The 72,089-nt window shown below is 36.2% G+C and overlaps 1 protein-coding gene across 1 annotated transcript; it reads right to left on the bottom strand.

Annotated features, from left to right (window-relative positions):
* Window positions 1-19,827: 19,827 nt before the first annotated feature.
* Window positions 19,828-65,494, bottom strand: LOC145683814 (uncharacterized). The gene is made up of 4 exons (XM_081755407.1): window positions 65,424-65,494; window positions 57,520-57,685; window positions 30,681-30,803; window positions 19,828-21,921 (listed from the first exon to the last, which is right to left on the bottom strand). The coding sequence occupies exons 2-4, from the start codon at window positions 57,617-57,619 to the stop codon at window positions 20,327-20,329; spliced, it is 1,818 nt and encodes a 605-aa protein (XP_081611533.1). The 5' UTR covers window positions 57,620-57,685; window positions 65,424-65,494; the 3' UTR covers window positions 19,828-20,326.
* Window positions 65,495-72,089: the final 6,595 nt, after the last annotated feature.

Here is a 72,089-nt window from a genome sequence, read left to right as displayed (position 1 = left end):
AGTGTAAAATTGTGTAAAAGTTGAAAAATCTAAAGTTAGCTCCGCCGAGTTCTTCATCAATAACTCATAAATTACGATAGCACTAACTATGGTGCTTAGTGTTTTTTTTAGCATTAACAAAGCACAAACGTTTGACGTGTATCCCATCTTTGTGGGACATTTATTGTAAAATCTCATTAGTACTAACATTAGTACTTGGTGTTTCTGGAAGCACTAACGATGCACTAACGTTTGACGTTTATCCCACATTTGTATCAATTTTTTAAGAAATTCGATAAATTTAAATTTTTCTTCGCAAGTTATTCACTAATAACTCAAAAACTGATAACAGTAGCGTTTGTTCTTGTTTTTTTGTGGAGCACTAAAATCGACCGCTGTTGTTTACCTCATTTCTGTCTGAGAATTAGTGAAAAATTGTGTTAAAATTGAAAAATCTAAACTTAGTTCCGCCAGAGTTATTCATAAAATCTTCTAAATTACGATAGCACTGACTATGGTGCTAATGTTTTTTGGTTCACTAACAAAGCACTCACGTTTGACGTTTATTCCATCTTTGTGGGACATTCATTGTAAAATTCGGTAAATTTACATTTATAGCCGCTTGCGTTTTTCATTAATAACTCCTAAACTATGATAGCACTAACGTTAGTATTTATTGTTTCTGGAAGCAGTAACGATGTACTAAGGTTTGACGTTTATCGCACCTTTGTGTGTCAATTTTTTAAAATTCGATAAATTTAACTTTTGCAATGCCGAAGTTATTCACTAATAACTCAAATCTGTGATAACACTAGCGTTTTTTGTTAGTGTTTTGTGGAGCACTAAGAAGGCACTAACCGCTGGTGTTTATCTCATTTCTGTCTGACAATTAGTATAAAATTGTGTAAAAGTTAAAAAATTAGAAGTTAACCCCCCTTTTCTTCATCAACAGCTCCTAAGTTAGTGTAGCACTAACTGTGGTGCTTTGAGTTTTTGGAGCGCTAACAAAGGATTAACGTTTGACGTTTATCCCAGCTTTGTGGAACATTTATTGTAAAATTCGGTAAATTTATACTTATAGCCGCCTGAGTTATTCATTAATAACTACCAAACTATTATAGCACTAACGTTAGTACTTGGTGTTCCTGGAAACACTAACGATGCACTAACGTTTGATGTTTATCCCGCCTTTGTGTCAATTTTTTAAAATTCGATAAATTTATATTTTGCCCTGCGGAAGTTATTCACCAGTAAGTCATAAACTACGATAAAACTAGCGTTTGTTCTTATTTTCTTGTCGAGCACTAAGATAGACTAATCGCTGTTGTTTACCTCATTTTTGTCTGACAATTAGTGTAAACTTGTGATAAAATTGAAAATCTAAAGTTACCACCGCCCGAGTTATTTATTAATAACTCTTAAACTACGATAGCACTAACGTCAACGTTTAATGTACTAATGTGCACTAACGGAGCACTAACCATGTGGAAAGTTTGAGTAGCATTTGAAATGTGGGCGAGGTTAGCCGCGTGAGTTATTCATTAATAACTCCTAAACTGTGATAGTATTAACGTTAGTACTTGGTGTAACTGGAAGCACTAACGATGCACTAACGTTAGACGTTTATCCCACCTTTGTGTCAATTTTTTAAGAAATTCGATAAATTTACATTTTTGCTCTGTGGAAGTTATCAAGTAATAACTCATAAACCATGATAACACTTGCGTCTGTTCTTAGTGTGTTTTGGAGCACTAACAATGCACAAACCTCTGGCGTTAATCTCATTTTTGTCTGACAATTGCTATAAAATTGTGTAAAAAATGAAAAATCTCAAGTTTGCCCCACCCGAGTTATTCGTCAATAACTCTTAAACTACGATAGCACTAACTATGGTGCTTAGTGTTTCTGGAGCACTAACGAAGCACTAACGTTTGACGTTTATCCCATCTTTGTGGGACATTTATTGTAAAATTCGGTAAATTTATATTTATAGCCACGTGAGTTATTCATTAATAATTTCAAAACTATTATAGCACTAACATTAGTACTTGGTGTTTCTGGAAGCACTAACGATGCACTAACGTTTGACGTTTATCCCACATTTGTATCAATTTTTTAAGAAATTCGATAAATTTAAATTTTTCTTCGCAAGTTATTCACTAATAACTCAAAAACTGATAACAGTAGCGTTTGTTCTTGTTTTTTTGTGGAGCACTAAAATCCACCGCTGTTGTTTACCTCATTTCTGTCTGAGAATTAGTGAAAAATTGTGTTAAAATTGAAAAATCTAAACTTAGTTCCGCCAGAGTTATTCATAAAATCTTCTAAATTACGATAGCACTGACTATGGTGCTAATGTTTTTTGGTTCACTAACAAAGCACTCACGTTTGACGTTTATTCCATCTTTGTGGGACATTCATTGTAAAATTCGGTAAATTTACATTTATAGCCGCTTGCGTTTTTCATTAATAACTCCTAAACTATGATAGCACTAACGTTAGTATTTATTGTTTCTGGAAGCAGTAACGATGTACTAAGGTTTGACGTTTATCGCACCTTTGTGTGTCAATTTTTTAAAATTCGATAAATTTAACTTTTGCAATGCCGAAGTTATTCACTAATAACTCAAATCTGTGATAACACTAGCGTTTTTTGTTAGTGTTTTGTGGAGCACTAAGAAGGCACTAACCGCTGGTGTTTATCTCATTTCTGTCTGACAATTAGTATAAAATTGTGTAAAAGTTAAAAAATTAGAAGTTAACCCCCCTTTTCTTCATCAACAGCTCCTAAGTTAGTGTAGCACTAACTGTGGTGCTTTGAGTTTTTGGAGCGCTAACAAAGGATTAACGTTTGACGTTTATCCCAGCTTTGTGGAACATTTATTGTAAAATTCGGTAAATTTATACTTATAGCCGCCTGAGTTATTCATTAATAACTACTAAACTATCATAGCACTAACGTTAGTAATTATTGTTTCTGGAAGCACTAACGATGCACTAATGTTTGACGTTTATCCCACCTTTGCAGGTCATTTTTTTAAAAATTCGATAAATTTAAATTTTGCTCTGCGGAAGTTATTCACTAGTAGCACCATAGTTAGTGCTATCGTAGTTTAGGAGTTATTGACGAATAACTCGGGTGGGGCAAACTTGAGATTTTTTACACAATTTTATAGCAATTGTCAGACAAAAATGAGATAAACACCAGCGGTTTGTGCATTGTTAGTGCTCCAAAAAACACTAAGAACAGACGCAAGTTGTGTCATAGTTTATGAGTTATTAGTGAAGAACTTCCGCAGGGCAAAATTTAAATTTATCGAATTTTTAAAAAATTGACGCACAAAGGTGCGATAAACGTCAAACATTACTGCATCGTTAGTGCTTCCAGAAACACCAAGTTCTAACGTTAGTGCTATCAAAGTCTAGGAGTTATTAATGAATAACTCACGCGGCTATAAATGTAAATTTACCGAAGTCTCCAATAAATGACCACAAAGATGGGATAACCGTCAAACATTTTTTCCTTCGTTAGTGCTCAAAAATCACTTAGCACCATAGTTAGTGCTATCGTAATTTATGTGTTATTGATGAATAAGTCGGGCAGGGCTAACTTTAGATTTTTCAACTTTTACACAATTTTATACTAATTGTCAGCCAGAAATGAGATAAACACCAGCGGTTAGTGCCTTGTTAGTGCTCCACAAAACACTAAGAACATACGCTAGTGTTATCATAGTCTATGAGTTATTAGTGAAGAACTTCCGCAGGGCAAAATTTAAATTTATCGAATTTTTATAAAAGTGACACACAAAGGTGCGATAAACGTCAAACATTACTGCATCGTTAGTGCTTCCAGAAACACCAATAGCGTACGCGCCTTTGGTGCGGGAGACCCGGGTTCGATTCCCGGCGGGAACTCATGTGGTTCGGATTCCACGTTAATCAGTTGGTCCACGTCTCATATAGCCTCGCTGCTGAAAAGGGACGTTAAACTCAAAATCAACTCAACTCAAGTCAACTCAACAGAAACACCAAGTACCAACGTTAGGCCTACCACAGTTTAGGAGTTATTAATGTATAAGTCACGCGGCTGTAAATGTAAATTTACCGAATTTTACAATAAATGTCCCACAAAGATGGGATAAACGTGAAATGTTTGTGCTTTGTTAGCGTTCCAAAAAAAAAACTAAGCACCATAGTGCTATTGTAATTTAGGAGTTTTTGTCAAATAAGTCGGGCAGGGCTAACTACATTTTTCAATTTTACAAAATTTTACACAAATTGTCAGACAGAAATGAGATAAACGGAAATGGGTAGCGCATTGCTAGTGCTCCACAAAACAGTAAGAACTAATGTTAGTGCTATCAGTCTTTGCGATTTCTTAGTGAATAACTATTTCGGCGCTAAATTTAAATTTATTGAATTTTACCGAATTTTACAACAAATGTCCGAAAAAGGTGGAATAGGCGTCAAACGTTAGTACATCGTTAGTGGTCCTAAAACACTTAGCACCTAAGTTAGTGCTATCATACTCTAAATGTTATTGACGAATAACTCGGGCGAGGCTAACTTTAGATGTGACAAATTTAACACAATTTTACAGTAATTCTCAGACAGATTTGAGACTAACACCAGCTGTTAGTGAATTTTAGTGCTCCACAAAACATTAAGAACAGACGCTACCCTTATCATAGTTAATGAGTTATTAGTGAATAACTTTCGCAGGGCCAAATTTAAGTTTATCGAATTTTACAAAAATTGATCCACAAGGATGAGAAAACGCCTAACGTTAGTGGATTGTTAGTGCTTCCCGAAACACCAAGTACTAACGTTAGTGCTATCATAGTTTAGGAGTTATTAATGAATAACTCACGCTGCTGTAAACGTAAATTTACCGAATTTTACAATAAATGTCCCACAAAGATGGGATAATAGTCAATGGTTAGTGCTTCGTTAGTGCTCCAAAAACCAGTAAGCACCAAAGTTAGTGCTACCGTAGTTTAGGAGGCATTGACGAATAATCCGGGCGGGGCTTACTTTAGATTTTTCTAATTTAGCACAAATTTACCCTAATTGCGAGATAAAAATGAGACAAACTAGCGGTTAGTGCATTGTTAGTGCTCCATAAAACACTTACAGCTAAAGTTAGTGGTATCACAGTTACCATTTGTTAGTGAATATCTCGCTCGGCGCTAAATTTAAATTTTTCGAAATTTACAAACTTGGGACAGACGTCAAACGTTAGTTCATCACTAGTGCTTCCCGAAATACCAAGCACTTACGTCAAAGCTATCATAGTTTATGAGTTATTAATGAATTTCGAAAATTTTGAGTTTCATAAGATTGTAAATGCAAATGTGCAATTTTTTTCAAAACTATCCATGTGTATTTTCTTTATTTTTTTGCGTGTTGAAAATTTCAAGGAATTGTAGAAAAAAAATGTGGGGGAAACGTTCCTGATTTTTTTTTTTTTTTTGGTTAAAAAAATTGTCATACCCTTAGGTACAACATATATTTTTTCGGGGCCTAAAAGTGATGGCAACATTGTCAAAAATAAATAAAACTGAAAACAAACGTGTTCACAGTTTTACCACCATTTAGGGACCCTAACGGGGAGGGTCCCTTTCAAACAAATCTTTGCCAAAGTTCACAATTTTCTTTTCTCTAGCGTCCCTTCTGCTTCTGTCGTTCTTTGGATTCTTCGATTGTGTCCATTTCGGAATAGAAACACCAAATATATCTCCGCAATAGTGCTTCAACTTCAAGCGACTCTTGCAAAGTTGCACATACATTGCGTCGGTTCCTCGTATCTATCAGTGCTTGCTTCAGTGGCCGCACACAATGGCGCTCTCCACCGGCAGCGCTCTCTATTATGAGCTGTGTGTAGCTTCGTTGTGCAAGAATCGGTTGAAGTGGAAGCACTGTTGCGGAAATATATTTGGGGTTTCTGTTTCGAAATGGACACAATCAAAGCAGCCGGAAAACGACAGAAGCGGAAGCGACAGAAGAGAAATGAAAATTGTATCTTTAGCAAAGAATTGTTTGAAGGGGCCCCTCACCTTGAGTACCCAAAAATGGTGTAAAAACTGTGCGAAAAACACGTTTGGTTTCAGTTTTATTTCTTTTTGACAATGTTGCCACCACTTTCAGGCCCCGAGAAAAATATGTAGTACCCAAGGGTATAACAATTTTTTTAACCAAAAAATCAGGAACGTGTCTTCCCCAAATTTTTTCTACTTTTTTTTTAAATTTTCAATACGCCAAAAAATAAAGAAAATACGTATCGATAGTTTCGGAAAAAATTGCACATTTGGATCCACATAGTATCTACAATATTGTGAAGCTTTCAAAATTTTTGGACCACTCCCACGAAAATTAAAAAATATTCAATTTTAAGCATGTATGATACTATAATTAGGGAAGGGGAGGGAGTGGGGGGTCAAAATTTTTAAGGGGAGTTTTAGGTAAGGGGAACATTTTTGGCCAATAGCGACCCAATTTGGATCAAGGACCGATTTTACTATCTTACCAGGAAAGACCCTTTATTGCATCTTGAGTGCTTCGAGAAACAGCAAGTACTAACCTTAGTACTATCATTGTTTATTAGTAATTAGTGAGTAACTCGGCCTTTTTGACTTGTTCAGCTATCACACACTTATATTCTTATTGTGTTACAAATGTTCAGCAAACTCCATTGTCAGTGCACTTCAGAATACTAAGTTCTAATGATAGTGTTATTATATCTGAGAGTTATTAGTCAATAACTCGGGTAGAGCTAAGTTAATATTTATTACCTTTTACAATAATTGTCCAAATTAAGTGACACAAAAGCCTAAGGTTATTGCATCGTTAACTTTTCAAAACATCAAGCGCTACTATTAGCGCAATAATAATTACCTGAACCTAATTGTTCCAGGAATGTTATTCTTAATTAAACCCTAAACATATACACTTAAGATGTGTGAACTTGGGCCCCCACTTGATGCAGTAACGATAACATTAGTGTCAGTCGTTAGTGCATAGCTAGTGCTTCTTAGTGCAAGTAGTAGGGGCCTCACAATATCTAGTCGAGTCAGCAAAATTTTTATGACGTCATAGGTCAAAGGTCAATGACCTTTGCCCGGGGTCAATGACCTAGGGGTACTTAGGCCCACCCCCTCTAAATTTTGACTCGTGTACCTTGGCCCACCCTTAAATTTTGGCTGGGGTACATAGGACCACCCCCCTTAAATTTTGGAAATTGCCAAATCTAAAAATTTGGTATGGTAGCCTAGGACCATAGTATGTACCACTATAAATTTGGGTGGTCCACCTCGTTCCCTTTCATGAGTACAAAATTGCTAAATTTTAGTACAACCATGTGTTTGGTTTTTTGGCCCAATTTATCCCCTTTGGTGAGGTCCTATTACCTTACATAGTTATATGATTATATATATTGGTCAATTCCCTATCATAAGACATGGGTATATTAATTCACCCCTTGAAAATTTTGGGAGGGGTACCTTGGAACACCCCTTCAATTTTAGAAATTGCCCAATTTAAACATTTGGTATAATAGTATAGAACCCTAGTATGTATCACCATAAATTTTTGTGGTCCACCTCGTTCCCTTTAGGGGTACAAAATTGCCAGATTTTACTACAACCACGTGTTTGGTTTTTTGGACCAATTTATACCCTTGGATGAGGTCCTATTACCTTATATGGTTATATGATTATGTATATTGGTCCATTCCCTATCATAAGACATAGGTACATTTGTGCACCCTTTGAAAATTTTGGGAGGGGTACCTTGGAACACCCCTTCAATTTTAGAAATTGACCAATTTAAAAATTTGGTATAATAGTATAGAACCCTAGCATGTATCACTATAAATTTGGGTGGTCCACCTCGTTCCCTTTAGGGGTACAAAACTGCCAAATTTTACTACAACCACGTGTTTGGTTTTTTGGACCAATTTATCCCCTTGGATGAGGTCCTATTACCTTATATGGTTATATGGTTATGTATATTGGTCCATTCCCTATCATAAGACATAGGTACATTTGTGCACTCCTTTAAAAATTTGGGAGGGGTACCTTGGCCCACCCCTTCAATTTCGGAAATTGCCCAATTTAAACATTTGGTATAATAGTACAGAACCCTAGTATGTATCACCATAAATTTGGGTGGTCCACCTTGTTCCCTTTAGGAGTACAAAATTGCCAAATTTTACTACAACCACGCGTTTGGTTTTTGGCCCAATTTATACCCTTGGATAAGATCCTATTACCTTATATGGTTATATGATAATGTATATTGGTCCATTCCCTATCAGAAGATATAGGTACGTTTGTGCACCCCTTTAAAAATTTGGGAGGGGTACCTTGGCTCACCCCTTAAATTTTAGAATTTGCCGATTTTATACATTTGGTATAATAGTATAGGACCCTAATATATATTACTATAAATATGGGTGGTCCATCTCGTTCCCTTTTAGGGGTTCAAAATTGCCAAAATATAAACGTAAGCAATGCGTTGTACCACGTGTTTCGTTTTTGACCTAATTTATTCCCTTGGATGCGGTCCTATTATCTTATATAGTTATATGTTAATGTATAGGGGTCCATTTCCTATAATAAGACATGGGTATACTGATGCACCCCTTGAAATTTTTGGGAGGAGTACTTTGACCCACCCCTTTAGTTTTGAAAATTGCCTAATTTAAACATTTGGTATTATAGTATAGAACCATAATATAGATCACTATAAATTTGAGTGGTCCACCTCGTTCCCTTTAGGGGTACAAAATTGCCAAATTTTAGTACAACCAAGTGTTTGGTTTTTTGGCCCAATTTATCGCCTTGGATGAGGTCCTATTACCTTATATGGTTATATGGTTATGTATATTGACCCATTCCCTATCATAAGACATGGGTATTTTAATACACCCCTTTAAATTTTTGGGAGGGGTACCTTGGCCTATCCCTTCAAATTTGGAAATTCTCCAATTTAAGTATTCAGTATCATAGTAGGGCTTCAACGTGTATCTTGATAAATTTGGGTGGTCCACCTAGTTCCCTTTCATGGGTAAAAAATTGCCAAAATATAAACATAAGCAATATGTTGTACCATGTGTTTGGCTTTAGGCTCAATTCATCCCCTTTGATGAGATCCTGTTACCTTATATGTTATATAGTCATGTAGTCATGTATAGGGGCTTAATTTCCTATTATAGGACATGGGTACATTGATACACCCCTTGAAAAATTTGGGAGGGGGTTACCTTGGCTCATCCACTCAATTTTAGAAATTGTTTAATATAAGCATTTGGTATCATATTACAGAACAAAGTTGCGGGCAATGCGGGCCCTTTACTCGCGACACTATTCTCTCTACTCAGCAGTCTTGGGAAGTAACGTAACGCAAGTAACGCGTTACTTTTTAAGTAACGTTTCCTAGTAACGCGTTACATTTTTCAAAGTAACTGTAACGGTAACGCGTTACACATTTTTAAAATAACGTATCTAATTTGCATTACTTTTTTCGCGTTACATTTCGGATGAGTAACTACAATATATGTATATTTTTTTTCGGAAACAAATGTTTCTTTCCTTTAAGTGAATTTCTCAGAATGGAACAATCGAGCATGAACGATGTCAGTGACCGACGATTCCTGCACTGTTTGCCTTTTCCCGTTTCGCCTTATGACCTCTAGCAATGAAATTTGCATGTAAAACCTGTTATCACTTTTCATCTTAATGTAAGGCGGAACGGGAAATGCTTTTTCCCGTTTCGCCTTACGAACTTTATGCTGATAGGCATGCAAATACATTCATAGATACAATTTGATTTGTTTTATTTACATAAAATATAGTGCCACTTGCTGTTTTTGGAAGATGAGGACAGCCTCAGGGAAATAACGTGTACTGATTGCAAGCACCTGGAAGTTTTGTCTTAGATTTTGACAGCTCCAAATCAATACATTCAGTGAGTGAACTACGAGTGCAATGGTACTGGTAGTCTATTTTACTTTGATTGACGTTGTTTTTATAAAAATGGAGAACGAAAATATTTTATCGTTCGAACATTTGAAAGAATACTTTTTCTTAAAAGCTGAAGATGATGGTGAACAGAATTTAAAAGTAAAGTGGTGCCCCGGCGGGAAATATTAACAACTAGTGTACCATAATTAACGACATACAGTAAGGGGTTAATATGAATAAACTGTGTTCTGATGAGCAGGTCTACTTTATTGATGTAATGTTGATGGTATGTAATATTAGAGTTATTGTAGCTTAGTTTGCGTATTCTAAAGTCCCGCTGATTATAGAGTTTGAAACAACTAGCTTTAAAAAGCATGTATCGATTTTAGAGTTATTGGCAAGTTTTGATTCACTCCCAGTTCATGTGTTCTCATCTTGTCAGTTGTAGTGTAATGTTTCTATACATTCTCTATTTTTTAATTTTACATAACAACATTGTTATTATTATATAATTAGTTTGCAGAATAATAATAAGCAACCATTTTTTCTAACGTATAGGGATGGGCTCGAGTCAAACTAAAACTCGACTCGAATCCAAGTCCGAGTAATATCCTCGAGTCGAGTTATGAGCCGATTCACTGTTTTTGGCGTTGAGTTTCGAGTCGAGTCGAGTTTTATAAATGGCTCGCTCGTTTTAACTCGTTTTGAAATCATGGCCTGATTACACTGGAAAGCGAAAGCCATGAAAAATGTAAGCTAAGCAGTAATATGGAATACTTTTAGGGTTGCTCACGAAAGGGGACACTGCTCGCATCTCGTCTCGTCCTCGATAGCGAGACTACAAGAGATTTTTTTATAACAAGCTTAGCTCGGCTCGGCTTAACTGAGCCGATAGCTCGAGCCGGCTCGCTTGGGGTGAACCATCTGCTCGAGCTGGCTTGGTTGGGATGAGCCATCTGCTCGGTTTGACTCAACTGAGCGAATGGCTCTAGCCGACTCAGTTGGGTGAGTTGTTGGCTCACTTCTCGGTTTGGGTCGATAGTGAATGAGCTATGAGCCGCGCTGCTCGAGTCCTTGACAATTCTAAACCCGGGCCGAGCAATTTTGAAGATATTTGGCCAGTGCCCTATAACTCTTAACAATGTCTGGCTCGAAACCGAATTCTCAATCTAGACCCTCAACCCAAATTCAGAAGCTCGTGAACAATGTCCTTGACTCCTAGACTTCACGACTACCAAGGTTGGCAATCTACTACTTTTTTAGTATTCAGATATAAACCGCTTATCTTTCATGTTTATACACAGTGTTGCTATAATAATAATAATAATATTAATAATAATAATAATAATAATAATAATAATAATAATAATAATAATAATAATAATATAGTTGTGGTAGTAGTAGTACCATTGATAATAATTACATTGTCTATGTAAAGTACTTGAAGAGAGTACTCGAAAGTATACACCAGATTTGACTCGACTTGACTCGAAACTCGACCCGAATTTGATTCGAGTGAGAGGAAATTTTTCAAGCCGAGGTCTCGGGTCGAGCTCAAAGATGTCTGTTTCTAGTCGAATCGCGTTTCAAAGAAAACTTGCTCGAACTCACTCGTGCCCATCTTCACGAGTAACGCAGTATGGCATTTTAGTTAATGTTACATTAGATTAAAATATTCATATAGCTGTTAGGTAAAAATTTGTCTTTGCATTTACATAAATCGATTCAGAACGTGTAATAATAATAATAATAATAATAATAATAATAATAATAATAATAATAATAATAATAATAATAATAATAATAGCGGTAGTAATACTCGTCTGAAAACTGAATTAATAAGATTTTTTCAAATATTCAAAGTTTCAGATCTAAAAGTAACGCGTTACTAACGCGTTACTTTTGAAGTAAAGAAACAGTTACTTTTTTTAGGCAAGTAATGCGTTAGTAACGCGTTACATTTTAAGAAAAAGTAAAGTGGCTTGTAACGCGTTACATTTTTACAAGTAACTTACCCAACAGTGCTACTCGGAAGGATAGGGGCAAATAGAAAAGTCAACATTCATTCTGCCCATTTTTCATGCATCATACACTTCAGAAAAAAAATCATATAATACTGATATGTAAGAAAATATTAGTATTGTTTGTTTGTTTTCTGTATACAAAGAACCATTTAGGTTTTTTTATCTCATATGGTTGAGGTTTTGCTCTGCGGCTGAAAAACACGGCTTGTAAATATAGACTCTTACTGACTGCAGGTGCACGAAAAAAAAACTGTTGGATTCCTCTTCCCACCCACTTCAAGTGTGGATATCCTGGACACATACAAACTGAGCGGTACGATCTTTCAGTTCTTCCCAGTAGAGGTGCCAGCAGTGATTGCTAAATGAAAAAGTGAGCATCTGGTGGCGAAAAGGCGAAGTGCTCGGACAAGGGGGAGGGCATGGTGGAAAGGCTACAAGGTGGTTACATACGCATGTCGCCTGGAGCGCTGTCGTGGCTGTGACGACGTCATCTGGTTTGCAAGAGACAACGGGAAAAGGCGCGGCTTTAAGTGACAAGTGGAAATTCTTTGTTGCTTTGTTCTTTTAAATGATATCGAGAATGCCTAACTGTGCAGTGTACGGCTGTAGTAATTATAGAAAAACTAAGGGAACTAATATAAAATACTTTAGATTTCCTCAAAAAGAGGGGGAATGTCTCCAGAAATGGATTTTAGCTTGCAGGCGATAGGACAAAATAAACCTAAAATATGGTAAGTTTTACATAAAAGTAATAAATAAATGTAATGTTAAATGAAATTATAAAAAGTGATTACATTATGTAGTTTCTTTTTAGTATTAATAGTATTTAATAATAGTATATAGGGCTACAGTAGCTTGTGTTGATTCTGCATACAAAAATCCAATAGTACGATTTAACAAGACGAACTTTGAAGCAAGACCCGGATTTGAAATCATGAGGGAGGGGAACCGACAGAGGTGATCATTTCTATCATCATTTCCATAAGATATTGAGACAAAATATTCCCCACAGAGGCAGGCATGTAACTCGAGAAGGGAGGCATGATTATCTAGCAGCCTTACTTTCCTCGAGTTGCGCAAATGGAGAGCATTGAACGCGTTAAAGTAGTTTAGGTCCCATTTCATTCTGGAGGTGTGCATTCCCTGTAGCCTCGGTACTAAAACGGGATGTTGCACTTCAAATTGACTAACGAATGGAAGGTTCGTAATAACGATTAGCGGTTACAATGATATATAACAATGTATTAGATCAAGAGAATGAAGTATCCACCTATCATGTCAGGGCGACATTATCGGGACATTTTTACACTCAGATTTTGAAATTTTTGTTCATTTTAATCATAACTTTGGTTAATTACATATACATATTTAGGGGCCCGCTCCAGAATTACAAAGTTAATAATAACTGCAGTAAATTTTAAAATATGGTAGATTCTCAACCAATAAAGGAAGCACGGTAGCTCAGTGGCAGAAGTCTCACCTCTGCTGCAAGGGGTACTGGTCGGCTTCTCGGTCAAGTGAGTTTCTGGTGGATAACATCGTGTCCGTGAGTTTCTCGGGGTACTTCCACATTCTCATTCCACCAAATTCCACATAATCATTCACTTGCATTTATCTTTTGTCTTCTTTAGTCCATGGGACAGAAGAGAGAAAACTTAACGAGAAAATTAAGAAAATTATGTAATTTTATGGTTTATATGTTTTCTAGTCTAGCTGTAACACCCCTACATCGTCTTCACCTACGCCTAGTATTTTGTTTCTTGCTTGAATTAGTCATGTTGCAATTTCTTTTTTTGAGGTGCTTTGTATATACATATTTATTTTTATGTATTTTTAGAACACAATAAATAGTATATGTAACGTTTTATTTCGTACAAATGTTTAATAATACAGTTTGTTATGGCATAAATTTTGACACTAATATTCAGAGAACTGTCAGTTTCACCAAACCTTTTGTTCAAATACAAATTCTATAAATAAGCGATCAGCGATTTGAAATAAGATTTTTTTATAAATCAAAAATAAAAACAATGTTTAAAATATTAAATACGTGCGTCCCTGTTCAATAAAGTTTTTAACTTCCCCTGAGATTCTGACGAAACTTACACGGGAGCAACCTCTTAAAAAAATGTACAAGCATAACGAAAATATACGTATGACCTACGTGCATTTCTGTTTACGAAAACCATCAATTCTCCCTTGAGATATTCTCAAAATTAATATGGGGTCATCAGTAAAGAATTCTCTTTCAAGCAAAATAATAATAACAGTAAATCAAAACCGATCAATGTGTTACGAAAATATACTTGAGCTTACATAAATATATAATAATGAAATGCATTAACGACACGCTGTGTTATAGATTATTCAGGCCTATACATACTCGAGTGTATTACTTCAGGTGTTTAAAAAAGAAAAGAAAGAAAAAAAGAAAAGAAAAGAAAGTAAAAGTAGAAAATGTAGTGAGTAATATTGGCTTGTTCAATCTTCAAAGTCGTTTAATATGAACTGATATTGCTGTTTCTTTTGCTATTGTAAATATCTTCCTTTGAATTCACTTAGCTTAAGCATTGATTACATTATGTTTATATAATTATTGTTTGTACTAAAATTTTTACTTCGTTGAAGATCACTATAAATAGAAGAAAAGTTTGCGTGTAAGATACCAGCGAGCAAGAGCTTGTTAAAAGTTTATCTGACTCTCGCTGGCTACGCCTGAGACCAAGATGACGTCATGCGCCAGAACGACAAGAATGTAGCACTGCATTGCATCCACCTTGTACATTTTGGTGGATGCCTTTCCACCATGGGGGAGGGCACAGGAACCTTAAGTGGAGAAGTTTGCAAGGGCATCTTGCATTTTGTGGCGTATAATGGACCATCACTCATTCAGAATTTTGACAAATCTCCATTAAAGTTCTAAATTACGTAGGAAGATACTGGATTTTATTAACGAGAGCCATTAATGGGTTCACGTTTTAGATCTCCATAATATCAAAGAGCATCTTAAGTTACAATTACGATAAAATAAACTTTTAAGTAGATAACTAATACAGCTCTATTTCAGTTCAAATTTGTTTGTATCTGATTAAACTTTCAAAATATCAAATTACATCTTTCAATAATTACAATCATTTTTAATTGCTATACTCTGATAAACAAAAGTCTATTTCTTTAAGCAGTTGTTCACTTTTTAAAAAAACGAAACAATAATTGAGAAGATCTGCTTTACTTAGTGAAAAAAAGGACTAGCTCGGGAAATTAATACTCCCGGAAGTAGGAACTAAATACACGGTTCTGTTTTGATGGTGTTATCCGTTTTCTTGCCACGTTACATAAATATATATAGCAGAAATCAAACTCTTGCTGATGTTGGCTCCATTGCTAGCGCTGCAGGGTAGTGCGGAAATCGCTTTTGGCGTTGGTTCAAACCCGGCCCACGGAAAGTTTTTTAATTGTCATAACACTTTTTTCATTAAAACAAGATGGAAATAATACTCATAAAAGGGACTTACTTGCTTTTGTGCAATAAGTAGGAGTAGTAGTAGGAGGAGGAGGAGTGGGAATAGTAGTATTAGTACGAAGAACGGGTTAGAAGCCCCGCAGGGCTCGTTTTGTTCCACCTTGACCACCATGATATAAATTTTGAGTCCAATTTAAAACAGCTCGCTAGTGTAGCGCGCGAAAATAAACATACTTTTGGGAGTATTACTCTTCCGTGCAGGTCGTGATAAAAATTCTAATTTTATTTTTTATATGATAAAATTTTAAGGTGCAGAGTTAGATTCTGTTCGTCAATGCCTAAATTTACTATTGAATTATTAAACATTATAGTAAGTTTATTGCCGAAGTCAACAACAAAATGATAACACAGACTTGATAAATAATTAACAGGAAATCACGAAGGATAAATTACATCAATTTCAATTATGTAACGATATTTAACTTATGTAATGTTATCACCGAACGCGAGGCATTACACTTTGCTCATTATTACATGTGCATGCTAGCTTTGTATGAGAAATGCGGATGAAGTCCTGTTGTTCCTAGTGCTAATAAGTAATTTCGCAGAGCTTTATTTCATTTGTAATAATAGGACAGTGATTGAGATCTTTCTGAAAATTCAGCAAATGACAAGAACTTCACAACATTGACATCTAGCAAAAATAAATTAGAATAAATCATAAACTATTTGTTAAACTTTTAATATATCATTCAGAAAGGCAATGCAAACGTCCGACCGGCCATGCAAAAATTACACTTGTTTTTAGATACTCAGCGCCCCTAATGGCATTAATAGACAACATCTAACAAAGTAACGCTATAGAGTGCAGTTGTTTTGTTCATTTCTGCGAGAAATCTAACTAATATAGTATCTACTCCAATTTGAGAAAATTTATTAATTTTCATTTCTGCTTTCGTTAAATCATGCATTTAGCTTTAATTTTCCATTCTATATTTCTTTCTTTTCTTAAAAAAAACTCGATTTAACTTTGTTGGAACATTTTAGGAGAATCGCAAATTCCGATACCATGAAAAAGAAACAAAAATTATGTCTACGTTTAGAATATCACTACCTGTTCCAATTCTTTCTGTTATTTTGTTCTGGCTTTTTTAATTATTTTCCTTAATAGCATGATTCTTGTAGCAGCCATATTTAAAAGCAGGGCTTTAGATACATCCATCCTGTTCCAACAACTTCAGTAAACTGGAAGGTTAGAACGTGAACAACAAGCAAGAGAAAGCGAGAAGAATGACCACTTGTTATATATATAGCGATATATATATATATATATTACGCTCATATTTTTACGCTAGGTGTTTGGGCGAACTTACGAAATTTACATTATTTTACGGACCGAAATTGCTTACTAAAAAGTGCGTCAATGTACCAGAGGAATTCTAAAAGTAAAGTCACATTTGCAATACTTTTCACTTTTCAGGGATTGGCAACACTGCTAGTAGCCAGCATTGAGTAAATGTAATTGGCAACACTTCGAGACGTGAGAAATGAAATGAAATCTTTAAGTTTTACGTCCCACGGTTATGCCGGTTAGGCTAAAGGAGACGGTGATCATGAGAGAGATGAGTGAAATGGTGGAATGAAAAGTGGGAGGAAACGGGAGAACCCCGAAAAACCCACGAGCACGGTGTTTGTCCACCACAAAGTCCACACGGCGCGAGCTTTGATCGAACCAGGGACCCCAAGCACAGGAGGGGAACGCTCTACCACTGAGCCACCGCGCTCCCACTTCGAGAGAGCGTGTCGCTCGTATTCCTGCATTAGTCGTTGGAGTGTAGCAGACTCTCAAACATGGCTGCTCCATTGGCGATCTGCGCCAAGGTGGAAATGAGAGTAGTGATTCGCTTTTTGTGTGCGGAAGGTGTGAAACCTGCGGAAATTATTCGTCGAATGCAAGCACAATATGGTGACATCTGTTTATCGCGAAGAAAGATACGTGTGGGTAGAGCGTTTTAAACAAGGAAGAATTTCATATGACGACGAAAGATCCGGCAGGGCATCGACCTCAACAACTGAAGAACTTGAGTACATCATCCCGAAATGGAAAATAAGGCTGAGTGCATGGTTTGAAAACACCCATCATCACCAGAAGTTAAGAAATTTAAACATCAGCCATCAGCTAGTCATTGATGCGGTGCAAAATTGGATACAGATGCAAACAAAAATCTTTTTTTTTTTTTAATCTAAAAACTTTTGAAACATTGGGAAAAGAATATTGAAGTCCAGGGAGGTTAAGTAGAAAAATAAGGTACGTTTTAGTTTTTTGTCATTAGAATAAGTGCCTCCTCCTCAAATGTGCTTTTACTTTTTGAATTTTTCTCGTCTGTATGGCTTTAGATCCCCTGAAATAAAATAAAAAATCACTTTATGCAATTTTGTTGTGGGTTCATTCCGAACAGCTACAATAATTCCAAATTTCAACTTTCCACATCAACCGTAAGTACACGTTGTTTTATGTCAGTTAGTCAGTTCATGTATTTTTTATATGAATTAGGATTATGATAAGCTACACAAAGTATGCAAACCATGTAGAAACGAGGAAATTGTAATACAACTTAAGAGATATAAACTGCTTTGCTTTAACAAGTTATGCCTCTGATCACCTTTGTGGCTAAGCAGTTAGCGTACACGTCTTTGGCGTAGGAGATTCGGGTTCGATTCCCAGCGGGAGTTCATGTGGTCCGGATTCAACGTTAATCAGTAGGTTCCGTCTTATATACCTTCGCTGTTGAAGGGGATGTTAAACTGAAAATCAACTCAACTCAGGTTATGCCTGTTATTGTTCTAAGCACATGATGAACAAGTACGTAACTGAGACAGAGTTTGGAATTACATTCTCCTCTGAGCAAGTTTCTGAGTGGATTTCGAAACCTTATTTCTACTACAAACCATTTGGCTCACCTAAAATACCATACTAAAAAATTTTCTTTCATTGTCAGCACCTTCCTGAAAAAATTCTTCGATCTACAGAAAGATGACGACATAGATTGATTTTCTTTTTAGGAATCATAAACAAGTTTTAAGACTAGGACCTTAGCATGAATTGCACAAAATAGCTTTCTGGTGCTATTTATAAAGAACTTTCTGATAGATCGTTACTTCAGATCTGTATTGATGATAATTTCTTAGAGTGTTTTCTACAAGGTAAGGCGGCTCATAAGATAGTGTTCTTAATGTGAAACTGTGTGCTGCTGCCGTAAACATTGTTTCGTCTTAGACGTAGAACACACATTTGGGTTTGATGTGTTAACAATCAAGTTATTCATCATCGATACAAATACCATTTTCATATCAGTCGAAACCTATAACTGACATTATATGCTGCTGAAATCTTTGAAATGAACTCTTTCTGTTTAAGGTCCTAGGCTTATGACCATTAGGCTAAGGGAGACAATGATTAAGGCAAGAGAATGATGATGGGAATAATCGGTAGAATAAAATGTTGGAGAAAACGGAAATACCCCCCAGAAAACCCACCGACACGACGTTGTCCACCAGAAGCTTACTTGACAGGGGATCGAACCGGGCACCCCATGCACCAAAGATGAGCGCTCTACCAGTGAGCCACAATGCCTCCCTTATATCATGTTGTTTGGTGGTCGAAAGAGAGAGTTGTCAATACGGGTATCATTAATCTCTTGAGTCCCACTTTTCAGTCTTTTCTTTTGGTTGCCGCTTGACAAGATGACCAACTATCAGGATCTTCACTACGATTGTCTACAAGTTAATGATCCTTTCACCTGCACCTGGGGTTTCATTCATACAGATCCATTCCTATTATACCATAGTCTAATTCAGTCCAAGTTAAACTATGATTGTATTTGTAACTTGTCAGCACCTGCATTTTTATAAAGCAACTTATAACTCCTCATTGCATAGGCATTTTAATAGCTATTGGTTCTTTCTACATTAGTCCTGTTGCTGCTTTTTATGCTGAAGCAAAAGAACGATTCATTGTCCTAAGGGACTTCTTCTGAATTATGTAGCCCGTAAACGCTACATTGCTGACCATTCGTGCAGCTTCCCTCTGCGCCGGAGCCATATATGCAATCTTTGGCCATCGTTCAACTGTTGCAGTCATCGAAGCAAACGAAGAAAAATGGCTATATATATATTGATATATGTAAAATAGAATAGACTTTGCAATGAAACTGTTGCTAAACACAAATTTTCAGAATGGAGGCGTTACATTTTAAGAGGAATGCGTATTATCTTCTGAATCGTACAAGAAACTACACAGCTGGAAAATTGATTAAAATCATCGAGAAATAACTGTAAGAAAAGTCAATAATATCAAATTCTCAACATAATTTATTTCCTCTAACTACATATTTATACATATTTTTTAACTCCGTAAATATAGTCTTAAAGTGTTACTGATAAAGCACACTAGTAGTTGCTACTGTGAAGAGAATTACTATCTTCCCATAAAACGAAACTACTTAACCCTTTCACAGAGGAAGTCGACTTTTGTCGACAGAAAGAAAATTTCCTTAACATGCGAATGTCGACTATAGTCGACAGGTTAAAATTGGTTTGCCCGTATCTTGGCTTTGTCGAGAATAGTCGCCGAAGTTGTACCGTTCAATTTTTTGTGTTCTATTGTTTTCGATAAACAATAGAAATCACACAGAAAAGCTTTGGCGACTATAGTTACCTAAAACAAAACCAAGATACAGACAAATTTTAACACGTCGACTATAATCGACATTCGCAGGTTAGGGAAATTTCTTTCCGTCGCCTTCCACAGTGAAAGGGTTAAAGCTAGTCAATTTGTTTCTAAGTTATTGACAAGAGAACGCGTACTCTATGCCCTTACTTTTCTTCTTAGCTGTCTATCCTTGGTGCTCAAACGGCAGTATAAAATCAATACTTCCATCTGTAGGATATTGATTTAAAGTGCCATGTATTGTACTTTCATTACAACGGAACCATTTACCTGGTACATACTTCCCGAAAGGAAATTTGTAAGCATGTTTTAGCCAGTTAACACCATAATAGTTACGAGCATATGCACCAGGATTAACTGGACCATATAACCACAGACCATGGAGATGTAGTTTTGTTGGGCTTCGCTGAAGATCAGCCGGTAATAGTACATTGCTGAAATTGTAAGTACTGAACATGTCAACATGCAAAATTCGTGTCCTCATACGAAAATGAGGGCTCCATCGGTTCAAACTTTTATTTTTGTAATGAACCAAAGTAATCCCATTTCTTTTGAATCGTTTTTGTGCTTTATAATATGTTACATTATGTTTATTATCAAATAATATGTCCCCGTCAAAATCCCAAGGCATTGAGGTTTCCAGCTTTACAGCACTAACAACAGAACCTGCCATTAACTCGTACGAAATATTGTTTTCTTTCGAAAATTTATCGAAGAATCTGAACATCCGCTTATAATATTCAAAAGTACAAGGAGGTAACAAGTAAAGCTTAATCCACATAACTGTTAACCATTCCAGTTTTAGCTCTCTGCACCCAAATAAATGTAGAGTCTTTGGAAGTATGTGTATTCCAGTAATAATATGTTGTATAGCCAATGGCAGCCATGACTCTCTTGTAGTTCGCGTTATATGTGTTATTCCTGACGTAAAATATGTAACATCTGGGCAATTAACAACTAAAACACCAGCCTGTTTTACTTCAAGAAACCAGTCTGCTAGTACCACATCTGACGGTAAGTCTTCATCGAAAGGAATGTCATGTAAAACTCTTGTCTTAGCTACTAAAGGGCCATCTAAGTAGTCGCAGAACACACAACCATTTACTGAGTTACTGTATTCTTCACGGTACCGTAGAAAATAGTTATTAATCTCAGTCTGATAACACCCTGGAATTGGGTGCCCAGTCAGGTCATGGAGTGTTCCTCCGAGCACTCCAATATCAGGTACAGAATGAATCATTTGAATTTGACTCTCTAAGGCAGCTTTCAAGTCCAAATGTATTAAATCTCTTGTCATTAATATATAAGGAGTTGTTACAGTATTAGCTAACTTATTTAGCACTTTTCCATAAGTAACATTTTCACTTTCAATTGTTATAACTTGCACATTATTGTACTTCTTGGCAGTTTTAAAAGTCTCATTTCTGTTAGAAGCTACAACTATAGGTAAAGTGTTACTAAACTCCCTTATGTTCTGTAAAAGTTCATTAAATCTTTCTAATTGTACATCAGTTACATTTACCGTGTCTACTACAGCAGTAATTAAACTAGGTACATTTATTGATATTCCTTTCTTACGAAAATGATATCCACTCCTAGTTTTATTGAGAACTACGAAACAATTGCGTTTCATTCTTTTTGTTAACATTAGTTTTTCGAGACGACTTGACTGCGTATCACTTATGAATGTTCTTCGGTCTAATAGATTAACAACGCGACGTAACATTAATGTGGTAGAAAGCGTAACATTCTCTCTGCGATCTGAAAAGAAAAGAAGTAAAACATTCATATTACAAAACGTGAAATATTATATTGTTCAAGCAGAAAATACATGCATAGGGGAGAGGTGGGTAAAATGATCCCTCAAGGTAAAATGATTCCCCATCCTTACATCGGAAACTGGTGGCGCTGCCTGTCGTATTGTGTGGTTGCTACATTGCACAAAATAAACTGTCCTTGTTCATCAGTTCTGTTTGGATGAGAAACGTTTTATTAGTGTACCAGACGAAAAAGTAACATTTGCATAACATTATAAGGTAAGTGGTATTTTTGCTGTGTTTGTAGTAACACATGAATTAGAATTTAAGTGAGACACTATTTGTTAAAAAGTCTGGCTTAATTATATACATTTAGCAATACAGGTGGAAGTGTTCTCCATGTTTCGTCATACAAGAACGTATTTAATGGAAGCCATACGAAAAGGCAAAACAATCCCGGGAACATTTTGTTTTAGGATTATTACATTTTCTTAGGGATCATTTTGCCGCTTTTGTTTATTTGACTCGACTCATGCTCAATGCAGATGAGCATGATAATGAAATACTTGGAGCTGGGCCTATTTTAAGTGATGTCCAATAAAACTCATGGAACCATCCTAGGCCTGCTCTTCTGGAAACTACTATTCCAAAATTAAAGGAATATAAAAAGAAAGCAATGTTTTCTAAAACGAAGAAGTTGTAAGGCGTAAAAAAGTAACATTAAGTATCATCTGCTCTTGAATACGAATACATAAAAGATACCGAGTGTATCTATTGTCATTACTTATATTTGAAATCTGCTGAAGGTGAGAGTTGGATAATGTGTCAACAGTTCCAAGAATGGGCCCACGTTCAGTGTGCTGGTGTTGATGAAGATGAAGATTTCTTTGTGTGTGACATGTGTTCTGCCACTTAGGCTACAAAAAAGCATAACAGAACTAAGTGTTCAAAAAAGTTTTCAATATTGAAAAATATATTACCTAGTTTAACAGACTATAAGTACTATTATTACTAACATACTTTAACAAAGTATTACTATATCCTGTACTCCATTAAAAAAATAATCATTTCTGTAAATTAACAAGGTTTTTCTATTATTTTCAATGGAGGGATCATTTCACCCACCCCTTAAGGCAAAAATGATCATTTCGCGATTGGTTCAAATTTGTGTCAAAATAATATCAAAGATGTTTATCGACAATGTTCAAAATTGCACATTACAAACCTGAGATAACTTCTTATTATACCGACATAATTACCACTAGATCATTAGAGATAAGATCTGGAAGCCAAGTTGTCTTAAGGAGATCATTTTATCCACCTCTCCCCTACTTATTAATCTCATGCAAATCATGAGATTGAAAATATATCAGATATCAGCGTTGGTAAAGGTTAGGTGGTAGCTGTATCGAAGAGTTATTGATGGTAGTGTGTTAGGGAAAGTGAAAAACAGTAGAATGACATTGTGCAATAAATTGGACAGACGGAGAGAACGTGTAAAATGGGCCACATCTCTGATATCGCAAGAAAGCAAATCATTGACGTTCGGTTATATGGTGGCTAGCGTGACGAAAGTGCCACCTGGGTTGAATGTGTCGCGACGGACAGTGTCTAAGGTGACGGCCTACATGTGTCATGGAAAAAACACATCGGCCCTCAGTGATAGTCCCACTGATGAGTGGAAACCTGAGGTAAGATGGGATGAGTCGCCGTTCATATGATATGCGTCGTTCATATGATAAGCCACCCGCCGTGTTTATGTGCGACAGACACCGAAAGAATTATATGATATGCATTGTTTTCATCCAAGGGTTAAACACGACAATATCCACGTTTCCACAGGGTCCTGTGAGCATATATTTTAATCACACTCTACCCTATTCATAGCAGCTAAATGCAGGGTTCTGATTGATTCGAGTTATCTGTTTGTCGCCACGTAGCATACATATTGCACAAATCTAACGTCAGGTGCTGTCGGTTCTCGTAGTTGAGAATGCTATCGAGCGGGCAGGTAATAAACATCGCTTTTGGCATAGTTTCAAACCTAGGCCGGAGAAAGGTTTTCTTATAATTTTAATTTTCATATTTTTTTCAATAATGCGTACTCATGAAAATAATACTCATTCTTCCTTTTGCGCAATATATAAAGCAAAAATTGCTTTATGTACCATTTACCTAGAGATTTCTGGTAGCCCTTATATACAATGATGTTATAAACCAACTGGAAAGTAAGAAGTAGTCCGAAGCAAGGGGTTGTAGGAGTAGTGAAGAGATAGAGAGTGAGAGGTGCCGGAGGTACCAAGAGGGGGAAAGATTACACACGTTACGAAACAACTCAGCAAGCGTTAGCGAGCGAAGGATGTTAGAAGCTCCGCGAAACTCCTTTTATTCCACCTTTGTGCCCATGATAATACCACATGACATTACGGGTACACCTCGGGTGGTACAACTTAAATGTAAATCTAATCTCACCTGCTTCCTTGTGGCCAACTTAAAACAGTTGTCTAGGGAGGCGTGTAAAAAAAATGACAGTTACCGGTGACGTTATTGCTCATGGTTATGTCGCCATCTTAGAATATTATATCCAGATGTTGTTTCAGTCAAATGATGTCATATTCCAGGATCATAATGCGTTTAGCTACATAACTGTTGCAGTGTGGTTTGAGGAACGTTGGAATCAAATTGAACATCTATGGTCCGCCCAATCCTCAGATGTGTGTGATCCGATTTAGACAGACGATTGCGACGTTGAATTTTCTCCATTATCCTCTCTCACATAACTGAGTGATTGCATTGCACGCAAGTGAAATAATGTTGCACTTACTACTAATCACCAGACACCATTTCGTGTTGCATCAGAACTTGTCTTAAGCAGATTGGTAGTCGAGAGCAGTATTAATCATATAAGTTCAACTTATTACAGGTGATCCATTAAACTGATAAGCTGGACACGCATGCAAAAACAATACATGATGGAACCTCTTTACAGTCAAATTAATTTCAACCAAGGTATATCGTCTGTAGAGCCGAGATGAAGTGGGTCGGGGGGGGGGGTCAGCAGGACGTAATTCACTGCGACCAACAACCCACCATGGCACACTGACCCACTCTGAACCACCCACCCAATACGACCTACAGATCCACTCTGCTCAGTGCATTGTAGATCGTAACATCTGAGCACTTGTAAATTTGTCTATGTTTCTCTTCCAAGGTCTCCATTTTTCTTCCTTTTTCTATTTGTGTGTATTTACTTGCCTGAGAAATCTAAGTGAAAAAGAACTTCAGGCAGTTTTTCCATTTGTGTCTATTTACTTGCCTGAGAAATCTAAGTGAAGAAAGAACTTCAGGCAGTTTTTCCATTTGTGTCTATTTACTTGCTTGAGAAATCTAAGTGAAAAAAGAACTTCAGGCAGTTTTTCCATTTGTGTCTATTTACTTGCCTGAGAAATCTAAGTGAAAAAAGAACTTCAGGCAGTTTTTCCATTTGTGTCTATTTACTTGCCTGAGAAATCTAAGGGAAAAAAAGAACTTCAGGCAGTTTTGAATATTATTATTTGTAAGTGTAATAAAAGCAGTAGGACTTACTACTTGGCTTTCGAAACACAGCCTGTGAGGTTTTAGAGGAGCTAACTACTGGCAAAAAGATATTTTTGAATCACATGTGATATATGAATATTTACATAAAAATTGAATGTAACAATGGGTCATATGCATAAAATGACTAAGTACTAGTGAGTGTAATCTCACCTCTTGAACGAGATTAATCTACAAGTGGGTTCTTAGTCGTAATTCGTATGCATAAAAAACAACGAATAAGAATGAGATTGTTCTCACTGTGACAGGCAGTTCTGTCTCATATGAACTTGGCTATGATGACGTTTCATACAGAAATGACGTAATGAATGCGATGTTTATTTCCTTCCCTTTTCTAAATCAGGAATTCACAGGTGTGCAGCAAGTGAAAGCATGTCAGTAAAATTAAAATCAGTAGCGTTATTTATCCACCACAAAAGCACGACTTTTTCTTCTGTTGAATTAGATCAATAGAGGTACTCAAAGTTTCCGACAGCGCGGAACCCTGGTCATTCGGGAAGTGATCTGCGGACTCCTTTGCAATGCTATCTGAAATTTCACATTGTATTAAAAATGTACTAATTAGAATTACCACTGTCAAGAAAAAGATCAAGAAATATAATGCAATAAGTAATTTATTCTAAAGATACATGATTGTTTTCTAGTAAACGAAATTGCAATTCAAAATACAGTGTTTCAAGACTGAACTTTTTTTTTTTTTTAAGGAATTTATTCCTATTGTCCTACACATATTTGAACTTCTCAAATTGCAATTTATCATGAACCTGAAATAAATAAATAAGTAACGCTGTGAACCTCTGAAGCGAATAATCCCTGATCTTTTCTCAAACTAATTTAGTCCCCATCATTTCAAATTAAACCCATTTTAGGCGTTTATTAATTAGTGGTGGACACAAAAACCGGTTTCGGTTTTCTTCAAAACCGGTTTGGTTTTCACCACCGAAACCGGTTATCGGTTTTCTTCAAAATTTGTTCTATTTCTAATCAGAATAGTATTTTGTTGTTCTTCGGAAATCGAATCCGTTTCCATAGAAATAGTTTTATATATTTTCCAAAAGTTTTCAGCGAAACTAGTTTCGGTGATAACCGAACCGGTTTTGAAGAAAACCAAAACCGGTTTCGTAGAAAACCGAACATGTTTGTAGAGGAAAGCGAAACCGATTTCGAGGAAACCGAACCGGTTTTTGAAAAACCGAAATCTCGGTTTTTCGGGTTTCGGTTTTTGTAGAAATCGGTTTTGCCCATCCCTAATTTTAATCGCAATAAAAAACATGTAATATCATAGACCCCGTAAGATAAAAAAGTCACATATTTTCTACGAAAGATATTCTGGAAATTACTTTGTAAAAACATTGATGAGGGAAGATCATTCAAACCTTCATATCCTTGATTGATTTGAAACCAAGTAATAACTACTTTTCCCAACTTGTATGTGGTATTTTGTATATTGAGAAAGTATTGAAAAATATTTTTCCCATTTTACTATTTAGGACATGGGCATGGTATTTAAGGTAAGGATTACAAACACTCCCATGTATTTTTCAGGGTATATTAGCTTTATGTTCTGTGATTCGGAGGCGCTCTAGCCAGCGCCAACCTTGTAAAGAGGAATTTTTCACAGGAATTTTCTGAACTTCTCAAAATACCCCCATTTCCGTTATAAAGATATGAGCTGTGTTGCATTTGAAAACTTGTTTTATCTTGAAAAAGAGTGATATGCTAAGACTGAAATTCGGATAATAATGCTGAAGATGTAGTTATATAAATAAATGTCCCTAAAATTGTTTTAAAATTCCCGTACATCAAAGGTTGAATTACGGTAGTGGTCTTTCACAATATGTGGACATTTATGAACGCATTGATTTATTGTCTTCGAGTACTTCCAAGATATTGAAGAACAGAGATCATAAATTCTACTTACTGACTGAATCTATACAGAAGCAGTGCAAATCAATTAAAATAAAGATACCTAGGTGTCCCTACATTGAATACATACGACTTAACGAAACAATCTCGTATTACAGTGAAATTCTACTTTTTCAAACTGCAAGTGAAGTGAAGGATGAATCTGATCCTTCGACGTGTTTTCTTACTGAACTTCCATAATATAATTTTTATTCGTATTTGCTTGCTTTTTTTAAAATTTGCTTTATGCATTGTTCACTTGTGCGTTGGAAACAAAGGTTTTATGAAAAAAAAAGAAAAAATGAAATGAAATCTTTGAGTTTCACGTCCCACGATTATGCCGGTTAGGCTAAAGCAGACGGTGATTACGAGAAATGAATGAAATGGTGGAATGAAGAAAGTGGAAGGAAACGGAAGAACCCCCAGGCACAAAGTTCACTTGGCGGGAGCAGAGTTTGAACCTGGGACCCCATGCACCAGAGGTGAACGCTCTACCACTGAGCCACCGCGGCCCCTTAAAAAAAGGAAAAATGGATATGCTAATCTATTACAAAGTTTGGCCTTTAAGTGCAATTATAAGAAAAAGCCTTGAAAGTGTAATCAAGAGGAACCATTAATATATTTTTCCTTTTTCATAATAACTCGTCCTAAAGAATAAGGGTGATACAAACTAATGGCACTTTTAATTACAAAAAAAAAAACATTGTTTAAGCACTTAGTTTCAAATTAAAGACTTATAAATTTTGTAATATAATGGGGGATTCGGACCTGGGGAGGAGGAGAGTGGAAACTGAGGCAACAGACATCGAAAGATACCATTTTAGCCATGTGCGGCAAAACTAACCTTGGCCTTGGATTGAGAGGGTATTATAGGCTCATGAAAGTTTCATTTGCTACCATATGTAAAATTTGATTAAAGAGACAATCTAAGCTTTGCAGTTTTGGGCTCCATGCGTAAATAGTTTTGTGACAAGTAACTCAAAAAATATATGCACATAGCATCGTTAATATCCTCTTCCATATGTTAAAATTCTCTTTGTACTAATAGAATTATAATTAAGTATATCAAGGTAAAACAGGTTCTTTTACTTGACTTCTACAATATATATATATATATCCTATATATATAGTACCTGCCTCTTATGCACAGCTCTGATAGCTTGGGATACTGTTTGTCAGTAAAATAATATAATCTGGGAACTACCATACTAGACTAAATATTTTATTACCGTAATCACTTGGTCAATACCCGTTTAAAATAATAATAAATATATTTTCGGCGTTAGATAATCAGTTTCTGTGAATGTTGGTAGATGAATCTTCTTTAAGGTAAAACGGAGAAAAGAACGAGTAGAAATTCAGAGCCTTTATTTAAATTATGAAATATTACTAATAATGTTAAAGTCACATTGGTACCATGAACTTATTTCTATAGCTCTGAATAACATTCATAAAATACTAGGTGCATCCGGACCGTAATTTTCCTAAATACCTTGATCAGAAACAGAACATTGAATGGAAACATTGTACCAGATACAGAATGTGTTTATCAACATATTCACAATCGAAATTCAGGCATTCGTCATACGATGGGACCAACTTGTCTGTACCTTTGTCATAGAACTCGGTCTCCTGACATTTGATCCAGTGTTTGACAACCTCCTCCGCCTCTCCATCATTCTGAAAATGCAGATGATAACTTCACAGGAATCTCTTGATGTGTAAAACCAGATGGTAATAGATCGGAGTGAGGTCCGGCTATATGGTGGATGATCCATACGGAGCTAATCTCGAACGAAAGGACTTCAATAAGGAGCGGAAAGTCTGCGGGAACTGACCGCTGAGTTCCGCTATTGTGAGCGACGATTCTGCATAATGCGTTCTTGAACAAGGTCCACTAGGTCATCTATAATGACGGTTGGTCTCCCCGCTCCTTGAAATGCACATTATGGCGTTCTACTGCAAGTTGTCTACACGAGCAACGCACCATCTTCTTGCTCATGACATTAGGCCCATAGACTTGGTACAGCTGACGATAGATTTCAATCGGCGCTATGCCCTGTGCATTCAATTCTTAATTACTGCTCGCACTTCACACGCGGCAGGAGCTGAAATAGGAATGCCCATCTTCAATCACTGCCACATGGAATTTCCGGTGGCTCATGCGCCATGCTAGGACCCTACTGTCTCACGTGCAGGCAGTCGCTTAGCGCAACATAAGGTTTCTAGCTAAGGGACCCATGGGAATGTTTCTTTCTGGATGCGCCTTGTTTGAATATCACACACACACAAAAAAAAAAAAAAAAAAAAAAAACCGAATTTGTCTGATATCTCGCATATTAATATTGAGAATATCTCAAAATGAACTTTTTGGCCTGGTACTGTTCTTCCATTCACCCATTTAATTACTGTGCAGTTCATCAGTTAATTCTGTTTTGAACGTTCTACATAGAATTAAAACTCTTGCAAAAATAAAATTTCGAGGAGGTTTTGTTTTGTTTTGTTTTTACGCAAAATCAGAACACTAACCAGAATTGGCAGCGTTGCAGTACCTTTACTTAGGTTTACTATGTATTTTGAATATGCAATGGTGCTTCATTCGTTTAAATCTACATACTGTACTCACTTGAATATTTTTTCTATAATTAATGTGTTTAATTTCCTCTAATACAACCTTACCACAATGACTAAATGTAATCAGCTCAGTGCCGTGCTGTGGAAAATCTACGCCCGGGGTGAGAGTATAAAACTTCGCCCCCGTACATATGAGGGACGTCGGGAGACCAGCTGCGAAGCGCCACCACAAACCATGCATTTCAAAAATAAACTCTGCTTTTCCTTGATTTTTACAAATTTTTATTACTTTTCCCTTCCATTTTATTTATGTGTACATGCATTTTCCTAACTTGAGTAACACACTTCCTCCGAATTTTGCGGCCCCTTTTCTTCGGCGCCCGGGACCGTTGCTCCGCTCGCTCTCCCCACCCCGCCCTCCACAGCATGGCACTGAATCAGCTCGTAGCTTGTGTAGAACTATTTTTACTACAAAAATCCTCTTCTAAACAAAGTTGATAGCTTATTTAATGAAATATATGCTTTGTGGTATTCCTTTTATTTGCATTTTATAATAATAAACTAGTTAATGCAAGTCCCTTCTGAAAATATATTTTTTGTGATGATTGTTTTTGCACCTCAATAAGATTCTCTAATGAAGATGTTTCGTGTCTGCCACTATTTAATGATAATTCCATAGTTTATATTTACCTTTAAGTTCCCGGACAATTTGCCTGAGACAAAGCGCAACCTCTTTCCGAATCCTGCACCATTCGTACAATTTTGAGTCATTCGTATGATTTTTGAGTACACTGGGTTTTAACTGGACAGAAACTGAAAAAAAAAAGACAGAATGAGTAAAATAAACGATATGAGTGGTCTGTAAATAAAGAAGAGCTAATATGCAAATATTCGTATGCGAGAAGAGACATTCCGCTAACAGATCAAATACTTATTGAACTGCGCAGTGCCGAGAGCAGTGGATACATTTACTAGAGTGACTGCAATGCGTCGTGGAGCCTCGGCTCTACACCAATCTTAGAACTATTTGCTTCACGCATGACACATCGAAAGATTTCGGATGATCGTGGAAGTGGCTTCCGAAAGTCAAACATGAAAGTAATCCAAACAATGTTGCCAAACTTTGAAGACATGGTGAACGAGAGTCGAAAAAGAGAACTTGAACAATTGCAAAACGAATATAACAATCATTTGAATTAAACATTAACAATCACGTAATAACAATGAAAATAGTATAAAACAACAAGGGAGCAATTAACAATACGGAACTTGACGGCAATACTACCGGTATAACCAAGGATGTTATAAAATAGAGGATCTGCCCATACGTATCTTCATCATATGAACTCAATGAAGTCAGAAAACAACCGAGCATCGTATAAACCGGCACGTCTGATTGGCTGCTCTCGCTTCCGCCATGATTGTTGGCTCGAAACATTGCAATCTTAGTGGCGCGGAGTGGGCAGAGTACAAGTAAGTGTAGCGAAGCTGTGACGTATGGCTTCACGATTTTCTTGTAGGGGCAGATCCTCTATTTTATAACATCCTTTGGTATAACACTGAATTCTCACTTCAGGAGATGTTCTATACAAAGCGCTCGCAAATTTAATGAATAGAGCTTGGCGATCGGAACATATTCTCTCGTTTCAGTTGAGTAGAGACATATGTAGATCTAGGTCAAGATTTACGACTACTTGCAACTTGTCTCTTGTTGTGTCTATAGTTGTGTCTCTTCGAAGAAGCCATTATTGGGTGTGGTGCCCTAAAGAATTTCTATATTAATCACACAGCGTTCTAGAATAAAAATGTAAATTTATGTGTTAAAATCACACGTCACTGTCATGAAAGTATTCATGAATCACATGGCAATGATAATATCGAAGATTGGGTGACACATCAAGGGACCTCAAGAGGATACAGCTATCAGTTAATAGCTGATCAATTTCTTACCAACACATTTTTCCCGGTGTAGCTATGGGATATTGCCTTTAAAAACCTTTCTCCTGGCGCTGCAATGACCGAAGGGGGACAATCTCTAATCACCTTTCTCCTGGGGCTACTATCAGCTACAGATAAATTCTTTGTTGCCGAGGCTGCTATGAGCGAAGATGGTATTCTCTAATCACCAACTGCAGAGGCTGCACTGAGTGAATGATTTATCCTAATTACCTAAAACAAAATTCTCTGAAGAAACTTTCTCTGGTCCTGTCCTGGACATTCAGTGTTCTCTATTTTGGTCATTATACTTTTGATATATTTTGCTTTTTTATGTCAAAATTTGTGTGTATAATAAGAGTGTTTATGACATGGCATTATGTTACGTAAGCGAACAGCTTCCTACTTCGGTATTTTACCTGGTTCAACGGTGCATAAAATTTATAATGGCAAAATAGAACAGTGCTTTTGTTACAAGAATAGGAAAGGAATTTACATAAGCATAACAACGTAATGCGAGCGCCTACTTCTCTTGTAGAGAGTAGGGGACAGTGTTTACAAAGAGTAAATTATAAACAGAAATAGTTTGGAGTGATGTATCCATAGTTCTCGAAAGTAAATAAACTACCGCCCGCTGGAGTCACTCCTTTCGCTTGCTCTCTATACTGCCTGTCGAAATGAAAATGAAATTTTTGAGTTTTACGTCCCACGATTATGCCGGTTAGGCTAAAGGAGACGGTGATTATGAGAGATGAATGAAATGGTGGAATGAAGAAAGTGGGAGGAAACGGGAGAACCCCGAGAAAACCCACGCACACGGTGTTTGTCCACCACAAAGTTCACTTGGCGGGAGCAGGGTTGGAACCCGAGACCCCTAGCACCAGATGTGAACGCTCTACCATTGAGCCACCGCGGCCCCATACTGCCTGTCGAATCACCAAAAATAACATATAGAGATCGCCGTACGAATATGTTCCAAATTCCGCCGCATGGGTGCAGCACTAAGCGAGGTTTGTTAGTATACATTTCATAGAGGAAAATACATAGTAGGGTTCGGTGTTTTCGCAACTTAAAATGTATTACTGTTATATGGTATTTTCTAAGTTACGAAGAGGTATTTTAGAATACGTTGGAATATCGTTTCACGAAATACCATCGAGTTTTCAACTGCAGAAAAATGGTTAATAAATAAGACATCAAGACATGATGATACGAAGGGAAGTAACTGAATTCCTCCAGACAGATCTATTGTTTGTTGTCAACATTCTGTAAAAGAAGTTTTTTTTTTTTTTTTAATGTAAAGTTCAGAAGGTGAAACAAGACTCTGTGCCCAATGTGTTCTTAATAGACGATAAAAGATCCACCTAGAAAGGCGAACATCCATAATCAAAACTGTGTTACGTTCGTTGAGGCTACTGTACCGGATTTCAAGAAATCGGTAAATTCATTGAGTAATAATTTATGAGCCATTATGTTTGCCAGTTCTGTGGAATGTACTTTGTAGAACTGTTATAGTGGTGAAAAGTACAAACTGCTGTTATCAGAAAAAATAGTGAAAAAAAAACTGAGAAACCACTATTCACGTATGGAGAAAGCATAAACGAAGCGTTTTGATTTTCTTGCAAATTCAAACTCATTTCCAGAAAGACAGTCGAAATTCTAAAAATGAGTATTGGAGAATTTCTATCGTTTCGTATTATTATTATTATTATTATTATTATTATTATTATTATTATTATTATTATTATTATTATTATTATTGATAATAACATTGACATTTGGAGTGAGTGGAGCGCGTAGTTCGCCAGAAAATAGCTGCAGGGTCGGTGTCAGATTTAATGTTTTTCCACCCATAGGCAAAAAAATATTTGCCGCCATTCATGCCGATGTACAAAATTTTAACACAATATAATATTTATATATATTTTTCAGAGTAACATCCCACGATTATACCCGTTAGGCTAAAGAAGACAGGTGATTAAGGCAAGTGAATGTTGATGGAATATATAGTGGAATGAAATGTGGAAGGAAACGAAAGTACCCTGAGAAAACCCACGGACACTATGTTCTTCATCACAAACTTACTTAGCCGAGGATTGAATCAGGGACCCCGCGCATCAGAGGTAAGCGCTGTACCACTGAGCCATTCTGCTCCTATATATATTATTTTTGTTCAAATTTTAACGAATTTTCGTTTCCAATCTGCTGTAAAGAAAGTTAAACTTACACAAATTTACGTCTTTTAAAATAAAGTTATAGAGAATGATCAGTTTGTGTAAGAATAAAAGAAATTGTTTCGAATTTTCGGCCGTAAAATGTTAATATTCAAATACTAAAAAGTCACACTACGATTGTGAAACAATATAATATGGAAATTGTTGTCATTGCCCAAAATCAGATGCGTAGGGTCCATAAGCGTTTGCCCTTAAATTAAACCGCCTTCCTCCTTGTTTTGTACAGAGTGAAGGTATCTATTAACATAATCATACTGAACGTAATGGGGGTGTTTACTGTCTTTAATCATTTTTCATCTTTTGTATTTTTTCCGTTTCACTTATTAAATTTTGGTCCAACGGGCGATCGTAAGATCGTTGTGCCCCTAGGCCCTAGTCTAGTTGTTCTAGTGGTAAATCCAGTCTTTCGGAGGATATATACATATCAGGTACAAAGTTTTGGGGTTTTCCTAGAAAAAGATGTATTAGAATGCATCTTGGGGAGATGGATAGTAAATGCTGACTTCATTTTATAGAGTGTAAATTCAACAGCATTCTTGTGTTTTTGATATGATGAGTCGTTGCTCTTTTAGTCAATAATAATAATAATAATAATAATAATAATAATAATAATAATAATAATAATAATAATAATGATAATAATAATAATAGCATAATGATGGTGGTGGTCAGTCAAGACAAGGAATGTGATCTGCTTATGTTGAGCCTTATCAACTGAATAGATCGTAATTTAATTGGTTGGAGTGTGTTTCGTCTATTTTGGATTTATTTCTTTGAGAAAATAAGGATGATACTTTATGTATTTTCATTTAAATATTATTTATTTTTATATGTGAAGTATGTATGCAAATCACAAATTACATATCATTACTGACTGATACAGCTAACGACGACTACATGTCTATTGCGCTCTTTTCTGTGTTAACCTTTGTATTACTTCGTGATAATAGATATGTAAAATTTCTTCCTTTGTTAATTGAAAGAAAAATTCTTATTTAAAAATGTATTCAACTTTGCGTATGTAAGTAAATTATTGAAAAAGTGTACTATTTCCTACAAAAATTGAGGAAAAATATGCTGAATTACTGTATACGAGCTACATTGAAGTAGACGAAAACAAGCCTCGGCTGGCCCTGCCACCTAGCGGTCATTTTTTGTCTTTGTCGTACTCTATGAATCGTTGTTTCGACAGGCAGTATAGAGAGCGAGCGAGAGGAGTGACTCCAGCGGGCGGTAAAATAAACATTTGCGATCATAAACATAAATACAGAGTTAGGATATTCGTTTGATTTTAGCACTTTTCAGTATATTTTCAACTATTTTTCCTTATGCATTCATGCATATGGAGCGGGCATTCTAAAAGCTCGCAGAGTTCGCAACGTTTTGCTTTTCCTAGCGATTGATCCTAATCGACTTAAATAGGATCTCCACAAAATTCCAGGTATTTTTTTTCATTTTTTTATTTTTTAATTTTGTGAGATCTTTTTGCTAGCAGATCCACAAATTCAATTTAGTACGATTTTTAAGCACTTAAGGTTCTTCAATACCTCTAAGCAGTTTGAAGCTGAGCCATTAGATGGCGCACCCCTCGGCCAATAGAAGTACATTACAAAATTAAAAAGAGATTGAAACACAATAACTACTTTATTTAAAGCAATAATAAAACCAAACTTAAAACATTACCGTACCTCAACATTATCTAGTGCATTATCCGTGTAAAATTTTGATTTAGTCATTTTTTCCATTGTTACAGCCATTCATTGTTGAGAACGCGGAACACGATATCTCAGTCAGTAATTTACAAATGGATCTCGAATCACGCAGACGTATGTATTAGTACCATATCTAGTGCATTATCCGTGCAAAATTTTGATTTCCTAATTATTTCCATTGTTGTGAGCACTCCATTGTTGAAAACGCTATTCACGATATCTCGGTCACTAATTCACAAATGGATCTCAAATCACGCAGACGTATGTACTAATATATCATCTAGTGCATTATCCGTGTAAAGTTTTCATTTCCTTATTATTTCCATTGTTGTGATCACTCCATTGTTGGAAACGCTATTCACGATATCTCGGTCAGTAATTCACAAATGGATCTCAAATCACGCAGACGTATGTACTAATATATCATCTAGTGCATTATCCGTGCAAAATTTTGATTTCCTAATTATTTCCATTGTTGTGGGCACTCCAGTGTTGAAAACGCTGGGCACGATATCTCGGTCAGTAATTCAACAATGGATCTCAAATCACGCACACGTATGTACTAGTACAATATATAGTGCATTATCCGTGCAAAATTTTGATTTCCTAATTATATCCATTGTTGTGAGCACTCCATTGTTGAAAACGCTATTCACGATATCTCGGTCAGTAATTCACAAATGGATCTCAAATCACGCAGACGTATGTACTAATATATCATCTAGTGCATTATCCGTGCAAAGTTTTCATTTCCTTATTATTTCCATTGTTGTGAGCACTCCATTGTTGAAAATACTATTCACGATATCTCGGTCAGTAATTCACCAATGGATCTCAAATCACACAGACGTATGTACTAGTACCATATCTAGTGCATTATCCGTGCAAAATTTTGATTTCCTAATTATTTCCATTGTTGTGAGCACTCCATTGTTGAAAACGCTATTCACGATATCTCGGTCACTAATTCACAAATGGATCTCAAATCACGCAGACGTATGTACTAATATATCATCTAGTGCATTATCCGTGTAAAGTTTTCATTTCCTTATTATTTCCATTGTTGTGATCACTCCATTGTTGGAAACGCTATTCACGATATCTCGGTCAGTAATTCACAAATGGATCTCAAATCACGCAGACGTATGTACTAATATATCATCTAGTGCATTATCCGTGCAAAATTTTGATTTCCTAATTATTTCCATTGTTGTGGGCACTCCAGTGTTGAAAACGCTGGGCACGATATCTCGGTCAGTAATTCAACAATGGATCTCAAATCACGCATACGTATGTACTAATATATCATCTAGTGCATTATCCGTGTAAAATTTTGATTTCCTAATTATTTCCATTGTTGTGAGCACTCCATTGTTGAAAACGCTGGGCACGATATCTCGGTCAGTAATTCAACAATGGATCTCAAATCACGCAGACATATGTACTAATATATCATGTAGTGCATTATCCGTGCAAAATTTTGATTTCCTTATTATTTCCATTGGTGTGATCACTCCATTGTTGGAAACGCTATTCACGATATCTCGGTCAGTAATTCAACAATGGATCTCAAATCACGCAGACGTATGTACTAATATATCATCTAGTGCATTATCCGTGCAAAATTTTGATTTCCTAATTATTTCCATTGTTGTGAGCACTCCATTGTTGAAAACGCTGGGCACGATATCTCGGTCAGTAATTCAACAATGGATCTCAAATCACGCAGACATATGTACTAATATATCATCTAGTGCATTATCCGTGCAAAATTTTGATTTCCTTATTATTTCCATTGTTGTGAGCACTCCATTGTTGAAAAGGCTGGACACGATATCTTGGTCAGTAATTCATCAACAGATCTCAAATCACGTAGACATATCTTAACTGACAATACATAGCGTTGGAGGTACTTTAGAACCAAGTTCGCTGAGATGTTCCTTAGTGCAAGAGCTACTAGGTATCGTGTACTTACTTTTTATTTTTACCTGCTTTTTCGGTGTCCCGTTCATTTTTGTCTTCTAATTTTCTTTCTTTTTTTTTATTCAAGTCCAGGCAAAGGACAGAAAGGAAACAAAACCATTTCTAAGCTGTAGTCAATACTTTTTATTTACTTTTTTTACGACGTTCAGAGGGTTCAACCCCTGTCGTTTTTAGAAAGGCTAGTGTGTAAACCATCATTTGTGGTCTTCTTCTTTTTTTGACCTGTGTTTTCCTCCCTTCTGTGCTTCAAATACTCACAGGACGTGAGGCAAAAATTAGGCAGCAGACAGAATGTCTTTTTTTTTTTAAGTTAAGTTGTTCTGGGTTGTTCTGCTGAAACTATTGTGTCCGCTATAAATAGGAAAATTTCAAACTATCGGAAATGGAAATTCAATGTCATGAGTGCTGCCACACTCCATAATTTCGTAATTAGGAAGGAAAAATATTTAATTTGATGTGAAATAATCTAATTTGAGTGAACCGGGTCAATGATTGCAACGTCACTTTTGTCTCCAAAACACGAATCCCAATTTCGATGCGACATTTTGTTGCAGTAAACATTATTCGAGTCCCTGTTCGATGCGCTATTTTTCATGCTATACATTATTCGTGTGCCTGTTCGCGGCGCCATTTTTCACGGTTAGCTTTACCGTGGTTTGAGTCCGACTGGAGTCGAACCTCGGTTCAGCGGAAAACGCTACAGATACGAGGATTCGTCCGCTGGGCCGCCTGAATATTACTCCCCCTCCTACTTCACTCCTAGACCAACCTCTCAGTATCTGTGAATGCTACGTAGCTTGGTGTAGTCCTGTTTCCTTGGTCATTTGCAATAATTTCTATCTTCCCATGCTGGAAGACTCCAACACAGGAATATTCAGTCACAAGACGTTGTAGTGTGTGGAACGTAAGAAAACTATCATCGAGTTTTGTCTGTAATACAAACCAAAGAGAATAAACATGGCAAAAGCACCAGCTGTAGGCATCGATCTTGGGACCACATATTCCTGGGTTGGAGTCTTCCAGCATGGGAAGGCAGAAATTATTGCAAATGACCAAGGAAACAGGACTACACCAAGCTACGTGGCATTCACAGATACTGAGGGGTTGGTCTAGGAGTGAAGTAGGAGGAGGGGGAGTAATATTCAGGCGGCCCAGCGGACGAATCCTCGTATCTGTAGCGTTTTCCGCTGAACCGAGGTTCGACTCCAGTCGGACTCAAATCCCGGTAAAGCTTGGCGCCGCGAACATGCACACGAATAATGTATAGCGTGAAAATCTACTAGTACAACATTTAGTGCATTATCCGTGCAGAATTTTGATTTCCTAATTATTTCCAATGTTGTGAGCACTCCATTGTTGAAAATGCTGGACACCATATCTCAGTCAGTAATTCACCAGTGGATGTGAAATCACGCAGATATATGTACTAATACAACTTCTAGTGCAGTATATGCGCAAAATTTTGATTTCCTAATTATTTCCATTGTTGTGAGCACTCCATTGTTGAAAACGCTGGGCACGATATCTCGGTCAGTAATTCAACAATGGATCTCAAATCACGCAGACGTATGTATTAATATATCGTCTAGTGCATTATCGATGCAAAATTTTGATTTCCTTATTATTTCCAGTGTTGTGAGCACTCCATTGTTGAAAACGCTGGACACTATATCTCAGTCAGTAATTCACCAATGGATGTGAAATCACGCAAACATATGTACTAATACAATATCTAGTGTATTAGTACATATGCAGTAGTACTGCAAAAGTACTGCAGTGCATATGTAGTGTATTATCGGTGCAAAATTTTGATTTCCTTATTTCCATTGTTGTCAGCACTCCATTCTTGGAAACGCTGGACAAGATATCTCGGTCAGTAATTCACCGCTGGATCTCAAATCACGCAGACGGATGTACTAATACATTATCTAGTGCATTATCCGTGCAAAATTTTGATTTCCTTATTATTTCATTTGTTGTGAGCACTCCATTGTTGAAAAAGCTGGACACTATATCTCAGTCAGTAATTCACCAATGGATGTAAAATCACGCAGACATATGTAGTAATACGGTTCTAGTGCATTTTCCACGCAAAATTTTGATTTCCTTATTATTTCCAGTGTTGTGAGCACTCCATATCTAGTGCATTATCCATATGAAATTTTGATTTCCGCATTATTTCCATTGCTGTTTTCATTTCATTGTTTACAATATGATGCAGGATATCTCCGTTGTAAATTTATCAATTAGTGTCAAGTCATGCATACTCGTGTACTAGTGCAATATTTATTGCCATTTCGTATTTTTTCCATTGTTGTGAGGATTCTATTATTGAAAAGGGAGGCTACGATATAAAATGTTGGCATACTACACACGTCCATTGACTGCTATAATATCTAGTGCATGGTTCATACGAAATTGCGATTACTTCATTATTACAATTTTTAGAAGTTTCTATCGTTGAAAAATGAACTATATTATTTTTGTTAGCAATTTGTCGAAAGTTACCGTACTTACGCGCTTATCCTACTAGAATATCTATTGCATTATTGATACGGGATTGTGAAGTTCATTTTTGTATACACTTCTTATTGAAAGCGAAAACCATGCTCGTTTACTACACTATCTGGTGCATGCAGTGGCGTAGGGAAAGGGGGCCCAGCGGCGCCGCCCCCTCAAAGATTTCCGATTATGTACTCTGATGCTTGTAATTGTTTATATTTTTTATGTTGGTTATTTTTGTGTATATCCGGTACTAAGAACCCACACAGATACACAAAAACATCCTAGATACGCTGCTGAGTGCATGATCTACATGGAATTTCGATTACCTCATTGTGGAACATGGACACATTCAATAATATAAAAACAGTATAAAAATCTACACAAGTTGTATAGGAATCGTTCCTCGCACTTACCATCAAGTAAAATATGATATGACGCTAGTGTCTGCAAACAGTTGCTTGACATGTTTTCAACAAATTGTATTTTACTGTTATCGAGATGTTCTGTTCATAGCTTGCAAACAGTGGTAGTTCACAGAAGTCGCATGGGCCTGTCTGGGAATGAAACTTCCTTCTTTGTCGAGGGATGTCACAGCTGGTGGGCTGTTTTTAGGAGAAGCAGGTCAAGATACTGTCTGCCATGTGTTTGTTCCGATGAAGTTTAGTACATTTACTCATTTTTCATGTCTATGGCAATCTGAAAATCTTTTTTTTTTTTTTTTTATCATTTCTTCATTCAACAGGTAAATAGTGAAGAGTAGAGAACATACAGAAGTGTGTTATTATTATTTTAAAAATCTGCTCACCTTTGAAATAATAGCGTTACGGAGGCCTTGTTTGAATTATTCATGTCCCTCGTTCAAATGTCTTCGAAGCCACACCCACATCCGAACCAAAAATACGGTTTAGACTTCCGAATTATGCTATGCGTAAGCATGGGTATTATAGAATGACTATCCGTCTACCTGTCAGCAGGTATCAGAGCAAGAACCGTAAGAAATATCGATAAGCGGTTTCTTGGAATTGAGTCAGTGTTTCAGCAATAGGTTTCAACTTCTTTGTTCATTCTCTATTCAAACCGGAAGTGGTAGAAATTAACAATTTCCGATTTCGAATTTGATCGCCATAGAACAGAAATGGTGACATAGCAAGAAGCGGTTTTGTGGAATTGATTCTTCGTCTCAAGAAAAGATAAAATTTCACTCGCATCTCCCTACCAGTGTTTCTTCCAGACATGTTTTATGGGGAACACTGCCCCTCCCGGAACTCTGAGAGTGCCCCCCGGACGAAACCAAAATAATACGTCTATAATATAATAATAAATAAAATAGTACCAGAAGTGCCCCCCGGAACGTTTTTTCTGAAAGAACGACTGCTCCCTACGACAACCGTAAATAGTAATATATTACCAATTTCTTCGGTTTTCGATTGACTAAAGAGCAAAACTTGTTACGAGACAATGACAAGCAGTTTATTTTTGCCTTTGATTCAGTATCCCAGCAGTAGGTATCAACTTCTCCATTAACCCTCTGCTCAAATTGTAAATGGTAATAAATAAATAAATAAATAAATAAATAAATAATAACCTTTTCCGGCTTCAATATTGGTCGTCATAGTGCAAAAACGGAAAGAAAGAAGCAGTTTTTTTGTTTTTTTTTTTCTGGAATGTACTCATTGTCGCAAGAATAGGTTCTCCTAAGGTAAACTGTATTCAACAAGTAGTTTTAGAAATTGTCATTTACGGTCCCCCATTTCATCGCTATAGAACAGAAACGGTAAAATAGCTAAAAGCATTGTTTGGGAACCGATTCCATGTCCCAATAGTTTATTCGACTTTCACGCATATTCTTTTACTCAAACCGGAAGTGCAAGATGGCGGGTAAGTAATTGCAATTTGATTTGGATACAGAGTCGGAGAAACAGGTTCTATCTTTTATCTTATCACTCTGGTTACTTGGTGTTTTGCAGAATCAGTGTACAGCGTTGCCAAGTTTATCCATTCCCGTTCTGAAGAAGTGTCTTAGCAGCTAAATGTCAACGAGTAATTCACCTCAATTTCCTCCTCTTTCGCGTGAAAGGAAAACAAATCGAATGTAAATCTAAGAAAGAGGTGCGACTCGGAATAGAGTTTGCCTTTGTCTGTCATCAATGAGCAAATATCTTTCACTCGTGACGTTTGCTTCCATGGAATCAATTTCCAAACGAAGGATCAATTTCTCAACATGTATTACAAGTATCGGCGTTTCTCAGCATATAATAAAGATATCGGAGTGCTTCAGGTGCGTACAGATTTTCCAAAAACCTACATCTCTCATTCTGCAAAACGGGAATGTACACTCATTGCGTATTTTCTGTTCTTCAAAACATGGCAACACTGAACGTTGAAAACCAGTTGGAATCCCTATCTGCGAAACAGGATTCTGCCAAACGAGAACACGAGGATCATTCTATTGAAAACAAAAGTTATAGATGTACTACTTCCAGTTTTATTATTGAATTCCCATAGTTTGGAAGCTACTTATTGTAGTTTTTATCTTTGAAAGGAAACTCACTTGTTTCTCAAATGAAAATATTGTTCAAACGTTTCTACATGTGATATTCAAATATTATTACATTAAATATGCCTACCAGCTTTTTTTTTTTTTTTTTTTTTTTTTTTTTTTTTGAAAAATGTAAACTGTTTCGTGGTGGAAAATTTAGACATAACTTTTTAAGAATTGTAAAGTTTTATGTTGTTTATTTTTCACCTTTTAAAATCTTATTTGAGGCAGACGGGTATACTATAATTTGTAAAAAAAAAATAAATATGAAGAAATGCACAGCAGAATGCATGAGTTTCCCATAGTTACATGGGTGTATTTGGTACTCCTACAACGTATCCTTCTACGATTTGAGATTATACCTCCTATCACGAAATTGTATCTTCTGACTTCATCTTACTCGAGGATCCAGCAACTCTGGTAAAATATAACACATATAAAATGTTTGTAATTTTGGAAACATTTTATTCAAAAAATGATAATATCTTAGGATACGTTCAATGTATAGTCCCTTTGGTGTCCAAACAGCAAAGTCACACTACTGTCCAAAGGCGCCGATCCTGGGGGGCCGAGGGGGCCCGGGCCCCCAAAGCTCATGTGGGCCCCTATTATATTTGTAAAATATACAATATTTGGCATAATTTGAGTGCAATTTGTATTAAAATCTTCATATATAGAAAAAATATACCTTCTGCATCTGAATACCCCCCTCCCCAAATTTACAGAGAAACCGGCACCCTTGCCACTGTCTACCTGTCACTCGTAACTGTCCCTGAATTTGATAGTAATAATTATGGTTACTTTCCAGTTTCAGCTCCTTTGTGAGAGAATCTATGTGTAAGTAAAACTTCTTCAATTTTGTAGCCGCTTCTGTTGGAGTATAATCACGAGCTGAACTTGGACACTTCACTTCCAACAATCCATCGTCGTTTATAAGTCCATCAGGACTGGCAGCTAACCAAGGACAGAGACTGTGAACTACCAGTCCGCATCGCGTGCACATATATAAAATGGAAGAAAAAACTAATAAAAAGTGCTCAAAACCAATGAAAAGCAGGGTTTATTTTTGAAAATTATCTTACGCTTCCCGCCAAACATGGCGCTTCACGGCTGGTCTGTCTACCTCACTCATATATACGGAGGGCGCCGTCGTATACTCTCGATCCGGGTGCTAATTTTCTACGGCACGACAATAAGTAGAACTTCATCGCCACCGCAAGATTTTATTCTAAATCAATTTGGGTAATTTTCCTCGCTTAGATAAATCAAGATGGAACTAGCATTTGAATTGATCGATCTATTCCAAAGATTTTTGTACAACAAAATCTAACGTTGGGATTGTACTTTTCCTTCTGGTTACTAGAAATGTCACATTTTGAAAACAAAAGGAAAGAAAGAAAAATAGTTCTAAGATTCATGATCTTGGAGAAAAGAACAACTTTAGGTATACTTGGATCTCATATTAATTTTCTTGGTATCGATAAGACACTATGATCTGCTTAGTTCTAGAACATTGAAAGTACGAAATTTTATTGCCACAGTTATTTTACTAACGGTTTTCCCATCACATAGAAGAGTTTATATAGCCAAATGAACAGAGTTTTATTGTATTTTAATTTATTTTCATTATGGATAAGTTTATTTGTTACTTTTGTTAAATTTTGTACATACAGGTTGCAATTATGACTCAAATTCCGTCGTTGTGAATTTTAGAAGAGGGAAGTAACGAAAAAAGTCGAAATATTAAACTCATAAAGTAAAAGACTATACTTTATACAATAACATATTTTATCAGAAATATTGAGTAAGTTTCAGTGGCATATTTAGGATTTTGTTTAGGAGACGTAGGGCTATGCACAATATGTCAATAAGCACTTTAATTTTTCCTTATGGGTGCCAGCAAATTTTAACGATTTTCGGGCCGGTTAGGGGACTGGAGCCCGATAGCCCCCTAAATACGCCAGTGGTAAGTTTACGAGTTGGTAGTTGGTACTACTATTTTGAATAAGGTATGTAAGGATAATTTGGAGGTTGACATTACATACAACGCTTTCTTGAGTAATAATAATAATAATAATAATAATAATAATAATAATAATAATAATAATAATAATAATAATAATAATAATAATAATAATAATAATAATAATAATAATACAAACTTTGGGTAATGTATTTTATGTAGTTGACATAGGTGGGAAGAAGGAGACTCATACGAGAATAAAATGGAAAGCTTATCTGTAGTAAAAGTAAAAACTATTGGTTATTTCATGAATACAAGAATTGCGTTCCAGCAATGCTTTCTGAATCTCCCCTTGACGAGTTTTCTGGCTACGCCACTGGCTGGAGCCTTTCATGTGCTTCGGTCCTTTGCTACTCTAGTCATTTTTACATAAGAATTGCACATATACGTAGGTATAACTCTGTGTAATGTGATTTACGTTGAAAGATGAGCGTTTTGCTATTAGTTTTTATATTGAATAAGTCTATATGCATTGAAAGTTTTCCTATGACCCGTGTTACATATAGATCCAATAACATCTAATTTGTAGTGTAAATCATCGCAAGAGAACGATGTTTACCAGACAGAGAGACTACACATCGAACAGAGGGTTTATAATGGACAAGAATTTTTGTTTTACCACCATTCTCTGGGCTCTGCACAGGGACAAGATATGTGACTCCAGGGGGTAAGGCCGGATGAGTTTTGACCTGCACCCTTACTGTGTTTGCTGTATTTGTGTGAGTTACACGAAGTGCCACTACGTGGCGCATTCGTCTAACAACAAAATTCTCCAGATGTGGGAATGCCTATTGAAGGACCTTAATAAACGACAAAAGTGAATATTCACATGTAAACAGTGTTTTATTTTTTATTTTTTTGTCATGTAATAACATGCGAAATTTCGGATTCTTTCCTAAAGTTATAGTTACTTTTTCATACTGATTTATTTAGAATACAGTGCATAAAGATTCAATAATTTCGTAATTAAAGAAATACTGTAGAGTGTGCTCGAAAGCTTTATGCTTTCAGGATATATACTCATTAACTATTTAGTACATCTAGCTAGTAACATAGCTAGTCACCTTTTATAAGTGATCAATAGCTAACAAAATCTATCAACTTCGTATAATGTAACTTGTAGGGAGTAACTGTGGCGATCCACGAATCATTGCAATTACTATGAATATTTAATACTTAGTTTTTGAGAGTGGTGAAGTGAGGTTATTGTTATTATGTAAAAGTATGCTATTTTATGATTAGCGCTGCAGCCACCGAAGCTTGTAGCCGCTTTGGAAGCTAGATACTTCCTTATTATTATAGTGGGGCTTGCAGGCCCGTATCGAGGGGGGTCTAGGGGGCCGCCGCCCTAAATTTTTGCTGTCCCCTAAAATTTTCACAGTATGTTTGCAAATGTAACTATAATATGGTTAGATCGGGCTCCGGACCACCTAAATTTTTGGGCTGGCTACAGGCCTGGGGGCTTGTGACCCCCTTGAATGCCGAAGCATTCCTTAGTATTTGATCATATGTATTGAAGCAATCGCACTAAGTTGTTTTATACAAATGTATTTTGTCGTTCCCCTCTCATATGATATATTGTAATGTACGAATGTGAATAAGTAAGCAAGCATATGTATAATATTTTCTTTTGGCTATAGATCATCTATAGGATGACTTTGCTCAAATAATTTACTATGATAATTAAAAATAGATGTAAAAGAGCACATGCGACTATCCATAAATAAAATTTTATATACAGAGTGATCAAGATAATGTAAACAACGGAGGTAAACAGTAAATTAATACAATACAGAGGTGCAAACACTCACTTCGTGGTTTGTATTTGGTCTTCCATTAGCAAATGCTAGTTACTACAGAAAGTCGATAATACTCTGGGTTATTAAACTTTCTTATGAAGATTTCGAAAGCCTGTTTTGTTTCCTTTTTCTTAATTTGACTTTTTTTAGTTCCAATGCATAAGAAACATTATTTAGTTAACTTCAGGTAGCTGAAGCCATGAGATACTACTTTCTGTTTTTTTTTTTTTTTTTTTTCGTACGTTCGAAGTCGGGAACATTGACGGTCTATGCCCTTGTGTTTACATTTAGATTCTAAATGAATATATCAATGAACGATTTTTTATTATTATTATTATTTGCGTACCTCAGTGGATACAACTATTGTGAAGTAAAGAATAATACAGTATAAGTGATGAACGAAGAATTGAAAGAAAAAAATTTTCATATTTACCTTTTTTCTTTCAATTTGCTTTAACTCTTATTGCTGAAGCCCAAACTTACCCCTTTTCTTTTCTTTCATTCTTATCCTATATTTTTTAAAAATTATTCTGCCTCTGGCGGTAGCGGATAGTTTTTATTTTCGAAATTTCTAAATTAAAGGAAACAAACACCACCCCGGACAGTCCGGAACCTTGGAGGGCGTCAACCGGATTACGGCGATACGAGGACATGTTAGAAAGGGGGAATTGTTAATAACTTACCTCTTTGTAATATCTCCAAGGACACCGATTTGTTGTGATCTCCAAGCGGATAATAGGCCTGGATGGCGAAGGCACAGAAATATTTTTAGCTTAAAAACTTGTTTTTTAGATCCGAGATCCCCAGGGCCGGATTTCCCAATAGGCCCGGTAGGCCCGGGCCTATGGGCGTAAGCTCCCAAGGGGCGCACAGTCGAGAGAAAAAAAAATAAAAAAAATCTAGAAATAAAAATAAATAGCCATAACTTAACATATTTTTTGAATTGATTAAAAAAATTAGGCTAATATAGCATTCTTTATTAGTTTTTTTATTTATTTGCCCAAATGGCTAAATTGAACAAAACCAAAGTTATTCCCCAATCTTTTGTTAATACATTAACGGTATTTTGTTAAGCCCAGAACCAAGAAAATTTCTCAAAAAACTTGCAATGATAAAATTGCATCGTGCAGTGGTGTTTAAGCAATTAACATAGAGGCCTGATATAATTTTTTAATAAAGGTTTTTAGGAAAGTAACTTTAATCAGACTAGGGGGCGGAAAAAATTATTGGGCCTAGGGGCGCCAAAATGCTAAATCCGGCCCTGGAGATCCCGGGTGCATCAGTCACTTTTTTAAATCATTCTTTGTTATTCTACCTATTTTCTTTTAAAGTTTCTTTAACCTCTCTTCCCCCCTCCCCTTATATTTACAGTAAAGTATATTTGATTATATTTTATTTTGATTAAAGATTTCAAGTACTTCTTTGCTTGCACGTATTTTGAGGACGAAAAGTAAATGCATCGTTCTGTGAAAATCAAGTATTTTTTTCCTAGTCTTTTCACTCACTCACTCACATTAATTATAGAAAAACACTTGGCCGCCGATCGAACCAAGGACTACTTTTTTTAAAAGAAGTTAACTGATTCACCGAACAAGTAGCAGTAACTTAGAATAATATCCTTATTTTACTATATTTTTACTTCACTGTACAGTCTACAGTTTTTTCCAGTAACTTCCTTAACGAAAGGGACACGAACACAAAAACATTGAGGACAGTTAAAATTTCAAAGTCTCTCTCGCCGGTAATCAAACCCGGGACCCCGTACATGAAAGGCGCAAGTGGTAACCACTAGACCAGCGGGGAGGGTGCCACTAAGGCACAGTGGCCCTATCTCATGCAACGGTGATTGGGGTTTCCTCTGATTTTGAAAAAGAAATGGTAATCTCAGTTTCCCGAAAACTTCGAGACGAGGTTAAACAACGGGAAGAAAAGTTTTAAAATAAGCAGAAAAAAAATCATTAGCTCACAAATTATAAGAAATAGTAAACAATGATCAAGTGCAAACTTGTTCCTCATAAAAGGTTACATGTAATCACACATAGCGAGTATTACAGCGCATATGTTAAAATCGGAAGTGGACGAGGCACCAGTGACCCTAAAATGAAGTCTACTACGAACTACTAAAGAACAAGAAGTTGTTTCTCCTTACATCACCATATTTATTTATTATTATTATTATTTAACATTTAGAATTTAGGATTTTAGATTTTTGAACTTTCGGCATCGAAGGCCATTTAGCTCGTCACGTAAATGAGGTATCACGTTCCTCGGCGAGCACACATTAGGAAGAAAGGAACGAGCACACATTAGAAGTTAGGTACCACCCCGGCAATTTCTTGGCATGAATTGGGAAAACACAGGAAAACCTCATTCAGGATTCCTGGTCTGAAAAAGCTTTTCCACTTTTTCCATCGAGTGCCTCCACTGGGAATCGAACCCGGGACCGTTCGCACCAAAGGCGAGAGCGTTAGCGGCCACGCTAAGCAGGGCCACTATTTTTAACATGTTTTTGTTTATTTATTGTATTGTTTATAATTGAAAGTGCAATGTGAGAGCTAAAAGCTCTCTTCTTCACATTATTCAGAGCCCCACCTCCGGTTTCCAGTAAATTCCCACGCAAGTTCTGTAGTGTTCGGGCTGTGGAAGAGCAATCGTCCATGTGACCACTAGAGATTAGTAAAATATCTTAAGGGTCATTTTTATTAGTTGCGGGATGTCATGAATAGCCTCATACCCCACGATGCAGTTATGAAACATCCATCCCATCTAACGTATGAATATTTGTATAGAGAATTATTTTGCTCATCCCATTTCTAATTAACAACCAACAAGTAAGTGTTAGGATAGGGGAAGAACTGACGGAAGAGAGTGCAATTGGAAGGGGAGTTCGACAAGGATGCTGCCTCTCGCCAACACTATTTAATGTCTATCTAGAAGAGATAGTGAAAAAGAGCCTACATGATGATGATGGCATTTCGGTAGGAGGTAGAATGATTAGATGCATAAGATTTGCAGACGATATGGCGCTTCTTGCAGAATCTGAAAAGAAAATCAATAAAATGTTAGAAAAAATGAGAAAGGGTTTTGAGGAATATGGGATGAAAATAAATGTTAGAAAGACAAAAGCCATGGTGATTGGAACGAAGGGGTCTGTGTCAAATATAAAAGTAAGAGGGGAGAAAATAGAACAAGTGAATAGTTTTCGATACCTGGGTAGTATTCTTAGTAATGACATGAAGTGCGAATGTGAAATAAAAGCAAGGATAGGAATGGCGAAAGAAGCCTTTAGGAGAAAGAAAAGTCTGTTTTGTGGGACCTTGAATAAAGAGTTGAGAAAAAGACTCATAAAATGCTTCGTGTGGAGTGTTGTACTGTATGGGGCGGAAACATGGACATTACGTAAAGGTGACGAAAATCGATTGGAAGCGTTCGAAATGTGGGTGTGGAGAAGAATGGAAAGAATTAGTTGGGTCGAGCGGAAAACGAATGAGAGAGTGTTAGAAATGGTGGGTGAGAAAAGAACACTTTTAGATATTATTAGGAAGAGGAAGAGAAACTGGTTGGGACATTGTCTAAGAAGAGATTGTATCATGAGGGACGTCCTAGAGGGTATGGTGGCGGGAAAGAGAGGGAGGGAGCGAAGGAGACTACAATTAATGGATGATATTAAAACAGAAAGTTCATACGCGAAGACGAAAAGGTTAGCGGAGGACCGTGGAGCATGGAAGCTTCTCAGCTGCGGCAAGTGACCTGCCAATAAAAGCAGAATACCTATGATGATGATGATGATTTCTAATTAACTTTTGGTGAGATAGATCTTAAATGTATAATACGTACAAAATTTAATGATTCTGTGACGTTAGGCGTAACGAAAAATATTTCGGTGTTGAGATATTGTAATTTTTTTGTTTGTATGGGAGAACATCAGAAATAGTATCTTTACTTACTAGCTATAACACATAGAGAAGTTTAATTTCTCTTAAAGAGAATTTATGTTCAGTATAGAAAGAAGTAAAAATATTCCAGCGTTATTTTTATATTAAGTCTTGTGCTTATGGGATGAAAGAAAGAAGGGTCTAGAGGAAATAACTCCAATTTTACTTTTATTAAATAAATACTGTATGTTTGTTAATGAAAAATGAAATGAAATCTTTCAGTTTTACGTCCCACGATTATGCCGGTGAGGCTAAAGGCGACAGTGATGATGAGTAATGAATGAAATTGTGGAATGAAGAAAGTGGGATGAAACGGGAGAACCCCGAGAAAACCCACGCACACGGCGTTTGTCCGCCACAAAGTTCACTTGGTGGGGGCTGGGATCGAACCCGGGACCCCAAGCACCTGTTTGTTAATGGTTGTATCGGCTTCTGTGATAGGTCGTCTCCTCCAATTTGAGGATTAACATAATATTGACTTTAAATGGCATTTTCCTCCTTCTAGAGGAGTGAAGTGAGTCATGTGCCCTTCAATATAGTATTGTCCCTGTTCTTGTGAATCGATATTGCACGCGAAATATTCTTTGTGAAATGCTATCTAAACAAAAATAATTGCTAATGTAATTTGTTTTTGTTGATGTTTTTACACTGAATTGACTTTATGTCAATTCCTATGTAATAAAATAATGTGAATATCAGGCGAAGAAGCAAAGATATCCCTCCCCTCCCCCAGTGATCTGAAAGTATTACAGTGAAAATTAAATTTTAGTGAAATGTTTAAAACTTCAGAAACTGTGTTTAGTTGTTACGATGTTTGAAAAGTCGGCTTACCTTATGAATGCCTTACTCAGCTGCTAGTGCTAAATTCAGTGTTACTATTTTTGGAATAAATCGTCATACCTTTCACGAAATATCGTCTTTTGGATAGTTAGTCTACTGAAATTTTATGAAAGATCTACCCACAATTTGGAATCACTTAAATCATTATTATTGCAACAAAATTAGTGCAAAGCATCTTGTTTGCACCTCGTTTGTGTGGTTCATCATTCTTGGAAAGTAGTTGTACCTACATAGAACATTATTTTAACTGATGTTAGCATTGCTTCGTATAACAGAACATATGGATCAAATCAGAATATAGTAATATACCAGACAGAAGTTTATCCGAAATTGACAATCCTTATTATCTCGGACATCAAATATTTCTAGTTTATGGAATAAATCTAACTGAACAAATACAATTTACGGCGAAAAACAATATTGCCAATATTTTTTAACTTTATTATTCTTTTGTTTATAATATTCTTAATATATAAAAATATAAGACTCAACATACCCAAAAAGATAATTATATTCTTAAAGAATTCTTGATTAGAACTTATGTGTGACTTTTTTTTTCATAAATTTCTTTCGTAAAGATATGATCCGAACGGAACATGACTTCGAAAGACTATTTAATATATATACACTTGGCGAATATTTTTCTTGTTTTTTTATAAAAAATACTCTATTGGAATGTCAAATAATCAAGTCAGTGAATATTGTTGGTTGTATGCGAAACAATTACCAATGAAAATGTGATATAACTTTCTTTAATGTATAAAGCTAAAGTATAAACACACTTAATGGAACATATAAACCCTAATAACATTTTTTTGTCTTCCTCCTCATTCACTGTTCTATCCATATACCGAGAGGACATGAGGAAATAGCATTTGTAACTTTATCACTGTCAATTCTTTTGTACGCATATAAAAGAAAACATTTACATACATATATCCATATGCTGCTATGTAATTATTTGATATATTTTCTGGTATTTTGAAGTTTTATTTTTTATATATATTTTTCGTATTTTGTAATAAACATTTTATGATATATATTTTGTGTTGCGTATGATATTACAGATAAACCGTAAAGTAGAACCAGGTTTCCTTATAGCCCTTGTGATAAGATGTTTATGTTTTAATATGTAACGTTTCTATTTCAGCTGATATTCGAGTAAAATAGAATTACAATTCAGAAAATAAATTGTTGCCGTTCTCACCAGAGTAAAGTCATTAAGAGCAGAATATTTCTTCATAAGATCGGCAGTTCAATATTAAAATAATTTACAGCTCAATTTTAATATTTCACCGCGAAGTAAAGTACTTATTTTTCTTTCTTTGGATCTTATAATTCTTTATCTCTGTTCTCTTTACTATTCTATTCTCAACTCTTTCCCTCCTTACCTATATCCTTCAACCCTACATCATTCATCCCTTGTTTCGAATGCCCCTTCCTCTATTTTCTTCCTCTTTTCTCCCTTTCTCATCTTTCTATTCTGTTTTCTTCGTTTCCTTTCCCTTCCTTCTTTCCCAGGCTAACCATCCTCCTTCGATTCCTTGTGATGTCAATATTCCAGCACTGCTATATAAAATTTTCAATTTAGAACACAGAAATCAAAATAAAGAAATAATTTTCTTCGGGTCAGGTCTCTAGGGTTCAGTTGGCCAAAAATCTTTAAATGAAATCTTAGAGTTTTTCGTCCCACGATTATGCCGGTTACGCTAAAGGAGACGGTGATGATGAGAGATGAATGAAATGGTCGAATGAAGAAAGTGGGAGGAAACGAGAGAACCCAAGAACACGGTGTTTGTCCACCACAAAATCCACACGGCGTGAGCTGGGATCGAAGCAGGGACCCCACGAACCGGAGGTGAACGCTCTATCACTGAGCCACCGCGCTCCCTTCAATTGGCCAGCAACTGACTCAGGCAAGGAATGACAAGGAGGAAGGTTATAGATTAACCCACAAAGAGGATTCATAAAAAAAATGAAATCTTAAAGTTTAACGTCCCACGGTTATGCCGGTTAGGCTAAAGGAGACGGTGATTAAGAGAAATGAATGAAATGGTGGAATGAAGAGTCGGAGGAAACGGGAGAACCCCGAGAAAACCACGCACACGGTGTTTGTCCACCACAAGTTCACTTGGTGGGAGCTGGTATCGAACCCGGGACCCCACGCACCAAAGGTGAACACTCTACTATTGAGCCACCGCGGCCTCGAGGATTCATAAATGATCAATATATTAGGTAATTGAGCCCCTATGTAATAAATCGTAAAGGACTGGTCACTTGACTTCCGGTGTGGCAGGGAAAGCTATGAACATGCACCAGGTGCAGGATGTAACCCCTAACAATGTGCACATTAGATTCACGACCTGACACTGGCTGACAGACGACTTATTGTGCAGAGGTTAGCTAAGGTTACTAGCATGTCATTCGGTTCAATAAACACAGTATTACACCAACGCTTGGAGATGCACAAGGAACCTCCAATGTTAACCATTGAACAAGTCTGTTGTTCACAGAGGAATTTGGCCTCGTTTGTGGTAACTTTCTTGCCAGATATGTGACTGTAGATGTGTGTTAAGTATATCAGTGCGATCCAGAGTCCAAGCAACAGATTTTGAAGTGACGACACCATGATTCCCTCTGGCCCCCAAGAAATTCAAGATACTGCCATCAGCTGGCAAGCTTATGGTCACGATTTTTTGGGATAGTAAGGGCCGAAGGAGAATTCCAATTCACAATTGATTCCAAAAGTTAGGGAGAACATCAAGAAGAAACGCAGAGGAATGCTGCATACGACAGTGCTGCTTCTGCAGGACAATGCTACTGCTTACAGAAGTCACCTTACTGCCACCGCTATTGCTGGTGCTGGGCTTGAAATATTGAGCAACCTCCTACTTTCCAGATTTTTCCCAAGTGACTTTCACTTGTTTCCCAAGCTTGAGGAGCATCTGCGAGGGTCAAGGTTAGGCGATGAACATGTTATGCTGGCTTTCGAAAAATGACTTCTTGGACATCAATCAAGTTGTATTTTTTTAAAAAGATAGTATTCGTGCTCTAGAACATACACTACTCCACAAAACTTAAGCAACCCGAGAGAACGTGATATAAGTGACGTGTGGGGCCCATTCAACACTGGTTAGTGGCATGCCCATACACAGAGACACACAGGCAAGGCGAGCACCCACTCTATCGCATAAGCAGCACCGTTGCAAGCGCGGTGAACAACTTATGCCATGAGGCTTACACCACAGCCCAGTAGTGTCCGAGGCTCCAAGCATTGAGTTAGTGGTTCTTGTTTGAGGTACATACCTTGCAATGGCTGTTAGACGACATTTGAGTGACTTTGACCGCGGGCGAATAATTCGGCGGTTGGAATTGGGCTGATCGAAAGTGGAAGTGGCGCAGGAATTCAACGTGAACAAAAGTGTTGTGTCGAGGCTGTGGAGTCGCTTCCAAAATGGAGGTGAAGTCAGTAGACGCCATGGAGGAGGCCGTCCGAAGAAGACGTCGGCCGTCGAGGACCGATTTCTCACAATTTCTGCCAAACGTAACAGTCAAGCTTCATGCTCTCAACTGGCCAATCAGTTGTTTCAGGCTACAGGACAACGCGTGAGTCGTGAAACTGTTCGTCGGCGGTTCAGTAGAGCAGAACTGTATGCAAGGAGGCCTTTGCTGTGTGTGCCATTGAAACTGGAGCACAAACGTGCGCGTTACACATGGTGTCAGGAGCATGTTGCATGGGGGAACACCAGTGGGCGCGTGTCATGTTCTCCGATGAGTCGAGATTCAGCCTGTCGTCATATTCTGGTCGGACTTTAGTGTGGAGAGAGCCAGGAACACGCTATCATCCAAACTTCATTGCTGAACGGCCGTCCTATTGCGGTGGTTCCATTATGGTGTGGGGTGGAACTATGTTGAATGGGAAAACGGACTCATATTGTGCAACATGGTACTTTGACAGCACAACGGTACCAGGATGAAATTCTTAATACACATGTGCGCAATTTCCGCGGAGCATTTGACCCAGACTTCCTGTTCATGGATGACAATGCCCGCTCACACCGTGAACATCTTGTGTCCGAGTATTTGGAGAGCGGAGACATTACGCGTATTGCATGGCGTGCATATTCGCCGGACTTGAATCCCATCGAGCATGTGTGGGATGCTCTTGGGCGGCGAATAGCGCAGCGCAGTCCACCAACACGCACTCTTCTTCACCTGCAAACAGCTCTCCTTGTGGAGTGGCGCCATATGCCGCAAGACTTGATCAACACTCTGATTTGCAGCATGGAGGCCAGATGTCGTGGTATAGCTGTTCGTGGTGGTCACACGCCATATTGACTGCCTATGCCCTCGCACAATCCAGCTTCACCTGTTGAGGTATCGTTGTGCTGAACTTTGTGGTCACTCTGTACATCCTAATTGTATTGTTCGTCTTCACTTGTGTTGCATTGTGCATCTGGACCGTCTGTTTGTTCATTGTACTTGGTGCAGTGATCGTGTCGTTTTATTTTCTGCCACTTTCTTCGAGTTACTTAAGTTTTGTGGAGCAGTGTAGATGAGAGAAGAGCATTATAGTCACGTTGTAATATGTGGAAAAATAACCGATGTTCTATCTCAGATACAATAATTGTTAAATACACCTCATAAATAAGTAAAAATACATTTTACTACTTTTGGTGTCCATCTGACATTAAGTCCTTGCCTATACGTAGTCAACAATAAGGTCAAACAACTTAAAAATGGACCAGAAACAGATTAAAAGGTTTAGCCTAATGTCTTAGAACCGTTTTACAGAAAAATGTATTGTTAGTAAAACTTTGGGAGAAGATCCGAAAATTTATCAATTTATATCTTCCGTAATCTTGCCCAAGAATTATTGTTTATTATGTATTGCAGGAATATCCAATTTAACAAAGTTTGTCGTATACAGTATGTAGGAAAAATAACATAACTTAATTTAAAAATTAAACACAACGAATGTGAGATCTTACGAACTGTAGTTCTTTTCATTCAAAATACATTCCCTTCCCCATCAATACACCACTGGAGACGATCAACCAGTGGTACCATAAAGTTTTTAATGTCCTTTTTCGGAATTTCCTCAATGACCTCGTCACGACAGACTAGACGTGAGTAATAATCTCACAAAATGTTCCTTTCATGACCAATTTTAATTTTGAGAATAGGAAATAGTCACATGGCGATAAATCAGACGAATACGGAGAATGTGGGAGCACATAGATTTGTTTTTTAGGCAGAAAGTCACGGACTCTGACATGATGCATTGTCGTGTGGGAAAGACCTACTACCTGGCGCTCGATACTCGCGCCTTACGCGAACGATTCCTTCCACAAATGCTCCATAACAACCAGATAATAATGACCATTAACAGTTTGACTTTATGGAACGAATTCCCGAAGCATAATACCTTTGGAATCGTAAAAACGAATCATCATTCTCTTCTCACGTGACATTTGAAAACGGAATATTTTCGCTTTCGGAGAACCTGAGAACATACACTTAGCACTATGGCGTCTTGTTTGCCGTCTATAGAAAGTCTCGAATAATCAAGTCTCATCACCAGTAACAATCGATTCCAGGAATGTTCTATCCGTCTGGCTGTTTTGTTGAGCAGTTATCCAGCTTTCCGATGATATGTTTCTAAAATAGATGGAGCTGGTGGTTACCTGTATAGGAAAAACGTTCCGTTACATTTCCGACATACTGTGTATGAACATAGTTTTAATATCTGAGCATTATCAGATAGAAATACGCTGAGCAACAAAGGGTAGAGCGTGGAGTAGGAGAGAGGAGTAAAGCAAGTGTTGCCAGAGTACGTGTAATAATTCATTTACCAGTAGTATACCAATACAAAACCATCAACTATATTATCAGTATCCTAGTTTAACTATTCCCACTGCCAGCTGACAAAGAAACCATCACATCGTGATGTCAAAGAGCACGCAGTTGAAAATGGCTAATCTACTAGAAGAAATTGAAACTATCAACAGGTGAAATACTTACCAGAATTATTTAGTTTGCAATTGTAATATACGATGAAGACGGAAATTACGACTGCAAGAAGTTGAAGAACTTTGACCTGGTTTCTGAAGCTGCATTCCATTTTCTCAAGTTCCTTGGTAGCAAATGGTTTGATTCTGACTCCAATTATCAGATTACTAATCAATATCTGCACAAGAAACATTTAAGTTATATTACAAATTTAACTCTTTTTTTGTGTATATTTTTATAAAAAATACATTTCCAAATTGAATTCTTCTAAACTTATATATTTGTTAATAATCTAAATTGTTTTAGATAATTTAAATACTCATCCGAACCTGTTGCTGTACGCGTTTGTTTTATTGGACTTGAGGAAACAAAATTAATCATGATGTTCAAAATTAAAGTATAAATTTCACAGTCCTCAAATACAATGGGGCACTTTTTTTTCCTTTTAGGAAAATAATTCATTTGTGATTCGTTCAATGATTCCAACCTCGATTCCAAAGGAACTGATTCCTCGAAAACAGTTCCTTCAATGTTACGATGAATCAGTTCCTCAGGAAGCTAAATAAGGTTAGGGATCGTGTTGATTAATAATGTCTTTCTTTCACTGGTTATTTTAAACGTTCTTTTAGAAGTAACGAAAAATTTATTACTATCCTAATTTTCACTCCTAGAATAGTCGTCAATTAATAAATATTCAGTGTTTAAAACATAAATGAAAATACAACATCAGGAACCATTATATTCCCTAACTCCAACAAGTTATGGAACAACATTCATAAAAACCTAAAACGATACATTATATCTTAACTTTTGTGGCAGAAGTAAGTGAAATACATGAATTTTTATTCATTTAAGGGGGTGTTTCAACTAACCATTAAACTATGTAAAAGTAAAATACAACATATTTTAAAATTATAGACATGGGGATTACAGGGGCGGATCCAGGGGGCGATCGGGGCAATGGCCCCCCAGAAGAGGAAACTTTCTTATTTTATATATAAATAAACCCATCCGAGACTCTTAAAAGTAGCTCTATGTAGCAGTATTACGACCTACCGCCCCCCCCCCCAGATGTCCGTCCTGGATCCGCCTAGTGATGGGTAAATTCCCGGGAAGATATTGTTCGGGAATATTCCCAAAAATTGGAATTTTCCGGGAATTTATGTACAATCACAAAGAAAATTGCATTCTATTACTATATTATATCAAATTTAAATTCGCTTTTATATCAAAGTATATTATTACTGTTGTCCTCAGGGGAGTCTTTAGAATGTATATTCTGAACGATGTTATGATATTTTATTAATATTTTATTATATTTAGAGAGTACGCATAAATGGATATTTATTTACAATATGTTCTATGAAAGTAAATATGTTTCAAAAATGGTGTAGTAAGTCCACATACTTTTAAACCGCTAAACAGTTTAAATTTACATGTTAGTGCATTTTCTAAACTTCTACTACTAATATTGTAAACATATTAAATTTTTAAATGTTATAAACAAATTAGGTTGGGTAACTGCCGGAACACACATGTCCCACCATTTTGTCAACATTTGCGCATAAATATGTATGTTCACAATATTTGCCAGATACTTTCCTGTCTTTATAATTTTGTATCACGTAACATTGCCACACACGACTTTTCTTCCTGCCCATTTCTCGAAATTCCATGCTTTAATTCACATGTAAAAAAAGTTCGAGTACCTCTTCAGAAATTCGAGACACAGAGAGGAGACAGACAGACGTCTATTACTAACGGTGGTTAAGGGTTAATTAATAGTACTTCATTTCTATTTCTCCATAATTCTATATTACTTTATACAAAATTGTTTCTTTCTATCATTTGTAAATTAGTACTTTGCAACTTTTGGCGATTCTTTAGCTTTGGTGGGTCAGATTTTGCACTTTTTTTTTTTTTTTTTTTTTTTTTTTTTGCGATATTCTATTCCGATGCGGTTGTTTTATGGTTTCATATGTTAAATTACGTTACCAACATTAAATTTAGGCAGGATTGCCAAGCGAGTGTGAGCGAGTGAAGGCGGGTTAGAGCCCCGCAGGGCACGTTGTTTTCTATCTTCATTACCAACAATTCACTTTCCTTTCTCACATAAATCACTTCGACTTACCTTTACGGTTTGTACAAATCTCCTACTACCCTAAAAAAAAAAAAAAAAAAAAAAAAAAAAAAAAAATGTGTTCGATACTTTCTTGACTACCTAAACACCACTACCAACTAATTTCTTCTGTAAATCCAGGGATTTATTTGTAGCCAGGGAAGCCTGGGAATTTCCCCCCTTCTAAGTTTTGGTTTCCCTGTCTCTAGATTTAATTCTATCTTCCCAGCCTGGGAAGATATTTTCCACCTTTCTTAGGCTATACAATCTGTTTTAAAAGTACAATAATTCAACTCCATATTTTAGTAACAATTCTTTACTTTTTTAGTGTTTATTGTCGCGAGCTATGCTGGTCTTGTTTATAGAATTGTTTTCCGAAGAAAAATATTGTAGCTGATTCCACTGATTATCATACTTCATCTAAGTAGCAGAGTAATAATAATAATGATAATAATAATAATAATAATAATAATAATAATAATTATTATTATTATTATTATTATTATTATTATTATTATTATTATTATTATTATTATTATTATTATTATTATTATTATTATTATTATTATTATATAACATTTTCAGTTATTAGTGAGCAGTCACTGCAGATGTGAATTGGTAGTTTCTTCGTTGACAAGCACCTTAAAAAGAACATAAGGAAATGGATATTAGACTATATTTTAATAAGGCAAAAGCTCCTGACGATTAAAAGGCAAGTAACTCCAGTACACAAAGTAAGAGGCTTTCGTGTTAATTGCGAATGAAATTCGTGTTAAAAAGACAACTGTGATATTTAGAACTGCCTATGTTATTGCGCAAAATCATCGTTTACCATGCATCTTATTAAATAGTAAGAAATAAATAGAATGAACCTTGAACAAGTTCTCTACTCTAATGTTACGTGTTCAAATATTATTGATTTTGTAGCTACAGAAATGAACGAAAAATGACCCAGTATCTTGCGAACTCCGATGAACCCTTCGCGCTAATGATGGACGAATCCTCCACTGTGTCTCATAAATCTGTTCTCATTGTGTATATCCGTACTGTAATTAATCAGGTGTGTAGCAATACATTTTTTAGGTTTATTTGAATTATAGCTAACAATAGTCAGAGAGGTTTGTGATTCCATAGTTAAAATATGTGAAAGTATGAATCTTTCCAAAATGATATTACGGGGAAGACTTATACAATTTGTATTGATGGCGCAAATAACATGCAAGGCGAAATAAATTATGCTGTTTCTTTACTCCAGCGAGAATTAGACACCAATTTATTGTGTTTCACTGCATGAGTCATAAGCTGGAACTGGTTGTTCACAACGTTGTAAATACGATTTCAGATATGGTTCATTTTCAAAGCCTTGTAGTTCGATTGCACGGTGTTTACTGAATGTCCCCGAAGAACAGGAGAGAAATCGAATTAACATCACGAGAACTAAGTATTCGCTTCTATAATATTACTAAACTTTTTGATATATGGTGGTTAGGCTCTTCTTACCGTTCAATAGAAGCATTGCGGAAGTCCTACCCTGCGCTAGTAGAACACTTTCGAGAAGATTCTACAAAATTTGCAGAGAAGCTTTCTGCAGGGTGAAATATTTTCAGATCTGTACGTAAAACTCACTAAGGGAACTTTGCTTATGAAATGTCCATGATCCTGGATGCCCTGAAACCTCTACCTATCCTTGGCCTGTTTCTACAAGAAAGATCTGCATCCCTTGTACAGCGGTGGACACTTCTAAATGGTACACCTTAGCCGTAAATCTCCATATGGCTGTACCGTTTAGAAGTGTCCACCGCTGTACAGGTAATAAGCAAACTTGGAAAACTGTAAATGTTCTGGAAGCGTTGAAAGAAAAAGGGGCATGTCCATGGAACAATTACGTCAGTTTGAAGAAACTGGTCAGTTTTGTAGAGTCTAACTGGCAAAACCCTTTGACAATTAATTATGTTGAGAATTACCAAAAAATAAGATTTGCAAGGATCTAGCAGATAACATACGCTCGAAACGGGGGGGGGGGGGGCGTGAGGCCGAGGTTTTGCTACAATCCAATTGACGAGAAGAATTGTCTGCAAGAAAGTTAAACGGCAACAAAGAAGTAATGCAAATTTAAAAAATAAAATAAAAAATAAAAGAATTAAAATTTTCCTCTGATGATTCAGCCAAAATTCTGCAGGAATTTCGAGAGCATAAGATGAAACATAAAATTGGCCCAAATCTACAAAATCTTAACATGGAAATCAGTATTCTTCCAGTTTCTTCTGCAGAGTGTGAGTGAGGCTTTTCCAGCTTAAACTTCCAACATACTGATACTAGAAACAATTTATCTGTAAAAACCCTCGAATTTATTATTTTCATAAACGTTAATGGACCAGATATTACCTCGTTCAATGCAGAAAAGTATGCCATCAGCTGGATAAAAAATGGACATCATGACATCATGCTACTACCAACAAACCAACTGGGAAAAAGACGGTATCCGATGTAAAACAACCTCGTATTGCTACACTATTCTACGTATTGCTAAAGTGAGGTACGGTCTGAAAGTATTGTTAATTTCTAAAGACAGTGTTAGATAACATGCTGTAAATAATGCTTCAGCTTAAAACTGTCTTTGTTCAATTCAGGATTCATTTTAATGCCAGTATGTTTTGTTGCCCAGAAGTTTACTTTTAGCAGGACATTGATAGGTGCACACACCCCTGAATCTAATTTTATTAAGTACAAGGAGCAAAATGGTACTAAAACTTACTTATGATAATGGGGAATGACATTTAGTAGCGTCTTTCCCCTTCTATTTAATAAAATTAGGCTCAAGTATATGTACACCTATCTTATATCTTACCTTTTGTTGTATTTATTGTTCGGGCGGGGAACTTGGTCTTAGGAAGGACCAAATTAGAACAGACTAAAGAATTACTTGTCATAGCAATACCGTTTCTTATGACAAGGTGTGCAGATTATAATGCAACTATAGGGCTTTCACTGGATGCTCTACACTTGTCCTCAGCAGTAGGACAAAAAGTAGTATAACTCATGCAATCTAATCTACCTAACCAAATCTTATCTAACGTACCTATCCGTATTTATCATAAAATTGTCTTTAAAAAAGTTTTTAAAATGATGAACTTGGGAGTCTCCTATCAAACCAGTACCATAATTCCAAAGTATGTAAATTTAAAAATAAGGTAGTCCCAACCCCACTAAAGTTGTTCTGTTATACGGAACACAATCGTACATATATATTCCCCCCTTCTACAAAATCCATAAATAAATCACTGCGTAAATCATCCTACTTTTCGCTAGTTTTGGCTCCCCAATACTAAACAATTACTCTACTTTTTAGTGCAAATGGAAATGGAACTTAAGTTATATAAAGTGCTGTCAAAGAATCTTAAATTTTTTAACCTCCAAATTCTTTAAAACCTAAAAGTCATAATACATTAAAATAAAGTAATTAGACATATAGTTCCTATAATTTGGAATCTTGATAAAGTAAAGAAATGGAAATAAATTCCTTCCCGGGAATTTATAGGCTAGGGGAAAAAACCGGAAATATTCCCATTTTTAAAATTTCTTCCCACCGGGAATATTCCCACTGCCCATCACTAGATCCGCCCCTGGTGGAGTTTTGGGGCATTACCCCCCAACATTTTGAGAAAAAATAAAAATGCCACCTAAAAGTCTATGATGGCCACCTACCAAGACCTCCGAGACCGACCAACAGGTCTTCCCCCCCTCCCAGCAGACAATTCCTAGTCCGCCTATGATTATAGAGTTGAATACAACCGAATATCTAATAAATATTAAATATATCTCACTAACACTTGCATCACTACAAGTGTCTCCTGTGTTGCAGAATTCACTTGACATCTTAAATAAGTTTAAATCAGAAAGAAATTCCTGAGAAAATAACTCACGAAATATAACATTCGTCCTTTAAAATATTCAAATCTCAAACGCAGCATTCGATTCCTCGTCGTATTTCATTCACATCATGCACCGCTCGATCAACGATTATTGCAAGGCGCAAACCTACTTCTGTATTCTCTGCTATCAAGAGTTATGGGGCGTTTACACTTGGTCGATTTAGTCGCACGACTAAATCGACTCGCTGCATTTGCCACTAAATCGAAGCAACTAGGCCGAATCAGATCGATGGATGTGTTCAATTATTTCAACCACAGAAAATAGAACGTCTTTCAATTCAGTTGCCAGTCGATTAGTCGCCTTCGATCAACAAGCGATTAAGTCGAAGTCCCGTTTACACGGTCGATTAAGTTGAAAGTGACGTCAATTCAACTGAATCGAACGCAAATCGACTAAGTGTAAACTGACGTAGCAACTGGAACAGTTTCGTTCAAAAAGAACGGAATGAACTGAACCCAATCCTTGAACCGAAAGTATCAATTACTGAATCGAAAGAAGCAAAATAATGGATGAATTGTCTGAAGGAAAGACCCACAAGGTATCTAACTGCAGTTTACAATAGTATCCATGTTATTTCCAGCCAGTGCAAAGTCAGAAAATGATGTCGTGTAAATGAGTAATCATTCCCCTATGTTATGTACATTACTCTAATTATAAATTATATATAAAGAAATATTTATTTATCCTCTTCACAATGACAAAACATAATACCTATGTGTTAAAATAGTTTTAAAATATGCACACATTTAACAGGTTACTTATAAGTTTCAAATATACTATGCATAGGAATAATAAGTCCTATAGAGCCGCCTATCCAACAGATATCAGTGCGTAAGCGGTAGGAAAAATTGGAAATTGATTTTCTAATATTCATTCAGGGTAAGGGTTCGGTTCTTGGGTCTAGCCTAGAAGGAACTGAGTGATTGGAACGAAACTTGCAGGATTCATAACCCATCAGACAACAATAAAACCACGAAAAAGCTAAATCTTCCATTTGCAAACACAAAGGGGGGATGATAGGCAAACCCCCTAAAAATTGTCCAAATGAGACAAAACTCACAAATATTAATCAGAGTAACGTACTGAAGACAGAAATATATTTTCTTTTAATTTATCTACTGCTATTTGGAGGGAGCAGAGGGAGCATATTAATCCATAAAATCCTATGGCGGTTTTATTGTTGTTTTATGGGTGATGAATCTTGCAAGTTTCTTTCTAATCACTCAATTCCTTCTAGGCTAGGCCCAAGGACCGAACTCTTACCTAATTCAGTGTACCAAGAATATGTTTCACTTACGTCCTTCCTCAACTTTTAAAGCTGGAAGTGGTATTAATCAACCATTTTCGCTTTCAATATAAATCATAAAAAGAGAAAATGTTGAAAACTAGAAATGCTGATATTCGTTATGTGTGTGTGTGTATGTGTCGTATGCCACCAGTTTTGATTATCTATCTTCACCTATGCTTGTAAACATAAAATACAAAGTGCAGAAATACAGAAATACCTCTTCGTCCGAAATTAATATACAATTCAGTCTTGTTTCGAATTAAATGCTACAGAATAGATTCAGGGGTGTCAACGTAACTTAATCTAACATAGCCTAGGCCTTAACATGCTGTATATACTTTCCGGCCCAATGGAATCTTCTATGTAATCACTCGCTCAAATCGTAAAATTACCATTTTACTGACGAGCTATTGTAAATCTGCAGATAGGCTATATTGAAAATTCCATACTTTAATTAGTATGAAAATAAACAACTTAGTGTATCTAAGACACGAGTATCATGAAATCATGCATTTAATACTATTAATATGGTAATGTACTTTAGATAAACAATTCTGAAACTGATATAGTATTTACCTTTCCTTTTTATCGGTCACATACTTTTCTTATTAAAATATTTAGTACAATAATGCACCAGTCTTTTCTTCTAATGAACCAGTAACGGTTAAATTGATACCTCGAGCATAGTTCATGTAGGCTACAAATATAAAAATTCCGTTATATGTACCTCACAGAAGGATTTTGTAATTAGAATTAAATTGTCCAACGGTAAAGGTTACAATGAGCAAATATAAAGTTCACAATCAGGAAAAGGAAACGTCACAATGAGAAGAAGGTCAAAATCGCGAGGGAATCTAAGTACCTAGATGGACAGGTCTGAAAAGGTGGGGACAAGGGAGAATCGTATAATGAAAAAGTGTAAATGAAGACGTGGTTGTATAAACACGTAAATATACAAAGAGGAGAGATATAAGGATAGGGTATATGTTCATAAAGTCCCTCTTAATCCTGTTTCTCCTCACAGTACACGGAAACACAATATGCACTCCAAGGCTGTCACTTAGAAACTCCAGCAAATCTTTGATCAACGTTAATAAAGAATATATTTTTTAGCTCCATTTGGACTTCAAAATTACTTCTGTATTTCTTCAGGAACGGGCAAGTCGTTCTTGTTGACTATATCTTGAATAATATCATCATTATTATCACAGGTATTCTGCCATTATTGGCAGGTCATTTTCCGCAGCTGGGAAACTTCTACGCTCCATGGTCTTCAGCTAACTTTTTCTTCTTCACGTACGATTTTTCTGTTTTGATGACGTCCATTAATTGTAGATTTTTTCTCCCCGTCCTTCTCTTTCTAGTCACCATACTCAGTAGCACGTCCCTCATAATACAATTCCTTCTTCGCCAGCGTTCTACTTCCTCTTCTTAATAGCATCTAATATTATTATTTTCTAACACTCCCTCAATTTCTAACACCTTCTCATTCGTTTACCTATCGATTCAGCAAATTCCATTCTTCGCCATACCCACATTTCGAAAGTTTCTTGTCGTTTATCATCACTTTTGCGAAATGTCCAAGTTTCTGCCCCACACATTACATTATTCCACACGAAGCATTTTATGACTCTTTTCCTCGACTCTTTATTCGAAGTTCCACAAAATAGCATTTTCTTCCTCCTAGTCTTATTTCGCCATTACTATCCTTGCTCTTATTTTACGTTTGCATTTCATATAATCACTAATAATACTACTCAGGCATGGAAAACTAGTCACCTTTTCTATTTTCTCCCTTTCACTTCTGTAGTTGACACCGACCTCTTCGTTCCAATCATCATGACTTTTGTCTTTCTAAGATTTATTTTCCTTCCATATTCTTCACGCCTTCTCTCACGATTTATAACATTTTATTGATTTTCTTTTCCGACTCCGATTCAAAGATGAAAATTTGGTCATTTAGTTATTATTATTATTATTATTATTATTATTATTATTATTATTATTATTATTATTATTATTATTATTATTATTATTATTATTATTATTATCGTGTTATCCCATTTTAGGACTACATGTTAGATTTTGTTATTTACGTAGTACTTTCGTTACGAAATGAACGAATTCTAAATTATTGTTTGAGGGATAACTTGCATTAGATTGGTGTGCTTGGTGCAGATTCACTTTAGGAGAATTGCTTAACCGTTGTGACTACAACTACAACGTCTTTAGATATGCCACTAAAACAACAGTTCAAGAAAAGAAACCAGAATATATATTAGGTTTCTACCAAAAAGGGTGCATATGATCTGATCGACTCAGCGTACGAGCGGTTGCGTAGGGATGTATAAGTAGGAAGCAGGTGTGTCACCCTCAGTGAATTTAGGCGTAAACGAGGATGACCCAGAAAAGAAATGGTCACATGTACGAAAAAATTAAGAAGTAACCTCTAAAATAGAAACATTGTCTTCTCATAGCACTTAAGTTCATAATGACTTCCTAGTACACTGTTACGTGATTACAACAGTGTGTCTACTAAAATTCCAAAATGAAATTTCGTAACTTTTTCATGACCTTTGCTTTACCAAACCATGAAATTTCATAACATTCTCAAGAGCGAATTTGGGTGCGAATTAGGTCGAATTTTCACGCATGCGATAGAAGCGCTTCACTTGCGATTTGGTAGCATCTGGAGCTGACCTTAGACATTTTTGATGGTGAATTTTGACGTTTCATACAACAAAAATTTTCCATTCCGTACTTATATTTGTACAAAAAAAAAAAAAAAAAAGTCGTGACTCAAAAGCTAAATTTCGTGACTTTTTTCCTACTTTCATGACCGTTTTCTGATTTCGTGACTTTTTCGTGATTTTCGTGACTTTCGTGACGAATAGGCACCCTGTACAAGCATATTATTTGCATTACGTTTTGTAACATCGTTACGCATGTCACAGATATACTTTGATTATTCTTGTGAAAAAATTGTATATTCAGCAAATTTAAAAATGTGTGGGGGATACATAAAATAGATTATTATTATTATTATTATTATTATTATTATTATTATTATTATTATTATTATTATTATTATTATTATTATTACATTATCGGACTTTCTTAGTTTATTACTTAAAATCTTCTACAGAAACAACCTTATCAATTACTAATATTGAAGAGTTTGGGGATAACAATGCTAACCCATATTTTAAAATCGCATGAGTTGGTTACAGAAAAACAATGATAACGCTCATGTGAGCTGAATTGCGGTAAAAATTCAAGATAAGTATCATTGTTTTTCTGTAACTAACTCAATTTGTTTTAAAATGAGAGTTATCATTGCTTTCCACCGCTATCTTCAATTATGGAAAAGCAACAGCCAAATAACTTAAATTAACAATCACTTCATTCAAAAATGTCTGAATATTTAATAAACTTTGTGCAATAAATCATTCTTTTATAGATATAGTAGATTCATATACAAAAGTAAACAGTCATGAATATTCATGAGTGAGGACTTTTCTGACATGGTAGCATTCCCGGAAACCAATTTATTATGTGTCATGTTCTTTATACAACCTCCGGCTGCACTTGCATACATTATGTGTCATTAATATGCGGGAAAGGGTGTATACATTTTTCAAACGTGCATTAGGAACTGCTACCATGTCAGAAAAGTTCTCACTCATGAATATTCATGACTGTTTACTTTTGTATATGAATCTACTAGATATTTATACCGATAGATTGTAAGAAAAGTAGGATCCATTTGACCATATTCCAGTTGTCTCTACCTAAAATTTCTTTCGTAGAAAATAGATCAATTTATTTACTACTAGTTGGAAAATACGTGCATACTGGAGCCCGCGTTACTCAGACTACAAGTTGAAATAAGGCCAACTTCGCAAAAAAAAAAAAAAAAAAAAGTTAAGCTTATGATTATATTTTTATTATCTTTTTGTTATTGATACGACAGTGTCACTATTTATCATTTCTATATGTATATTAGGGATGGCCAATTCTGTTATTTTTACTTCCTGGAAAGTAAAATCAGGATGCACATGGTAGTCTCGTCTGTTAGGTTGGTAGTCTGTTAATTGATAATCGTTCATAGTGGGTGACTCATGAATATCTAGAGATTGTATTGCTCGTTTCGAAAGCGTGCTCGTTCCCTTTCTAGTCTCATTGAAGGGTGATAAGTATATTAAAACAGTGGAAATTATGGGATTAGAAAGCCAAATGGATTTCAAAAGTACACAACAAGGGCGTATGGATGACGTCATACTTTGGTAGCAAAGAAGTCACCCAGAAATTAATCAAAGCAATCCAGGCTGATTTTACCAAAATACAGTAATGCACCTACCTAAAGCACAATCTGGAGTTCCATAAGCTTGCCAAAAAGAAGAAACTGTCGGCCACGGACGAGACCCAAGTATCGCACGCAGTTTATTACTTTTCTAAACACATACGACGGCCTTCCAATACAAGAAACTCCCAACACTACACCTTCACACCGCAAAGAATGCTGCAAAAATCATGGCGTGGGATCCTATGTCTGATAAAGGAAGATCTCGATTCTAATTTATACCTGAGTGACATCAATGAATAGAACTGTCTTTCTAGATGTGCTTAAAGATAAGTTACCAGTATTTATGGAGATCAAGTAGTGTACCCACTTCCGACATGATGGAACCCAATCCCATCAAACAAGAATGGCGTGAAACCAGCCGGTTTCAAATTCTTGAACGTTGGCCCGGAAATTATCCTAACCTACAACCTATAGAAAACTGTTGGGTAATTTTAAAGCGATATCTGGTTGAACGTGACCCCAGTTCTGTTTCTCAATTAAGAGAAGCTATGAATCACGTCTGGGTGACAGAAATTACATCAGAATACTGCAAAAAATTGTGTTTGTCTATGCAGTCTGGTATCCAAGTCTTCTCCGTCCATACTTTATCATATCTCGTGTTAAAAAAAAAAAAGAGTTGCACACCAAATATTTAACTTGCGCTTAAGCGTGTATACTTCATTGTCCTAAACTGAAATGCGCCATGTATATCACTGTACACAGTATTAAATGAGAATTTTCTTCTGTATTCATAAACATGATACTTATTTGTAGTGAGTCATCTGCTATATATATATAGCATACGTAATTCAACACATTACATAATTTCGAAATCATAACGTGCGCTGAGAAAAACTCGCTATCCGAACAGTAGTATTTTTTTACAAATATACGGAATCCTTATGTTTACTACAGAAATCAGTATGGAACATACGTTATCCATGTGCTACATACGCACTACCCTTAGATGTAACATTATTCTGTTGCAGGATGTCTGACATCTAACAGTATTCCATGTATTAATACTTAAACGTATGTTATATACGTCAACTATATGTTAAGTACGTCTATGTGTATGTGAGATCATGACCACCTACATACAGTTCTTTCGTTCGTACAAAAAGTATGTTTGTTGGGTACACTTATACGGAAAATATGTTGAAAATATAGTTTTTCATTTATAAGTTTGCCGTATGTTAACTCCAAAAGGTACAAGATTTACACATATAAACTGTTTTTACGTACGCCACATTCATTTTTTTCTCAGTGTACAATGGAGTCAATCCTGACCCCAAATTCAGTGATGACATAAAATGGAATTAGATATATTCCGAGAGTAACTCTGTATTAAACATCATTGTTACGTAAAACCAAATTAAAAATTCAACAAAGCGCTTGAAACTTTCTAGTATACATTAAAACATAGAACAGCGCAAACTAGGCTACTGTCGGGTCATGTTTGACCAGAGGATATTGGACGAGGATCAATTTTCCACTTTTTTAAAATTACAAAATGACCAAAATAAAAAAACGGATTAACCATTTAAAATTAATCTTTGGGTATAGCACTGCACTAACTTTTTCTTAAAATTTCACTTTGATTAATATGGGTGTTCTAAATAGGAAAAGGAGAGTTAAATTTTTGCAAAATAATTATCACATAAACAGCTCTTTCCCGTGCGAAGAACTGCCACTTCAAACTGATCTGTATACTTTTGAACGCTAATGTGTAGGAACATTAAAATCATTTTTTAAAGAAAATAAGTATATTGAGAATAAAAATCAAACAAGTGTGTTTTATTTTACATTCTTAAACCATTGTGTTTTTACCGGACAACCCTAATTCAATACTGAAACACAAGTAGTAAATCTGTAACCTCCAGTTCCAGCAGAGATAAAAACAGTGGAATATGTTCTGATGACAATAAGGCAACATAAAAGCCAGTTTCTATCTATCTTCTAAAATTGTTTCAAACTATACAGGAACTAATATGGAAACCGGAAGTTGGTTTACTTTCTACTCTTTCCGGTTTAAAAAATAATATTAGTTGAGAAGAAATCTCTTGTTGGAATTGTAAATCTATACAGTATGTCGGGAAAGTAAGGGAACTTTTTTCCTTTACAGACAACCACTAGCGCCATATATTCAGGCAACATGTCGTCGGAAAGCATTACATCTGCTCAAAAACGAGACCACAATAAAAGAACCGATTAACGGAGTGTCAAGTTATAGCAAGAAAAGTTAACCAATTTGTTTCAAGCTATGTATTTACACAAATATTGGAAATTATTAAACAAGTAGATGGTGATGAGTGTTTGTGCACGTGTGTTCGAGTGGTATACGCTATTTTGGGACTACTGGGAGTCCATAGAAGAAGACTCAAATCCAGACAGTCCGAGAAACAAAAATCGTGAAGAGTTGGTGGGGCAAGTGCTTGTAATGATTGCCCACGATGCGAATTCGAGTGTGGGATGGATGGCGGAGGAATTAAATACGACTAACAACATGATCCACCAAATTTTGTATTGAATATTTTGTACTTTAAAATATTTGGGGGACGCGTCCCCTTCGTCTCACACAAGCGCCCGCCACGCTTGTGGATGCTGGTATCTAGTGCATCCTCGAATCCCTTCCGTAGGCCTATGATTCAATTTATATGGGCTATACTTCGCAATTTTCCAAAACAATAGAAATATTTATCTATATGTGTAAAAATAAAAGTTACAATGTTTGTAACTGAATAACTCTTGAACCACCTGATCGATCTCGATCAAATTTTCAACATAGATGAAGTTCGGGCCTGAATTTTCAACTTGCAGGAGGTAAGTTTTATATAAAAATGATTGAAAATGACCGATATTGGTGTCGAATCCATGGTCTTCAGGGTCGCTGAGAT

This window comes from Thermobia domestica, chromosome 4 (assembly GCF_964235325.1).
Source record: "Thermobia domestica chromosome 4, izTheDome1.hap1.1, whole genome shotgun sequence".
In the NCBI taxonomy this organism is placed as follows: domain Eukaryota; kingdom Metazoa; phylum Arthropoda; class Insecta; order Zygentoma; family Lepismatidae; genus Thermobia; species Thermobia domestica.
This window is presented reverse-complemented; position numbering and strand designations above follow the sequence as displayed.

What these genes read in the sequence shown, in the direction of transcription:
- LOC145683814 (XM_081755407.1), bottom strand. Translation starts at nt 57,619, where the DNA reads ATGGAATGCAGCTTCAGAAACCAGGTCAAAGTTCTTCAACTTCTTGCA. An exon ending in TTGCAAACTAAATAATTCTG is followed by an intron (nt 30,804 to 57,519) that starts GTAAGTATTTCA and finishes TTTTTTTTTCAG; the next exon opens with TTTCTGTCCAGTTAAAACCC. An exon ending in AATTGTCCGGGAACTTAAAG is followed by an intron (nt 21,922 to 30,680) that starts GTAAATATAAAC and finishes TTTTCTTTTCAG; the next exon opens with ATCGCAGAGAGAATGTTACG.